We start from the raw sequence: 72,089 nt of genomic DNA, 5'->3' as shown, positions 1-72,089 counted from the left end.
AATCCCTTAAAGCTATTTTTCACTTTCAGTGTATAATCATAAAGAATTTGATTTAGGTCATACCCAGCTGCGACCGGCGCACTGAAGTGCGGGCGGCTGCGACTGGTGCACAAAGTGCGGCCGAGAGGAGGTACCCCACATTCGAGGTCAGGGGCAGAAGCTGGGAGGACCCTATGCTCGAAGGGCTGTACCCAAGAGGAGTTACCCCACATCTGACGTCAGGGGCAGCAGCTGAGAGTGCCAGGCTGCGACAGCGTGGGAACAGCCGACAAGAGCTACCCACGTCCAAGGTCAGGGGTGGCAGCCGAGAGGAGCTACCCCGCGTCCGAGGTCAGGGGCAGTGGCCGAGAGGTGCTACCCCACACCTGAGGCCAGGGCCCACCGCGTGGAGGAGCTACCCCACAGCCGAGGCCAGGGTCGGCAGCCGGGAAGACCAACCCCACATCCAAGGAGCGGTGGCTGAGTGAGTGCAGGAGAGCCTAGAGGAACTATTCCACATTGAAGGTCAGGAAGGGTGGCAGTGAGGAGATATACCTCGTCCAAGGTAAGGAGCAGTGGCTGCACTTTCCTGGAGCAGCCTTGAAGAGATAAACCAACCACACACAAGGTAAGAGAAACCCAAGTACGATACTAGGTGTTGCAAGAGGGCATCAGAGGGCAGACACACCGGAACCATACTCACAGGAAACTGGTCAATCTAATCACACTAGGACCACAGCCTTGTCAACTCAATGAAACCAAGCCATGCCCGTGGGGCAACCCAAGACAGGCGGGTCATGGTGGAGAGGTCTGACAGAACGTGGTCCACTGGAGAAGGGAATGGCAAACCACTTCAGTATTCTTGCCTTGAGAACCCCATGAACAGTATGAAAAGGCAAAATGATAGGATACTGAAAGAGGAACTCCCCAGGTCAGTAGATTCCCAATATGCTACTGGAGATCAGTGGAGAAAAAAACCCAGAAAGAATGAAGGGATGGAGCCAAAGCAAAAAGAATACCCAGCTGTGGATGTGACTGGTGATAGAAACAAGGTCCGAGGTTGTAAAGAGCAATATTGCATAGGAACCTGGAATGTCAGGTCCATGAATCAAGGCAAATTGGAAGTGGTCAAACAAGAGATGGCAAGAGTGAATGTAGACATTCTAGGAATCAGTGAACTGAAATGGACTGGAATGGGAGAATTTAACTCAGATGACCATTATATCTACTACCGCGGACAGGAGTTCCTGAGAAGAAATGGAGTAGCCATCATGGTCAACGAAAGAGTCCGTAATGCTGTACTTGGGTGCAATCTCAAAAACAACAGAATGATCTCTGTTTGTTTCCAAGGCAAACCATTCAATATCACAGTAATCCAAGTCTATGCCTCAACCAGTAACGCTGAAGAAGGCGAAGTTGAAAGGTTCTATGAAAACCTACAAGACCTTTTAGAACTAACACCCAAAAAAGATGTCCTTTTCATTATAGGGGACTGGAATGCAAAAGTAGGAAGTCAAGGAACACCTGGAATAACAGGCAAATTTGGCCTTGGAAGACAGAATGAAGCAGGGCAAAGACTAATAGAGTTTTGCTAAGAAAATGCATTGGTCATAGCAAAGACCCTCTTCCAACAACACAAGAGAAGACTCTACACATGGACATCACCAGATGGTCAACACCGAAATCAGATTGATTATGTTCTTTGCAGCCAAAGATGGAGAAGCTCTATACAGTCAGCAAAAACAAGACCAGGAGCTGACTGTGGCTCAGATCATGAACTCCTTATTACCAAGTTCAGACTTAAATTGAAGAAAGTAGGGAAAACCACTAGACCATTCAGGTATGACCTAAATCAAATCCCTTATGATTATACACTGGAAGTAAGAAATAGATTTAAGGGCCTAGATCTGATAGATCGAGTGCCTGATGAACTATGGAACGAGGTTCGTGACATTATACAGGAGACAGGGATCAAGACCATCCCCATGGAAAAGAAATGTAAAAAAGCAAAATGGCTGTCTGGGGAGGCCTTACAAGTAGCTGTGAAAAGAAGAGAAGAGAAAAGCAAAGGAGAAAAGGAAAGATATAAGCATCTGAATGCAGAATTCCAAAGAATAGCAAGAAGAGATAAGAAAGCCTTCCTCAGCGATCAATGCAAAGAAATAGAGGAAAACAACAGAATGGGAAAGACTAGAGATCTCTTCAAGAAAATTAGAGATACCAAGGGAACATTTCATGCAAAAATGGGCTCGATAAAGGACAGAAATTGTATGGACCTAACACAACCAGAAGATATTAAGAAGAGGTGGCAAGAATACACAGAAGAACTGTACAAAAGAGATCTTCATGACTCAGATAATCACGATGATGTGATCACGGACTTAGAGCCAGACATCCTGGAATGTGAAGTCACGTGGGCCTTAGAAAGCATTACTACGAACAAAGCTAGGGGAGGTGTTGGAATTCCAGCTGAGCTATTTCAAATCCTGGAAGATGATGCTTTGAAAGTGCTGCAGTCAATATGCCAGCAAACTTGGAAACTCAGCAGTGGCCACAGGACTGGAAAAGGTCAGTTTTCATTCCAATCCCAAAGAAAGGCAATGCCAAAGAATGCTCAAACTACTGCACAATTGCACTCATCTCACATGCTAGTAAAGTAATGCTTAAAATTCTCCAAGCCAGGTTTCAGCAATACATGAACCGTGAACTTCCAGATGTTCAAGCTGGTTTTAGAAAAGGAAGAGGAACCAGAGATCAAATTGCCAACATCTGCTGGATCATCAAAAAAGCAAGAGACTTCAAGAAAAATGTCTATTTCTTGACTATGCAAAAGCCTTTGACTGTGTGGATCACAATAAACTGTGGAAAATTCTGAAAGAGATGGGAATACCAGACCACCTGACCTGCCTCTTGAGAAATCTGTATGCAGGTAGGAAGCAACAGTTAGAACTGGCCATGGAACAACAGACTGGTTCCAAATAGGAAAGGAGTACGTCAAGGCTGTATATTGTCACCCTGCTTATTTAACTTCTATGCAGAGTACATCATGAGAAACGTAGGGCTGGAAGAAGCACAAGGTGGAATCAAGATTGCCGGGAGAAATATCAATCACCTCATATATGCAGATGACACCACCCTTATGGCAGAAAGAGAAGAGGAACTAAAAAGGCTCTTGATGACAGTGAAAGAGGAGAGTGAAAAAGTTGGCTTAAAGCTCAACATTCAGAAAACGAAGATCATGGCATCTGGTCCCATTACTTCATGGGCTTCCACTGTTGATGAAACAGTGGAAACAGTAGCTGACTTTATTTTTGGGGCTCCAAAATCACTGCAGATTGTGACTGCAGCCATGAAATTAAAAGACACTTACTCCTTGGAAGGAAAGTTATGACCAACCAGGATAGCATATTAAAAAGCAGAGACATTACTTTTCCAACTAAGGTCCGTCTAGTCAAGGCTATGGTTTTTCCTGTGGTCCTGTATGGATGTGGGAGTTGGACTGTGTAGAGCGCTGAGCGCCAAAGAATTGATGTTTTTGAAGTGTGGTGTTGGAGAAGACTTGAGAGTCCCTTGGACTGCAAGGAGATCCAACCAGTCCATTCTGAAGGAGATCAGCCCTGGGATTTCTTTGGAAGGAATGATGCTAAAGCTGAAACTCCAGTACTTTAGCCACCTCATGTGAAAAGTTGACTCATTGGAAAAGACTGTGATGCTGGGAGGGATTGGGGGCAGGAGGAGAAGGGGACGCCAGAGGATGAAATGGCTGGATGGCATCACTGACTCAATGGACGTGAGTCTGAGTGAACTCCGGGAGTTGGTGATGGACAGGGAGGCCTGGTTTGCTGAGATTTATGGGGTCACAAAGAGTCGGACACAACTGAACGACTGAACTGAACTGAACTGAACTGAATGGTCTAGTGGCTTTCCCTACTTTCTTCAATTTAAATATGAATTTGGCAATAAGGAGTTCATGATCTTAGCCTCAGTCAGTCCCAGTCTTATATTTGCTGACTGTATATAGCTTCTCCATCTTTGGCTACAAAGAATACAATCAATCTGATTTCAGGTGTTGACCATCTGGTGATGTCCATGTGTAGAGTCTTCTCTTGTGTTGTTGGAAGAGGATGTTTGCTATGACCAGTGCATTCTCTTGGCAAAACTCTTTGCCCTGCTTCATTCTGTATTCCAAGGCCAAATTTGCCTGTTACCCCAGGTGTTCCTTGACTTCCTACTTTTGCATTCCAATCCCCTATAATGAAAAGGACATCTTTTTTGGGTGTTAGTTCTAAAAGGTCTTGTAGGTCTTCATAGAAATATTCAACTTTAGGTTTTTCAGCGTTACTAGTTGGGGCATAGACTTGGATTACTGTGATATTGAATGGTTTGCCTAGGTGTTCATAGGTGCATGGATTTGTCTCTGGGGTTTCTGTTTTGTTCAATTGATCTACATTTCTGTCTTTGTGTCAGTACCATACTGTCTTAATGACTGTGGCTTTGTAATAGAGCCTCAAGTCAGGCAGGTTTATTCCTCCAGTTCCATTCTTCTTTCTCAAGATTGCTTTGGCTATTTGAGTTTTTTTTCTATTTCCATGCACATTGTGAAGTTATTTTTTTAGCTCTGTGAAAAATACCGTTGGTAGCTTGATTGGGATTGCATTGAATCTATAGATTGCTTTGGGTAGTATACTCATTTTCACTATATTGATTCTTCCAATCCATGAACACGGTATATTTCTCCATCCATTAGTGTTGTCTTTGATTTCTTTCACCAGTGTTTTATAGTTTTCTATATGTAGGTCTTTTGTTTCTTTAGGTAGATGTATTCTTAAGTTTTTATTCTTTTCGTTGCAATGGTGAATGGAATTTTTTCCTTAATTTCTCTGTTTTCTCATTATTAGTGTATAGGAATGCAAGGGATTTCTGTGTGTTGATTTTATGTCTTGCAGCTTTACTATATTCATTAATTAGCTCTAGTAATTTTCTGGTGGAGTCTTTAGGGTTTTCTATGTAGAGGATCATGTCATCTGCAAACACTGAGAGTTTTACTTCTTCTTTTCCAATTTGGATTCCTTTTATTTCTTTTTTCTGCTCTGATTGCTGTTGCCAAAACTTCCAAACCTATGTTGAATAGTAATGGTGAAAGTGGGCACCCTTGTCTTGTTCCTCACTTTAGGGGAAATGCTTTCAATTTTTCACCATTGAGGATAATGATTGCTGTTGGTTTGTCATATGTAGCTTTTATTATGTTGAGGCATGTTCCTTCTATTCTTGCTTTCTGGAGAGTTTTTATCATAAATGGATGCTGAATTTCATCAAAGGCTTTCTCTGCATCTATTGAAATAATCATAAGGCATTTATTGTTCAATTTGTTAATGTGGTGTATTACATTTATTGATTTGTGGATATTAAAGAATCTTTGCTCCCCTGGGATAAAGCCCACTTGGTCATGATGCATGATCTTTTTAATGTGTTGTTGAATTCTGATTGCTAGAATTTTCTTGAGGATTTTTGCATCTATGTTCATCGGTGATATTGGCCAGTAGTTTTCTTTTTTTGTGGCTACTTTGTCAGGTTTTGGTATTATGGTGATGGTGGCCTCTTAGAATGAGTTTGGAACTTTACCTTCTTCTGCAATTTTCTGGCAGAGTTTGAGTAGGATAGGTGTTAGGTGTTCTCTGAATTTTTGGTAGAATTCAGCTGTGAAGCAGTCTGGACCTGGGCCTTTGTTTGCTGGAAGATTTCTGATTACAGTTTCAATTTCCATACTTGTGATGGGTCTGTTAAGATTTTCTATTTCTTCCTGGTTCAGTTTTGGAAAGTTGTCCTTTTCTAAGAATTTGTCCATTTCTTCCAAGTTGTCCATTTTATTGGCATATAATTGGTGATAGTAGTCTCTCATGATCCTTTGTATTTCTGTGTTGTCTGTTGTGATATCTCCAGTTTAATTTCTAATTTTATTGATTTGATATTTCTCCTTTTGTTTCTTGGTGAGTGTGGCTAATGGTTTGTCAGTTTTATTTATCCTCTCAAAGAACCAGCTTTTGGCTTTCTTGACTTTTGCTATGGTCTCTTTTGTTTCTTTTGCATTTATTTCTGCCCTAATTTTTAAGATTTCTTTCCTTCTACTAACCCTGGGGTTCTTCATTTCTTCCTATTCTAGTTGCTTTAGGTGTAGAGTTAGGTTATTTATTGGACTTTTTCCTTGTTTCTTGAGGTATGCCTATATTGCTATGAACTTTCCCCTTAGGACTGCTTTTACAGTGTCCCACAGGTTTTGTGTTGTTGTGTTTTCATTTTCATTCGTTTCTATGCATATTTTGATTTCTTCTGTGATTTGTTGGTTATTCAGCAGCATGTAGTTCAGCCTCCACATGTTGAAATTTTTAATAATTTTTCTGCTGTAATTGAGATCTAATCTTACTGCATTGTGGTCAGAAAAGATGCTTGGAATGATTTCAATGATTTTGAATTTACCAAGGCTAGATTTATGGCCCAGGGTGTGATCTATCCTTGAGAAGGTTCCGTGTGCGCTTGAGAAAAAAGGTGAAATTCATTGTTTTGGTGTGAAATGTCCTATAGATACCAATTAGGTCTAACTGGTCTATTGTATCATTTAAAGTTTGTGTTTCCTTGTTAATTTTCTGTTTAGTTGATCTATCCATAGGTGTTATTGGGGTATTAAAGTGTCCCACTATAATTGTGTTATTGTTAATTTCTCCTTTCATACTTCTTAGCATTTGTCTTACATATTGCGGTGCTCCTATGTTGGGTGCATATATATTTATGATTGTTATATCTTCTTCTTGGATTGATCCTTTGATCATTATGTAGTGTCCATCTTTGCCTCTTTTCACAGCCTTTGTTTTAAAGTCAATTTTATCTGATATGAGTATTGCTACTCCTGCTGTCTTTTGGTCTCCTTGTATGTGTCCCTTGTTTCGATGTGGGTCTCTTGTAGACAACATACATAGGGGCCTTGTTTTTATTCTTTCAGCCAGTCTTTGTCTTTTGGTTGCGGTATTCAACCCATTTACATTTAAGGTAATTATTGATAAGCATGATTCCATTGCCATTTACTTTATTGTTTTGGGTTCGTGTTTATACACCCTTTCTGTGTTTCCTGTCTATAGAATATCCTTTATCATTTTTTGGAGAGCTGGTTTGGTGGTGCTGAATTCTCTCAGCTTTTGCTTGTCTGTAAAGCTTTTGACTTCTCCTTCATATTTGAATGAGATCCTTGCTGGGTTCAGTAATCTGGGCTATAGGTTATTTTCTTTCATCACTTTAAGTATGTCCTGCCATTCCCTCCTGGCCTAAAGAGTTTCTATTGAAAGATCAGCTGTTATCCTTATGAGAATCCCCTTGTGTGTTATTTGTGGTTTTTCCCTTGCTCCTTTTAATATTTATTCTTTGTGTTTGATCTTTGTTAATTTGATTAATCTGTGCCTTGGGGTGTTTTGCCTTGGGTTTATCCTTTTTGGAACTCTCTGGGTTTCTTGGACTTGGATGATTATTTCCTTCCCCATTTTAGGACAGTTTTCAACTATTATCTCCTCAAGTATTTTCTCATGGTCTTTCTTTTTGTCTTCTTCTTCTGGGACTCCTATGATTCGAATGTTGGGGCATTTAACATTGTCCCAGAGGTCTCTGAGATTGTCCTCATTTATGGTAATTTGTTTTTCTTTTTTCCTCTCTGATTCATTTATTTCTACCATTCTATCTTCACCTCACTAATCGTACCTTCTGCATCCGTTATTCTACTATTTGTTCCCTCCAGGGTGTTTTTGATCTCATTTATTGCATTATTCAGTATATATTGACTCTTTTTTATTTCTTCTAGGTCTTTGTTAAACCTTTCTTGCATCTTCTCATCCTTGTCTCCAGGCTATTTATCTGTGATTCCATTTTGTTTTCAAGATTTTGGATCATTTTCACTATCATTATTTGGAATTCTTTATCAGGTAGATTCCCTATCTCTTGCTCTTTTGTTTGGTTTGGTGGGCATTTATTCTGTTCCTTTACCTGCTGGGTATTCCTCTGTCTCTTCATCTTGTTTATATTGCTGCGTTTGGGGTGTCCTTTCTGTATTCTGGCAGTTTGTGGAGTTCTCGTTATTGTGGAGTTTCCTCGCTGTGGGTGGGGTTGTACTGGTGGCTTGTCAAGGTTTTCTGGTTAGGGAAGGTTGTGTTGGTGTTCTGGTGGGTGGAGCTGGGTTTCTTCTCTCTGGAGTGCAATGAGGTGTCCAGTAATGAGTTATGAGATGTCAGTGGGTTTGGAGTGACTTTGAGCAGCTTGTATACTGAAGCTCAGGACTGTCTCCCTGTGTTGCTGGAGAATTTGTGTGGTATGTCTTGCTCTGGAACTAGTTGGCCCTTGGGAGGTGCTTGGTTTCCGTGTAGGTATGTAGACGTTTTATGAGCTCCTGTCAATTAATGTTCCCTGGAGTCAGGAGTTCTCTGGTGTTCTCAGGATATGGACTTAAGCCTTCTGCTTCTGGTTTTCATCTTGTTTTTACAGTAGCCTCAAGACTTCTCCATCTATACAGCACCACTGATAAAACATCTGTGTTGCCACTACGCGGCCCACTAGCCCCTCCACATTTGGGTTCCAGGAAATCAGACGACCGTCGGGTCTCCATCTATGGCACCCTTGGCCTGCCTCCCCCTATCCTGGGGGCTAAACCAGCTCCATAAACAGGGTAATTTTTTATGAGCAAAGAAGAAATTTTTGAAAACCCTTATGGATGACCATCATGGGAAGAAAGGCTAGTTCAAATTTATCCTGAAATGATGCTGCTTATCCTTTTATTATTATAAAGCAACAGTCACATATATTAAATCATCAGAGGTCTTTAAAATCCCTGTTGTTTTAACCAAAGGTCTCTGCATTATACACAAGCACAGAATTTCAATTGCTTTGGCAGAGATAGACTTTGCTTTATTTCAAAGTTTCAGTCAATTAAAAAAATATGCCTTTTAATTTTTGAGACCTCATGAAATAATTTGGCTTCCCTTGGGGCTCAGCTGGTAAAGAATCTGCCTGCAATTCTGCAACTGCAGAGACACCAGTTCAATTCCTGGGTTGGGAAGATCTGCTGGGGAAATGATAGGCTACTCAATCCACTCTTCTTGGGCTTCCCTGGTGTCTCAACTGGTAAAGAATCTGCTTGCAATGCAGGAGACCTGGGTTCGATCCATGGGTTGGGAAGACCCCCTGGAGAAGGGAAAGGCTACCCACTCCAGTATTCTGGCCTGGAGAACTCCATGGACTCTGTAGTCCATGGAACATTGAGAAGGCATTTCTTGACAATTGAAGATGAAAAACTGGGGTGTCTCCCTAGGACAGTAGAGCATTTCCACTTTTCCAGTGCTCAATGGGGGAAAATATGGTATATATGAGACTTGTAATGCTATCATTTCATGAGTAGGCAATGTATTCTCTTGTCTCTTTTCTGAGTTTAGGATCATCAAGCCAATGATTGGAGGAGGAAATATCACAGAGATCACTCATTTTATCCTGTTGGGATTCTCAGATTTTCCCAGAATCATAGTAGTGCTCTTTGTCGTGTTCCTGGTGATATACATTTTGACCCTGACTTGGTACCTGTCGTTCCTCATCTTAATAAGAATGGACTCCCACCTCCACACCCCCATGTACTTCTTTCTCAGTAACCTGTCCTTCATGGACATCTGCTATGTGACCTCCACAGCCCTAAAGATGCTCTACGAATTCTTCCAGGAGTGGTCAATTATCACCTATGTGGATTGTGTTATTCAGAATTTCATATTCTCCACCATGGGGTTGAATGAGTCTTGCCTCATGACAGCCATAGCTTATGACCGATATGCCGCCATTTGTAACCCACTCCTCTGTTATTCAGTCAGTCACCCGCTCTCTGCGGTCAAATGGTGCTGGGATCCTACTTGGCTGGACTCTCTGCTACTGTATTCCAATTGTGTGCCATGCTCCAGCTCCACTTCTGTGGGCCTAATGTCATCAACCACTTCTTCTGTGACCTGCCACAGCTGTTCGTTCTATCCTGCACTGACTCTTTCTTTTTACATCTCTTAACTGTTATATTAACAATGATCTTTGGGATAGTAAATGTTTCCATTATCATGATATCCTATGTCTACATTGTCATCTCCATCAAGAAGATCACGACAGGAAGCTTCAGGTCCAAGGCTTTCAACACCTGTGCTTCCCACCTGACAGCAGTCACTCTCTTCTATACCTCAGGTATGTTTGTCTATTTAAGTTCTAGCTCTGGTAGTTCCTCCAGCTTTGACAGATTTGCGTCATTCTTCTACGCTGTGATGATTCCCATGTTGAATCCCTTGATATACAGTCTGAGGAACCAAGAAATCAAAGATGCCTTGAGAAGGTTGCAAAAGAAGAGTAGGTATTGCTGAGGCCACAGATTCTGAGATTTCTGATGGGTTTTTCCTGTCAGAGTCACTTTACACAATAACATTCTTATGAATGAAGTATAACAAAAGACATACTTCTTTTAGACCAAGAAAGCTTAATTTGACACATAATATCCCCAAATAGATCAACAGTTGGATCATGCTACACAAACAGTATTTTTACATCCTAGGGCCTCAGTTACTAGACAGATAGATGAAGCCTCCCCATCTATCAATACATCCACAAGTATTTGTGAAACACTGGAGTTTAGTGTTTTGTTGCTTCTTTTTCGCTTCTGAGAGGGAGCCCTGTTCCTTCTCGGGCTTCTGACCCTGAAGGAGAGACAGCTGACAGAGGCCTCAGGAGTGTGTAAACCTCGTCTCCCAGATATTCTGACACAACATAATCTGGACGTGGTGGTGGCCAGTGTTTTTTCTGTGTTTCTGATGAGAATGTACGCAGAGAGGGAACATAGCTTTGGGCAGAAACAAGTGTACTATTGGCCTGATTGGGCTTCCCTGGTGGTTCAGCTGGTAAAGAGTCTGCCTGCAATGCGGGAAACCTGGGTTTGATCCCTGGGTTGGGAAGATCCCCTGAAGAAGGGAAAGGCTACCCACTCCAGTATCCTGGCCTGGAGAAGTCCATGGACTCTATGGTCCATGGGGTCGCAAAGAGTCAGACACGACTGAGCTACTTTCACTTCACTTCATTGGCCTGATTGTGCCTTCTGGAAAGACGAGTATGACATAGCTTATGTTTGTGTAAGTCCTTCTCAGGGACAATTACCTAATAGTTTGGGAGTATATTCTGGGCTCCACCACTCTAATAAGGCAGAGGTGATGTGAATCATACAGAGGAAAGGAATGAAGCATGTGTTCCCTTAAGTGCTATTTACTCATGAGTTCCATGATGTAATTTCTTGCTTGCAGTGTAGAATGGGGAGTTCTCATGGGGATGATATTAAAAATCTATGTCACAGTCAATAGAGATTTCTGATATTGTAGGACTCAAATTTCTCTCTCCCATTAAATTCGGAAAATTCACCCTAGATGGCAGGCTTCCCAGGTGGTGCTAGTGATAAAGAATCTGCCTGCCAATGCAGGAGATGCAAGAGACATACGTGTGATCCCTGTGTTTGCAAGATCCCTTGGAGTAAGAAATGGCAACTGACTCCAGTATACTTGCCTGGAAAAGTCACATGAGCAGAGGAGCCTGGTGGGCTACAGTGCATGGGACTGCAGAATCAGATGCAGCTGAGCACACCCTTGTTGGACATAGACATTGTGATCATGCTACCAAATAATTTCTGCTATTTCAAGCATCTAAACATTTTTAATGTGATGAGAATTGTGTGAGAATCCATGGACATAATAAAGTTACTAAATATTTCATACTGTAGAGCAAGAACAAATATGAAAAGCTGGTATAAATTCTTTTCTTTGATCTGTGTTCAACATTTATGTCCCAGAAACTTGTGGTTGTATGGTGTGATATAATGGTTGGACAAGAATGGTTAGAGTTACTTTAATGCTGATATTTGCCAGGAATACTTAAGGTGCAAAAGAGGAAATAGATTGAAAATAGGCAGGGTTCTTAACTCTGGCCAATTTTCATCTGCAGTAGGAGGATGTAAATTGTGGTCCTTGTGATCTGTTTAAAAATAAGAACAAGATGTATATTGACTGAAGTGATATAAAGTACATATTACTCCCTGCAATAAGAAGCTCATGCCCCACAGTGAGAGAGTAGCCCCCACTATGGCAACGAGAAAGTGCCCGAGTGCAGCAACAAAGATCCAGAATAGCCAAATACATACATTTTTAAAAAATAAATAAAAATTACAATTCAGTGAGTTTTGACAAATGTATCAGTTCAGTTCAGTTCAGTTGGTCAGTCATGTCTGACTCTGCAACCCCATGGACTGCAGCTAACCAGGCCTCCCTGTCCATCACCAACTCCCAGAGTTTACTCAATCTCATGTCCATTGAGTCAGTGATACCATCCAACCATCTCATCCTCTGTCGTCCCCTTCTCCTCCTGCCTTCAATCTTTCCCAGCATCAGAGTCTTTCCAAATGAGTCAGTTCTTCATATCAGGTGGCCAAAGTATTGGAGTTTCCACTTCAACATCAGTCCTTCCAATGAATATTCAGGACTGATTTCCTTTAGGATGGACTGGTTGGATCTCCTTGCAGTCCAAGAGACTCTCAAGAGTCTTCTCCAGCACCACAGTTCAAAAGCATCAATCCTTCGGCACTCAGCTTTCTTTATAGTCCAACTCTCACATCCATACATGACTACTGGAAAAACCATAGCTTTGACTAGACAGATCTTTGTTGGCAAAGTAATATCTCTGCTTCTTAATACACTGTCCAGGTTGGTTATAACTTTTATTCCAAGGAGCAAGTGTCTTTTGATTTCATGGCTGGAGTCACCATCTGCAGTGATATTGGAGCCCCCCAAAATAAAGCCTGTCACTGTTTCCCCATATATTTGCCATGAAGTGATGGGACAGGATGCCATGGTCTTAGTTTTTTCAATGTTGAGGTTTAAGCCAACTTTTTCACTCTCCTGTTTCACTTTCATCAAGAGGCTCTTTAGTTCTTCTTCACTTTCTGCCATAAGGGTGGTGTCATCTGTATATCTGACATTATTGATATTTCTCCTGGCAATCTTGATTCCAGCTTGTGCTTCATCCAGCCCAGCATTTCTCATGATGTGTTCTTCTGCTGCTGCTAAGTAGCGTCAGTTGTATCTAACTCTGTGTGACCCCATAGATGGAAGCCGACCAGCTTCCCCCGTCCCTGGGATTCTCTGGGCAAGAACACTGGAGTGGGTTGCCATTTCCTTCTCCAATGCATGAAAGTGAAAAGTGAAGGTGAAGTTGCTCAGTTGTGCCTGACTCTTAGAGACCCCATGGACTGCAGCCTACCAGGCTCCTACATCCATGGGATTTCCCAGGCAAGAGTACTGGGGTTCTGCATATAAATTAAATAAGCAAGGTGACAACATACAGCCTTGACATACTCCTTTCCCGATTTGGAACCAGTCTCTTGTTCCATGGCCAGTTCTAACTGTTGCTTCCTGACTTGCATACAGATTTATCAAGGGGCAGGTCAGGTGGTCTGGTATTCCCATCACTTGAAGAATTTTCCACAGTTTGTTGTGATCCACATAGTCAAAGGCTTTGCCATAGGCAATAAAGCAGAAGGAGATGTTTTTCTGGAAACTCTCTTGCTTTTTCGATAATCCAACAGATGTTGATAATTTGACCTCTGGTTCCTCTGCCTTTTCTAAAACTGGAAGTTCACGGTTCATGTACTGTTGAAGCGTGGTTTGGAGAATTTTCAGCATTACTTTACTAATGTGTGAGATGAGTGCAATTGTGCAGTAGTTTGAGCATTCTTTGTCATTGCCTTTCTTTGGGATTGGAATGAAAACTGACCTTTCCCAGTCCTGTGGCCACTGCTGAGTTTTCCAGATTTGCTGGCATATTGAGTGCAGCACTTTCACAGCATCATCTTTCAGGATTTGAAATAGCTCAGCTGGAATTCCATCACCTCCACTAGCTTTGTTTGTAGTGATGCTTCCTAAGGCCCACTTGACTTTGCTTTCCAGGATGTCTGGCTCTAAGTGAGTGATCACACCATCGTGATTATCTGGGTCGTGAAGATCTTTTTTGTATAGTTCTGTGTATTCTTGTCACCTCTTCTTAATATGTTCTGCTTCTGTTAGGTCCATACCATTTCTGTCCTTAAGTGTGCCCATCTGTGCATGAAATGTTCCCTTGGTTTCTCTAATTTTCTTGAAGAGATCTCTAGTCTTTCCCATTCTATTGTTTTCCTCTATTTCTTTGTACTGATCACTGAGGAAGGCTTTCTTATCTCTCCTTGCTGTTCTTTGAAACTCTGCAGTCATGTGGGTATATCTTTGCTTTTCTCCTTTGCCTTTCACATCTCTTCTATTCTCAGCTATTTTAAGGCCTCCTCTGAAAGCCATTTTGCCTTTTTGCATTTCTTTTTCTTAGAGATGGTCTTGATCACTGCTTCCTGTACAATGTCACGAACCTCCATCCATAGTTTTTCAGACACTCTATCTATCAGATCTAATCCCTTGAATCTATTTGTCACTTCCACTGTATAGTCATAAGGGATTTAATTTAGGTCATACCTGAATAGTTTAGTGGTTTTTGCTACTTTCTTTAATTTAAGTCTGAATTTGGCAATAAGGAGTTCATGATCTGAGCCACAGTCAGCTCCCAGTCTTGTTTTTGCTGACTGTATAGAGCTTCTCCATCTTTGGCTACAAAGAATATAATCAATCTGATTTTGGTGTCGACCATCTGGTGATGTCCGTGTGTAGAGTCTTCTCCTGTGTTGCTGGAAGTGGGTATTTGCTATGACCAGGGCGTTCTCTTGGCAAAACTCTTATTAGTCTTTTCCCTGCTTCATTCTGTACTCCAAGGCCAAATTTGCCTGTTACCCCAGGTGTTTCTTGACTTCCTACTTTTTCATTCTAGTCCACTATAATGAAAAAAAAAAAAAAACCAAACATCTTTTTTGGGTGTTAGTTCTAGAAGGTCTTGTAGGTCTGCATAGAACCGTTCAACTTCAGCTTCTTCAGCATTACTGGTTGAGGCATAGACTTGAATTACCATGATATTGAATGGTTTGCCTTGGAAATGAACAGAGATCATTCTGTCGTCTTTGAGATTGCAACCAAGTACTGCATTTCAGACTCTTTTGTTGACCATCATGGCTACTTCTTTTCTACAAGGAATTCTTGGCCACAGTAGTTATAATGGTCATCTGAGTTAAATTCACCCATTCTGGTCCATTTTAGTTTGCTGATTCCTAAAACGTCAATGTTCACTCTTGCCATCTCCTGTTTGATCAGTTCTAATTTGCCTTGATTCATGGACCTAACCTTCCAGGTTCCTATGCAATATTGCTGTTTCCAGCATTGGACTTTATTTCCATCACAAGTCATATCCAAACCTATATGTTGTTTTTGCTTTGGCTCCATCTCTTCATTCCTTCTGGAGTTATTTCTCCACTGATCTCCAGTAGCATATTGGGCACCTACTCACCTGGGGCGTTCATCTTTCAGTGTCCTGTCTTTTGGCCTTTTCACATTCATCATGGGGTTTTCAAGGCAAGAATACTGAAGTTTGGCTTGCCATTCCCTTCTCCAGTGGACCACATTCTGTCAGATCTATCCACCATGACCTGTCAGTCTCTGCTCCACATGGCATGGCTCATAGGTTCATTTAGTGTTAAGTTCAGGGTTAATTTTTCTCATTTTCTCAGTCTATCTAAAGCTTTGTCACTTTGTTATCCCTCCGAAAATTATCTTTGATTTTATTAATTTTTCTATTGCTTTTCTTATCTTTATGTAATTTATCTTGCTTTAAAAAAAAAAATCTTGTGTGATTAAGCACACATCCACACACATGAAGAGCTACTCTATGAAATAGCTACTATTGTCAGCTCCATGATAACACTGAGGTGACAGTTCTGAGGCTTAGGGAGGTTAATTCGCTGAAGATTATGAAATCCTCAAGTGGAAGAGATGATATGAACTCAGGTTTGCTGATACCAATGCTCAAGGCTGCAATCACAATAATTCATGGCCTTGTCATCTATTAATTTTTTGTTCCTTGATTTCCTCACTTATGCATAGAAAATGATTTTCTATGAGTTTCAAAGAACAGCAAAGAGAGATAAGAAAGCCTTCCTCAGTGATCAGTACAAAGAAATAGAGGCCTTGTAATCTACTAATTTTTTGTTCCTTGATTTCCTCACTTATGCATAGAAAATGACATCTTGACTGCCTCACAGGGCTGCTATGATGATTGATTCAGTTAAGGCAATTGAAAAAATATGTGTATGCATATATCTAAAATAAAGTGCTTTGTAAACAGAAAGGACACATGTTTATTTTTTTCATGCAATTTACCAACTGGTTATGTTATCTTGAGCAAATCCCTTAGATGCACTGGCTTCAGGTCCTCACCTGGAAATTGAATGCATTGAACTAGATAATCCCTAGGTCCAGGGATCTCCAGCTCTAATGACTCCAAGTTCATTAAAAGAAAAGTTATAATCAAATGATCATGATTGGACTATGGGGAAGTGGGGAATGGATCTAGAAGAGACAGAGTAAAATCAAGCATGAAATTAGCAGGGACGAAGTCTCCGTGACAACCATGACTCCAGAGAGCAAGTGCCTGGAGAGTTTTCTTTCCCTAATTGTCCTTTCCATTTCACCTCTGCCGTTATTAACACATATAAGAGTATCCCCCGTGTGGCATTCTCTCTGGCTGTGAGTGAACAGCCAGCTCATGGACACAAGGGTCCATCTTTGACTGCAATAGGTCCTATCTGAAAATTTTGGGGAGATAGACGATTTCAATGTTTGGCAAGAACTCTGTCATTCTGGGGGATCTGAGTCAAGGTGAGAAGGCAAGATTTATAAAGAAGTGTGGATTTTGTGCTATCTCTTTAGCTATGTGATTCTTCAGAGAGAAAGGTTTTTAGTCCTGTTTCTTTCTTTCTTCAACTCTTCCCCCTCCCGCAGGTCCATGACCTCCTCCTAAGCTCGTCCTTAGGTTCCCTTTCTCCTTACGCAAATTCTCTGACTTTCAGTGACAAGGATAATTTCTAACTTAAAATTTCAGGTCTCATTCTGTAGTGAGAGACAACTGTTGAGATCTAGTTCTGCAATTTCCCAAGGATATAATTTTGAACTCTGTTACCGTCTCTTTTTCACTGGTAAAATAGGGGTAATAAGATCACTGAGACTCAAATGAAATGATGTCTGTGAAGCCCAACACGTTGAACAAGTTAACTGAGTGCTGAATTTAACTAATAGTTTACTGAATTTCAGGGGAATTTCCTAAGCTCAGAAATGCTTGCCTGTGTTTCCCAACTTTATCCATCCCAAGGACCCTTTAAATTTATGCTTGCTGAGCATGCTTGTAAAAGATAATAATGAATTTGAGTTCCACTTCAATATACAGCTGCGATTCCTTATTTCTGTGTAAGAAAAGTCCAGCTGGTCATGCCATAATGCTATGGAAAAGTACTCAAGTACCATTCCACTGGGCTTTTGAAATACTTTAAGTAGCTGTCCACTATTATTTTGAATAATTTGGGGGTTTGGAGACCAGAGCTTGGATGAAACAGACATCAGAGATAAATGTCACTTTTAGTCTTTTCTTCCATACATTGTCCTTCTTTTATCCAGCAACATTCTTGGCTTTCTTAACCTGACTTTGTACTCTGCACAACCTCGCAAATGACCATGTCCTTGGTGGATAAGATTTGGAAAAAGTTTTAATAGGCTATATCTCCCTAGTGAAAATCTCCAACCAATATTTACATCAGTCACCTTTTCTGGTACAAACCATCTTGAAAGCTGGTGAACACATACAGAAAATTCATTCGAAGAGAGTGACTATACCACAATTTATTCGTTTTTCCTGCAGTTTTCCAGATTTTAACAACATAAATTTTTAGGATAAATTTTATCAGGAATAAGTGAAACCATGCAAGGCTCTTCATTCTTTTCTGGAAGTGATGGGTTACATAGATAGCTTTAGTTGAGGCTGAGTCTGTTTCTAGAATGTGAGTGATTGGTCAAAAGCTGGACTTACTTTTGCTGAACTGATTAATTGTGTTGATATACTGGGAATGTGGGTGAGAGTTTATACTTTCAAAATATTTTCATGGAATTCTACACATCTTGGACAAAATGGATGAGAGAATATGTTGGCAGGACTCTATTATAAGAGTAAACAGAAAGATTTTAAAGTTCATAAATTTATAAATTGAAATGAAGCAAATGTATTTTTACTTTCATATCCAAAAACGGGTAAAAGAATTACTTCTTAACATATCCAGCATCTATTTACTGAGTAATACAAATATTAGTATATGAGATGCACATAGCATAACCTCTCCACTAGTCTACATGCTGACTATAGTGAATATCACAAGTTCCACTCTACTTGGTGTTGGTGGAACATAAAAGTCAGAAATCAGAGCTTACAATTTTGCTGACTGGGAAATAATGCAATATAGAAATAAACATAATCACTTATTAACAATATTCTGGAGTCTAGGTTTAGAACTCATTTAATTTAGGAACTAATTTTATGAAGAACTCCTTGCTACTTCAGGATTAGTTCTGCCTTATTTTTCCCTTTATGGTGAGAAATAATCATGGAAATGACAACCACTAACATTCATTCATCTCTTACTGTTTTGAGCCCTTTATGTCATTCAGTCCCTGCAACAACCCACTGAGGTGGTAAAGGATTATTAGCCCCATTTATAGATGAGGCAACTGGGAGGTAATAACTAGCTAAGTGTTGCACAGCCAGTAGGTAAAAGTCTAGAAAATCTATTGTCTCTGACATTCTTCCTCGTTCTCTCTGTCATTTTCCCTCTCCCTGTCTCTCTGTCTCCCTTTGCTATTAAGGATTAAAGATGCATGTATCTTAGTAACTTGTTCTTATTATAAATATAGGAGTTGCAGAAAGTTGAAAAACAATATACAAGTAAAGGAGAAAATAAAAACCATACCATTCATTACTTTTGGCCTTTGTATTTAGTTCACATATAGTGTGCATTAGAGAGAGAGAGAGATTAGCTAATGCACATGTCTTTTGTCTTGATGGTGATGCTGTCCCATAATAAATCTCTTAGGCTTTCTTAACTCTTTTTCATTGTTTTCCCTCCTGTTTTATTCAGTGTGCTCTTAAAAGTCTCTATTAATTTCTTCAACTCTAGGATTTCTGTTTTTGTTTTTTTTTTTAATAGTTTCTCTTTCTTTGTTAAACACATTTTATTCATTTTGCTAATTCATTGTTTTCTTAATTTCATCCGGTTGTCTGTTTATGGGTTTTATATTTCACCAAACTTTTAAAAGAGAATTATGCTGAGTTCTTTGTCAGACCATTTATAGATCTTTATTTCTTTAGTGAAAGTCACTCAGTCATGTCTGACTCTTTGCAACCCCATGGACTTTAGAGTCCATGGAATTCTCCAGGCTAGAATACTGGAGTGGGTAGCTCTTCTCATCTCCACTGGATCTTCCCAACCCAGGGATCGAACCCAGGTCTCCCACATTGCAGGTGGATTGTTTGCCAGTGCATTCTTATAAAGCTATTAAAGCTTTATAAGTTTCCTTTAGTGGTGTCATATTTACCTAATTTTTCATGATCCTTGATTCCTTTGTTAGTGTCCGCACATTTGAGTAAATGATCTCTACTTCCAGATTTTCCAGGCTTAGTTTAGTAGGGACAGCCCTTCCCCAGTCAGCTCAGCTTGGAGTTCTAGATAGATCATCTGGCAGTGACCTTGATCAATTGGGCTAGCTATCAAAATCTGGGTTGGATGAAGCACAAGCTGAAATCAAGATTGCCGGGAGAAATACCAATAACCTCAGATATGCAGATGACACCAACCTTATAGAAGAAAGTGAAGAAGAACTAAAGAGCCTCTGGGTGAAAGTGAAAGGGGAGTGTGAAAAGCTGGATTAAAACTCAACATTCAGAAAACTAAGATCATGGCATCTGGTCCCATCACTTCATGGCAAATAGATGGGGAAACAGTGGAAAGAGTGGCTGACTTTATTTTTTGGGCCTCCAAAATCACTGCAGATGGTGACTGCAACCATGAAATTAAAAGACACTTGCTCATTGGAAGGAAAGTTATGACCAACCTAGGCAGCATATTCAAAAGCAGAGACATTACTTTGCCAGCAAAGGTCTGTCTAGTCAAAGCCATGGTTTTTCCAGTGGTCATGTATGGATGTGAGAGTTGGACTATAGAGAAAGCTGAGTGCTGAAGAATTGATGCTTTTGAACTATGGTGTTGGTGAAGACTCTTGAGAGTCCTCTGGACAGCAAGGAGATCTAACCAGTCCATCCTAAAGGAAATAAGTCCTGAATATTCTTTGGAAGGACTGATGTTGAAGCTGAAGCTCCAGTCCTTTGGCCACCTGATGTGAACAGTTGACACATTTGAAAGGACCCTGATGCTGGGAAAGATTGAAGGCAGCAGGAGAAGGGGACGACAGAGGATGAGATGATTGGACGTCATCACTGACTCAATGAACATGAGTTTGAGTAAACTCCGGGAGTTGGTGATAGACAGGGAAGCCTGGCATGCTGCAGTCCATGGGGTCACAAAGAATCAGACACAACCAAGCAATGGAACTGATACTGATACTGATCAAAGTCTTTTTTGGGGTGGGAACATTGCCCAGGCTCTGAGGCTGGGGTGCAGATGCTGCTGGCCGGGAGTAGTTGATACGATTATTCCTTGGTTTCTTGGCCAAGAGTAGCATTAAGATGGCTTCTCTTCTTCCCTGGATTCTCAGGCCAGGCTTCTGAGCTGAGCAGGACTGAGTACTCTATCCAGCAGGAGGTAGGGCTGAGAATTAACTTCACAACCTGGACAGGGCTGCAGAATGGGCTCCAAGGCTGTCGTGACCCACTAACTGGGGACCCAAATCAGAAGAACTGTACACTGAATTCCTTGGTCATGTGGGGGCACAGCTTTGCTCTGCAGAGAGGCAGAGAGGTCAGGCTCTCTGCTCACATACTACAGTGAGCAGGGCTGTGGGATGGGCTACGCAGTTTCCCACATGCTTCAGTTAGTTCTCCTGGATGGTGGGTCTGAAGGTTGTGTTCAGAGTGGTTAGGACTATACATTATTCTTCTTGCCTGTACATGACCACAGAACAGGCCCAAGACTGGCAAGGCTCCTTGTTTGGTAAACAAATTACGAAGAACTGCACACAAAGTTCTCTGGCCAGATGGAGCCATGCAAATGGGCAGAGCTCCTGTCTGGACACTACTCAGCACTCCTGGGTGATGGAATCTTCTGAGTGTTCTAGCCATGGTTGAATAACCTCAGTAGTAGATGGGGTTATGAATATAAGGTGCAGGAGAAGAGGCTCCTAGGATGGCAAGGCTCATTTTTCGGAGTCCCAAATCACGCAAAACTGCTGGAACTCAGTCTGCCAAGATGAAAGCCCTGATTGTTCCAAGGCGGGTCTCCCTTCTCTGTCACAGTGTGATTCTCAGTGGTCACACCCCACAGATTCCTGCATGGTTTCTAGGACATGAGACCAGAGTGGGTCTTCCTAAGGAGTGACCCGTAATGCCAGGGGAGCTGGAGGTCCACAGTGGGCTCTCTCTCTTTTCCATAAAGAAACCATAGCCCGAGAAGGGTCCTCTTGGTGTAGCTAGGAGAGGGGCAATGCAATCAAACGTATCTGGTCCTCTACCCATCTAATGTGGTTTTTCTCCATCTCTCTAGTTCAGCCTCATTCCTGTGCTTAGGATTTTTTCATTGGTACGTGCCTATAAATAACTGGTAATTATTTTTGTGGTGGTGTTTCCCTGGTAGCTCAGCTGGGAAAGAGTCCACCTGCAATGCAAGAGACCCTGTTTCGATTCCTGGGACAGGAAGTTCCTCTGGAGAAGGGATAGGCTACCCACTCCAGTATTCTGGCCTGGAGAATTCCATGGGTAGAGGAGCCTGGCAGGCTTTAGTCCAGGGGGTCACAGAGAGTCAGACATGGCTGAGCGACTTTCACTTTTCTTTTTTCTGGTGAGGGGAACTGAAGTCAGGAAGGACCTATGTTGTCATCTTGATTATGTCACCAAGAACTAAATCTCTGAGTTGGAACTTATTGTTTCCTTGTTGTTGTTCAGTCGCTCAGTCATGTCTGACTCTTTGCAACCCCATGGACTGCAGCACACCAGACCTCCCTGTCCTTCACTGTCTCCTGGCATTTGCTCAGCCTCATGTCCATTGAACTCATGGTGCCTAACATGTAGAATATTCGAATATTAGGACAATAATTGGGGTTAGTAGTGAGTTGTACTAGGCTCCATTTAGAACAGTTTGTATGAGGCTTCCCTAAGAAGACTGATTTTGTAACTATTGGGCACACATGCTTTGCTCTACCAAATTATATCCGGAATATAAATTAAGATAAATTTCCAGACTATTTTGGAGATGATGTGTTGAATATATATGTAAAAAAATTGAGATGTTATTATAAACAGGGTAATTTTTTATATATCCAATAACTTTGTTTTTTAATATAAATTTATTTATTTTAATTGGATGCTAATTACTTTACAATATTGTAGTGGTTTTGCCATATATCAACATGAATCCACCCCAAGTGTACTTGTGTTCCCATCCTGAACCCCACTCCCACCTCCTCCCCATACCATCCCTCTGGGTCATCCATCCCAGTGCACCAGACCTGAGCATCCTGCATCATGCATCGAACCTGGACTGGTGATTTGTTTCACATATGATATTATACATGTTTCAGTGCCGTTCTCCCAAATCATCCCACCCTCTCCCACAGAGTCCAAAAGACTGTTCTATACATCTGTATCTCTTTTGCTGTCTCGCATGCAGGGTTATCGTTACCATCTTTCTAAATTCCATATATATGCGTTAGTATACTGTATTGGTGTTTTTCTTTCTGGCTTACTTCACTCTGTATAATAGGCTCCAGTTTCATCCACCTCATTAGAACTGATTCAAATGTATTCTTTTTAATGGCTGAGTAATACTCCATTGTTATATGTACCACAGCTTTCTTATCCATTCGTCTGCTGATGGACATCTAGGTTGCTTCCATGTCCTGGCTATTATAAACTGTGTTGCTATGAATGTTGGGGTACACGTGTCTCTCAATTCTGGTTTCCTCGGTGTGTATGCCCAGCAGTGGGATTGCTGGATCATAAGGCAGTTTTATTTCCAGTTTTTTAAGGAATCTCCACAGTGTTCTCCATAGTGGCTGTACTAGTTTGCATTCCCACCAACAATGTAAGAGGGTTCCCTTTTCTCCACACCCTCTTCAGCATTTATTGCTTGTAGACTTTTGGATCACAGCCATTCTGACTGGCTTGAAATGGTACCTCATAGTGTTTTTGATTTGCATTTCTCTGATAATGAGTGAGGTTGAACATCTTTTCATGTGTTTGTTAGCCATCTGTATGTCATCTTTGGCGAAATGTCTATTTAGTTCTTTGGCCCATTTTTTGATTGGGTCATTTATTTTTCTGGAATTGAGCTGTAGGAGTTGCTTTTATATTTTTGAGATTAGTTGTTTGTCAGTTGCTTCATTTGCTATTATTTTCCCCCATTCGGAGGCTGTCTTTTCATCTTGCTTATAGTTTCCTTTGTTGTGCAGAAGCTTTTAAGTTTAATCAGGTCCCATTTGTTTATTTTTGCTTTTATTTCCAATATTCTGGGAGGGCGGTCATAGAGGATCCTGCTGTGATGTCGGAGAGTGTTTTGCCTATGTTCTCCTCTAGGAGTTTTATAGTTTCTGGTCTTACGTTGAGATCTTTAATCCATTTTGAGTTTATTTTTGTGTATGGTGTTAGAAAGTGCTCTAGTTTCATTCTTTTACAAGTGGTTGACCAGTTTTCCCAGCACCACTTGTTAAAGAGATTGTCTTTAATCCATTGTATATTCTTGCCTCCTTTGTCAAAGATAAGGTGTCCATATGTGCATGGATTTATCTCTGGCTTTCTATTTTGTGCCATTGATCTATATTTCTGTCTTTGTGCCAGTACCATACTGTCTTGATGACTGTGGCTTTGTAGCAGAGCCTGAAGACAGGCAGGCTTGTTCCTCCAGTTCCATTCTTCTTTCTCAAGATAGCTTTGGCTATTCGAGGTTTTTTGTATTTCCATACAAATTGTGAAATTATTTGTTCTAGCTCTGTGAAGAATACCGTTGGTAGCTTGATAGGGATTGAATCTATAAATTGCTTTGGGTAGTAACTCATTTTCACTATATTGATTCTTCCAATTCATGAACATGTTATATTTCTCCATCGATTAGTGTCCTCTTTGCTTTCTTTCATGAGTGTTTTATAGTTTTCTATATATAGGTCTTTAGTTTCTTTCCTAAGTATTTTAGGAAATATTTAGGTCTTTCCTAAGTATTTTATTCTTTTTGTTGCAATGGTGAATGGAATTGTTTCCTTAATTTCTCTTTCTATTTTCTCATTATTAGTGTATAGGAATGCAAGGGATTTCTGTGTGTTGATTTTATATCCTGCAACTTTACTGTATTCATTGATTAGTTCTAGTAATTTTCTGGTGGAGACTTTAGGGTTTTCTATGTAGAGGGTCATGTCATCTGCAAACGTGAGAGTTTTACTTCTTTTCCATTTTGGATTCCTTTTATTTCTTTTTCTGCTGTGATTGCTGTGGCCAAAACTTCCAAAACTGTGTTGAATAGTAATGGTGAAAGTGGGCACCCTTGTCTTGTTCCTGACTTTAGAGGAAAGGCTTTCAATTTTTCACCATTGAGGATAATGTTTGCTGTGGGTTTGTCATATATAGCTTTTATTATGTTAAGGTGTGTTCCTTCTATTCTTGCTTTCTGGAGAGTTTTTATCATAATGGATGTTGAATTTTGTCAAAGGCCTTCTCTGCATCTATTGAGATAATCATATGGTATTTATTTTTCAATTTCTTAATGTGGTGTATTACATTGATTGATTTGTGGTTATTGAAGAATCCTTGCATCCCTGGGATAAAGCCCACTTGTCATGGTGTATGATCTTTTTAATGTGCTGTTGGATTCTGATTGCTAGAATTTTGTTAAAGAATTTTGCATCTATGTTCATCAGTGATATTGGCTAGTAGTTTTCTTTTTTTGTGGCATCTTTGTCAGGTTTTGGTATTAGGGTGATGGTGGCCTCATAGAATGAGTTTGGAAGTTTACATTCCTCTGCAAATTTCTGGCAGAGTTTGAGTAGGATAGGTGTTAGGTCTTCTCTAAATTTTTGGTAGAATTCAGCTGTGAAGCCATCTGGACCTGGGCCTTTGTTTGCTGGAAGATTTCTGATTACAGTTTCAATTTCCATACTTGTGATGGGTCTGTTAAGATTTTCTATTTCTTCCTGGTTCAGTTTTGGAAAGTTGTCCTTTTCTAAGAATTCGTCCATTTCTTCCAAGTTGTCCATTTTATTGGCATATAATTGGTGATAGTAGTCTCTCATGATCCTTTGTATTTCTGTGTTGTCTGTTGTGATCTCTCCAGTTTCATTTCTAATTTTATTGATTTGATTTTTCTCCTTTTGTTTCTTGGTGAGTCTGGCTAATGGTTTGTCAATTTTATTTATCCTCTCAAAGAACCAGCTTTCGGCTTTGTTGACTTTTGCTATGGTCTCTTTTGTTTCTTTTGCATTTATTTCTGCCTTATTTTTAAAAATTTCTTTCCTTCTACTAACCCTGGGGTTCTTAATTTCTTCCTTTTCTAGTTGCTTTAGGTGTAGAGTTGGTTTTTTATTTGACTTTTTTCTTGTTTCTTGAGGTATGCCTGTATTGCTATGAACTTTCCCCTTAGCACTGCTTTTACAGTGTCCCACAGGTTTTGGGTTGTTGTGTTTTCATTTTCATTCATTTCTATGCATATTTTGATTTCTTTTTTGATTTCTTCTGTGATTTGTTGGTTATTCAGCAGCGTGTTGTTCAGCCTCCATATGTTGGAATGTTTAATAGTTTTTCTCCTGTAATTGAGATCTAATCTTACTGCATTGTGGTCAGAAAAGATGCTTGGAATGATTTCAATGTTTTTGAATTTACCAACGCTAGATTTATGGCCCAGGATGTGATCTATCCTGGAGAAGGTTCCATGTGCACTGGAGAAAAAGGTGGAATTCATTGTTTTGGGATGAAATGTCCTATAGATATCAATTAGGTCTAACTGGTCTATTGTATCATTTAAAGTTTGTGTTTCCTTGTTAATCTTCTGTTTAGTTGATATATCCATAGGTGTGAGTGGGGTATTAAAGTCTCCCACTATAATTGTGTTATTGTTAATTTCTCCTTTCATACTTCTTAGCATTTGTCTTACATATTGCGGTGCTCCTATGTTGGGTGCATATATATTTATAATTGTTATATCTTCTTCTTGGATTGATCCTTTGATCATTATGTAGTGTCCATCTTTGTCTCTTTTCACAGCCTTTGTTTTAAAGTTTATTTTATCTGATTTGAGTATTGCTACCCCTGCTTTCTTTTGGTACCTATTTGCATGGAAAACCTTTTTCCAGCCCTTCACTTTCAGTCTGTATGTGTCCCCTGTTTTGAGGTGGGTCTCTCGTAGACAACATATGTAGGGGTCTTGTTTTTGTATCCATTCAGCCAGTCTTTGTCTTTTGGTTGGGACATTTAACCCACACGTTTAAGGTAATTATTGATAAGTATGATCCCGTTGCCATTTATGTTATTGTTTTGGGTTCGAATTTATACACCCTTTTTGTGTTTCCTGTCTATAGAATATCCTTTAGTATTTGTTAGAGAGCTGGCTTGGTGGTGCCGAATTCTCTCAGCTTTTGCTTGTCTGTAAAGCTTTTGATTTCTCCTTCATATTTGAATGAAATCTTCGCTGGGTAAAATAATCTAGGCTGTAGGTTATTTTCTTTCATCACTTTAAGTATGTCTTGCCATTCCCTCCTGGCTTGAAGAGTTTCTATTGAAAGATCAGCTGTTATCCTTATGGGAATTCCCTTGTGTGTTATTTGTTGTTTTTCCCTTGCTGCTTTTAATATTTGTTCTTTTTGTTTGATCTTTGTTAATTTGATTATTATGTGTCTTGGAGTGTTTTGCCTTTGGTTTATCCTGTTTGGGTCTCTCTGTGTTTCTTGGACTTGAGTGATTATTTCCTTCCCCATTTTAGGGAAGTTTTCAACTATTATCTCCTCAAATATTTTCTCATGGTCTTTCTTTTTGTCTTCTTCTTCTGGGACCCCTATGATTCAAATGTTAGCGTTTAATATGTCCTGGAGGTCTCTGAGATTGTCTTCGTTTCTTTTTTTTTTGATTTTTTAAATTTTTTATTAAAGATTTTTTAAGATTTTTTTTTAATGTAGACCATTTTTAAAGTCTTTTTTTAAATTTTATTTTATTTTTAAACTTTACATAATTGTATTAGTTTTGCCAAATATCAAAATGAATCCGCCACAGGTATACATGTGTTCCCCATCCTGAACCCTCCTCCCTCTTCCCTTCCCATACCATCCCTCTGGGTCGTCCCAGTGCACTAGCCCCAAGCATCCAGTATCGTGTATCGAATCTGGACTGGCAACTCGTTTCTTACATGATATTTTACATGTTTCAATGCCATTCTCCCAAATCTTCCCACCCTCTCCCTCTCCCACAGAGTCCATAAGACTGTTCTATACATCACTGTCTCTTTTGCTGTCTCGTACACTGGGTTATTGTTACCATCTTTCTAAATTCCATATATATGCGTTAGTATACTGTATTTATGTTTTTCCTTCTGGCTTACTTCACTCTGTATAATAGGCTCCAGTTTCATCCACCTCATTAGAACTGATTCAAATGTATTCTTTTTAATGGCTGAGTAATACTCCATTGTGTATATGTACCACAGCTTTCTTATCCATTCATCTGCTGATGGACATCTAGGTTGCTTCCATGTCCTGGCTATTATAAACAGTGCTGCGATGAACATTGGGGTACACGTGTCTCTTTCCCTTCTGGTTTCCTCAGTGTGTATGCCTAGCAGTGGGATTGCTGGATCATAAGGCAGTTCTATTTCCAGTTTTTTTAAGGAATCTCCACAGTGTTCTCCATAGTGGCTGTACTAGTTTGCATTCCCACCAACAGTGTAAGAGGGTTCCCTTTTCTCCACACCCTCTCCAGCATTTATTATTTGTAGACTTTTGTAAAATCAAAAATAAACAAATGGGACCTAATTAATCTTAAAAGCTTCTGCACATCAAAGGAAACTATTAGCAAGGTGAAAAGACAGCCTTCAGAATGGGAGAAAATAATAGCAAATAAAGCAGCTGACAAACAACTAATCTCAAAAATATACAAGCAACTCCTACAGCTCAACTCCAGAAAAATAAACGACCCAATCAAAAAAGGGGCCAAAGAACTAAATAGACATTTCTCCAAAGAAGACATACAGATGGCTAACAAACACATGAAAAGATGCTCAACATCACTCATTATCAGAGAAATGCAAATCAAAACCAGTATGAGGTACCATTTCACACCAGTCAGAATGGCTGCGATCCAAAAGTCTTCATTTCTTTTAATTCGTTTTTCTTTTTTCCTCTCTAATTCATTTATTTCTACCATTCTATCTTCTAGTTCACTAATTCTATCTTCTGCCTCTGTTATTCTACTATTTGTTGCCTCCAGAGTGCTTTTGATCTCATTTATTGCATTATTCATTATATATTGACTGTTTTTTATTCCTTCTAGGTCCTTGTTAAACCTTTCTTGCATCTTCTCAGTCCTTGTCTCCAAGCTATTTATCTGTGATTCCATTTTGATTTCAAGATTTTGGATCAATTTCACTATCATTGTTCAGAAATATTTATCAGGTAAATTCCCTATCTCTTCCCCTTTTGTTTCGCTTGGTGGGCATTTATCCTGTTCCTTTACCTGCTGGGTATTCCTCTGTCTCTTCATCTTGTTTAAATTGCTGAGTTTGGGTGTCCTTTCTGTATTTTGGCAGTTTGTGGAGTTCTCTTTTTTTGTGACATTTCCTTGCTGTGTGTGGCCTTGTACAGGTGGCTTGTCAAGGTTTCTTGGCTAGGGAAGCTTGTGTCAGTGTTCTGGTGGGTGGAGCTGGATTTCTTCTCTCTGGAGTGCAATGAAGTGTCCAGTAATGACTTATAAGATGTCTATGGTTTTGGGGTGACTTTGGGCAGCCTGTATCTTGGAGCTCAGGGCTGTGTTCCTGTGTTGCTGGAGAATTTGCTTGGTATATCTTGCCCTGGAACTTGTTGGCCCTTGTGTGGTGCTTGGTTTCAGTGTAGTTATGGAGGCGTTTGATGAGCTCCTGTCAATTCATATTCCCTGGAGTCAGGAGTTCCCTGGAGTCAGGGTTTGGACTTAAGCCTCCTTGTTCCAGTTATCGGTCTTATTTTTACAGTAGTGTCAACACTTCTCCTTCTATACAGCACCATTGATAAAACATCTAGGTTAAAGATGAAAAGTTTCTCCATTGTGAGGGTCACCCAGAGAGGTTCACAGAGTTACATGGAGAAGAGAAGAGGGAGGAGGGAGTTAGAGGTGACCCGAATGAGATGAGGTGGAATCAATAGAGGAGAGAGTGGGCTAGCCAGTAATCACTTCCTTATGTGCACTCCACAACTGGACCGCTCAGAGATGTTCATGGAGTTATACAGAGAAGAGAAGAGAGAGGAAGGAGACAGAGGTGGCCAGGAGGATAAAAGGGGGGAATGAAATGGAGAGAGACAGATCCAGCCAGTAATCAGTTCTCTAAGTGTTCTCCACCATCTGGAACACACAGAAATTCACAGAGTTGGGTAGAGTAGAGAGGGGTTAGGGAGGAGACACAGGCGACCTGGTGGAGAAAAAGGAGAGTCCAAAGGGGGAGAGAGCAGTCAAGCCAGTAATCTCGCTCCCTAGTAAAAAATGGGTACTGAAGATTGGGTTCTTAAAGGTACAAAATTGGTAACAAACACCTAAAAGCAAAAATTAAAAATCTAGAGTAGAGTTTGGAATTTCAAAAATGCAATGTTAAAGAAAAAAAGAAGGAAAAGAAAAAGAGAAAAAGAAGAAAAAAAAGTCACAAAAATTATAAAGAAAATATAGGTACAAAATTGATAACAAATACCAAAAAGCAAAAGTTAAAAATCTAGAGTAGAGTTTGGAATTTCAAAGATACAATGTTAAAAAAAAGAAGAAGAAAAAGGAAGAGATTAAAAAAAGTCACAAAAAATATTAAAAATAATATAGGTACAAAATTGATAACAAGTACCAAAAAGCTAAAATTAAAAATAGAGTAGAGTTTGGAATTTCACAAATACAATGTTAAAGAAAAGAATAAAAAAAGAAAAAAAGAGAAAAAGAAAAAAAAATCCAAGGTCACAAATATTATAAAAAATATATATATGAAGTTTGCTTTTTAAAAAAATATAGGGTCTCTTTTTTTTTTTTTTGCAAAGTAATAGTAGGTTATAAAAGTGAAAATTAAAGAAGTAATAGAGGACTTAAAAATTAAAAAAAAAAGAAAGAAATAATGATCGTAAAAATAGTAAAAATATATCTAGGACTTTTTCTGGTGTTGTTGTTGGTATTGTGGGCTCAGTTCATTTTCAGCTAGTTCCTTGGTCAGCTTATATTTCTCAAGATCTATAGGCCCCTTCCTATATAGTCGGTACTAACCACAGGGTTTTAATCTATTGCCTGTCGCTTCCAAGGCAGTTCCCTCTGTTATAGCTTCTTCTGTTCGCTGGTCTCTTCAGTGTTTGATTTCAGCCCTGTCACAAAGGGGGCGGTGGTGGACACTTTTTTTTTTTTTTTAGGCTCACTTGTTCAGTCACCCTGTGGGGAGGGAGGGACGCTGCAATCAAATAACACTGGCGTGTGCTCGCAGTGCCTCAGCCACACTGGGCCTGCCCCCACTCACAGCGCGTGTAGCCTCCCTGCCCACACTGCTCAGGCTCTAGGTTGCTCCACCAGGAACCATCCGAGGCCAGCCCTGGGCTGCTTGCACCTCCCAAGTCTAAGCTGCTCAGGTCCAGGCACTCAGGTAGTCCTCAGAGGTGCAGACTCGGTTGGGCCTGTGTTTTGTGCCCTTCCCAGATCCAAGCAGCTCTGGTGATGAGGTGTTTGACGAGCGCGCTTGCTGCAAATTATCACCTCCCCACCGCTCGGTTATCTGGGTGTACAACCAGCGCACCTTCTCAGTCAGATGTTGACCGTCCAGCCCCCAAGAAGTTTTAGTTAGCAAAGAAGCCTGCTTACAGTTTTGTAGATAATGTCTCTCTGGGGCTGCAATTGCCCCCTTCCAGCTCTGGCTGCCTGTCATCGGAGGAGGATGGTCTGCAGCCGGCTATCTCTGTTCAGTCCTTTGTTCTGTGCGTGGACCTGGCGGTGTCTTAGGTTAGGCATGGCTTTTGGCGTGGTAGATATCCCACAGTCTGGTTTGCTAGCCCAAATTATTTCTCTCAGATAGCGCTCGGGGTATTCAGGCCAGATCCTTACTCTAAGCAATGCAGCCCGCGTCATGCCTCCCTGCCCAGCCCCCGCTTGCTAGTGGCGGGTGCAGGCATCTGCGCTGCTTCTCCACTGGGGGAGTTACCATAGGGCTCGTAATCTGTGGGTTTTAACTGTTTATTTGTTTTTCCTCCCTGTTATGTTGCCCTCTGTGCTTCCAAGTCTCGGCACAGACTCGGCAGTGAGAATGTTTCCTGGTGTATGGAAACTTCTCTCTTTTTAAAGACTCCCTTCCTGGAATGGAGCTCCGTCCCTCCCTCTTTTGTCTCTTTTTTTGTCTTATATATTTTTTCCTACATCCTTTCGAAGACAATGGGTTGCTTTTCTGGGTGCCTGATGTCCTCTGCCGGCATTCAGAAGTTGTTTTGTGGAATTTACTGGGCATTTAAATGTTCTTTTGATGAATTTGTGGGGTAGAAAGTGTTCTCCCCATCCTATTTCTCTGCCGTCTTAGCTCCTCCGCCTGTAATTTTGCATTGATCACTGAGGAAGGCTTTCTTATCTCCCCTTGCTATTCTTTGGAACTCTGCATGCAGATACTTATATATTTCCTTTTCTCCTTTGCTTTTTGCTTCTCTTCTTTTCACAGCTATTTGTAAGGCCTCCCCAGACAGCCATTTTGCTTTTTTGCATTTATTTTCCATGGGGATGGTCTTGATCCCTGTCTCCTGTACAATGTCACGAACCTCATTCCATAGTTCATCAGGCACTTTGTCTAGCAGATCTAGTCCCTTAAATCTATTTCTCACTTTCACTGTATAACCATAAGGAATTTGATTTAGGTCATACCTGAATGGTCTAGTGGTTTTCCCTACTTTCTTCAATTTAAATATGAATTTGACAATAAGGAGTTCATAATCTGAGCCACAGTAAGTCCCAGTCTGATTTTTGCTGACTGTATAGAGCTTCTCCATCTTTGGCTACAAAGAATATAATCAATCTGATTTCGGGTGTTGACCAGCTGGTGATGTCCATGTATAGCGTCTTCTCTTGTGTTGTTGGAAGAGGGTGTTTGCTATGACCAGTGCATTCTCTTGGCAAACTCTATTAGCCTTTTCCCTGCTTCATTCCATATTCCAAGGCCAAATTTGCCTGTTATCCCAGGTGTTCCTTGACTTCCTACTTTTGCATTCCAGTCCCCTATAATGAAAAGGACATCTTTTTGTGTGTTAGTTCTAAAAGGTCTTGTAGTTCTTCATAGAAATATTCAACTTCAGCTTTTTCAGCATTACTGTTTGGGGCATAGACTTGGATTACTGTGATATTGAACGGTTTGCCTAGATGTCCATAGGTGCTTGGATTTATCTCTGGGCTTTCTATTTTGTTTAATTGATCTATATTTCTGTTTTTGTGTCAGTACCATGCTGTCTTAATGACTGTGGCTTTGTAATAGAGCCTGAAGTCGGGCAGGTTGATTCCTCCAGTTCCATTCTTCTTTCTCAAGATTGCTGTGGCTATTTGAGGTTTTTTGTATTTCTATACAAATTGTGAAATTGTTTTAGCTCTGTGAAAAATACTGTTGGTAGCTTGATTGGGATTGCATTGAATCTATAGATTGATTTGGGTAGTATACTCATTTTCACCATATTGATTCTTCCAATCCTTGAACACGGTATATTTCTCCATCTATTAGTGTCCTCTTTGATTTCTTTCTCCAGTGTTTTATGGTTTTCTATATATAGTTCTTTTGTTTCTTTAGGTAGATATATTCCTAAGTATTTTATTCTTTTCGTTGCAATGGTGAATGGAATTTTTTCCTTAATTTCTCTATTGTCTCCTTATTAGTGTATAGGAATGCAAGGGTCTTCTGTGTGTTGATTTTATGTCCTGCAACTTTACTATATTCATTGGTTAGCTCTAGTAATTTTCTGGTGGAGTCTTTAGGGTTTTCTATGTAGTGGATCATGTCGTCTGCAAACAGTGAGCTTTACTTCTTTTCCATTTTGGATTCCTTTTATTTCTTTTTCTGCTCTGATTGCTGTGGGAAAAACTTCCAAAATTATGTTGAATAGTAGTGGTGAAAGTGAGCACCCTTGTCTTGTTCCTGACTTTATGGGAAATGCTTTCAATTTTTTACCATTGAGGATAATGTTTGCTGTGGGTTTGTCATGTATAGCTTTTATTATGTTGAGGTATGTTCCTACTATTCCTGCTTTCTGGAGGGTTTTTTTTTAATCATAAATGGATGTTGAATTTTGTCAAAGGCTTTCTCTGCATCTATTGAGATAATCATATGGTTTTTATTTTTCAATTTGTTAATGTGGTGTATTACATTGATTGACTGGCAGATATTGAAGAATCCTTGCATCCCTGAGATAAAGACCACTTGGTCATGATGCATGATCTTTTTAATGTACTGTTGGATTCCGATTGCTAGAATTTTGTTAGGATTTTTGCATCTATGTTCATCAGTGATATTGGCCAGTAGTTTTCTTTTTTTGTGGCATCTTAGTCAGGTTTGGTATTATGGTGATGGTGGCCTCATAGAATGAGTTTGGAACTTTACCTTCCTCTGCAATTTTCTGGAAGAGTTTGAGTAGGATAGGTGTTAGGTCTTCTCTAAATTTTTGGTAGAATTCAGCTGTGAAGCCGTCTGGACCTGGGCTTTTGTTTGCTGGAAGATTTCTGATTACAGTTTCAATTTCCATACTTGTGATGGGTCTGTTAAGATTTTCTATTTCTTCCTGGTTCAGTTTTGGAAAGTTGTCCTTTTCTAAGAATTTGTCCATTTCTTCCAAGTTGTCCATTTTATTGCCATATAATTGCTGATAGTAGTCTCTTATGATCCTTTGTATTTCTGTGTTGTCTGTTGAGATTTCTCAGTTTTCATTTCTAACTTTACTGATTTGATTTTTATCCCCTTCGTTTCTTGATGAGTCTGGCTAATGGTTTGTCAATTTTATTTATCCTCTCAAAGAACCAGCTTTTGGCTTTCTTGACTTTTGCTATGGTCTCTTTTGTTTCTTTTGCATTTATTTCTGCCCTAATTTTTAAGATTTCTTTCCTTCTACTAACCCTGGGGTTCTTCATTTCTTCCTATTCTAGTTGCTTTAGGTGTAGAGTTAGGTTATTTGTTGGACTTTTTTCTTGTTTCTTGAGGTATGCCTGTATTGCTATGAACTTTCCCCTTAGCACTGCTTTTACAGTGTCCCACAGGTTTTGGGTTGTTGTGTTTTCATTTTCATTCATTTCTATGCATATTTTGATTTCTTTTTTGATTTCTTCTGTGATTTGTTGGTTATTCAGCATCGTGTAGTTCAGCCTCCGTATGTTGGAATTTTTAATAGTTTTTCTCCTGTAATTGAGATCTAATCTTACTGCATTGTGGTCAGAAAAGATGCTTGGAAGGATTTCAATGTTTTTGAATTTACCAAGGCTAGATTTATGGCCCAGGATGTGATCTATCCTGGAGAAGGTACTATGTGTGCTTGAGAAAAAGGTGAAATTCATTGTTTTGGGATGAAATGTCCTATAGATATCAATTAGGTCTAACTGGTGTATTGTATCATTTAAAGTTTGTGTTTCCTTGTTAATTTTATGTTTAGTTGATCTATCCATAGGTGTGACTGGGTTATTAAAGTGTCCCACTATTATTGTGTTATTGTTAATTTCTCTTTTCACACTTGTTAGCGTTTTCTTACATATTGCGGTGTTCCTGTGTTGGGTGCATATATATTTATGATTGTTTAATCTTCTTCTTGGATTGATCCTTTGATCATTATGTAGTGTCCATCTTTGTCTCTTTTCACAGCCTTTGTTTTAAAGTCTATTTTATCTGATATGAGTATTGCTACTCCTGCTTTCTTTTGGTCTCTATTTGTGTGGAAAATCTTTTTCCAGCCCTTCACTTTCGGTCTGTATGTGTCCCTTGTTTTGAGGTAGGTCTCTTGTAGACAGTATATGTAGGGGTCTTGTTTTTGTATCCATTCAGCCAGTCTTTGTCTTTTGGTTGGGGCATTCAACCCATTTACATTTAAGGTAATTATTGATAAGTATGATCCCGTTGCCATTTACTTTATTGTTTTGGGTTCAAGTTTATACACCCTTTTTGTGTTTCCTGTCTAGAGAAGATCCTTTATCATTTGTTGGAGAGCTGGTTGGGTGGTGCTGAATTCTCGCAGCTTTTACTTGTCTGTAAAGCTTTTGATTTCTCCTTGACTTCCCTGGTGGCTCTGACGGTTAAGCATCTGTCTACAATGTGGGAGACCTCGGTTTGATTCATGGGTCAGGAAGACCCCTGGAGAAGGAAATGGCAATCCACTCCATTACTATTGCCTGGAAAATCCCATGGACTGAGAAGCCTGGTAGACTACAGTCCATGGGGTGGCAGAGTCAGACACGACTGAGCTACTTCACTTTCACTTTCATATTTGAATGAGATCCTTGCTGGGTACAATAATCTGGGCTGTAGGTTATTTTCTTTCATCACTTTAAGTATGTCCTGCCATTCCTTCCTGGCCTGAAGAGTTTCTATTGAAAGACCAGCTGTTATCCTTATGGGAATCCCCTTGTGTGTTATTTGTGGTTTTTCCCTTGCTGCTTTTAATATTTATTCTTTGTGTTTGATCTTTGTCAATTTGATTAATATGTGTCTTGGGGTGTTTTGCCTTGGGTTTATACTGTTTGGGACTCTCTGGGTTTCTTGGACTTGGGTGATTATTTCCTTCCCCATTTTAGGGAAATTTTCAACTATTATCTCAAATATTTTCTCATGGTCTTTCTTTTTGTCTTCTTCTTCTGGGACTCCTATGATTCGAATGTTGGGGCATTTAACATTGTCCTATAGGTCTCTGAGATTGTCCTCATTTATGGTAATTTGTTTTTCTTTTTTCTTCTCTGATTCATTTATTTCTACCATGATATCTTCTACCTCACTAATCCTATCTTCTGTATCTTCTATTCTACTATTTGTTCCCTCCAAGGTGTTTTTGATCTCATTTATTGCATTATTCAGTATATATTGACTCTTTTTTATTTCTTCTTAGTCTTTGTTAAACCTTTCTTACATCTTCTCAATCCTTGTCCAGGCTATTTATCTGTGATTCCATTTTGTTTTCAAGATTTTGGATCATTTTCACTATCATTATTCGGAATTCTTTATCAGGTAGATTCCCTATCTCTTGCTCTTTTGTTTGGTTTGGTGGGCATTTATCCTGTTCCTTTACCTGCTGGGTATTCCTCTGTCTCTTCATCTTGTTTATATTGCTGCGTTTGGGGTGTCCTTTCTGTATTCTGGCAGTTTGTGGAGTTCTCGTTATTGTGGAGTTTCCTTGCTGTGGGTGGGGTTGTACCGGTGGCTTGTCAAGGTTTTCTGGTTAGGGAAGGTTGTGTTGGTGTTCTGGTGGGTGGAGCTGGATTTCTTCTCTCTGGAGTGCAATGAGGTGTCCAGTAATGAGTTATGAGATGTCAGTGGGTTTGGAGTGACTTTGAGCAGCTTGTATATTGAAGCTCAGGACTGTCTCCCTGTGTTGCTGGAGAATTTGTGTGGTATGTCTTGCTCTGGAACTTGTTAGCCCTTGGGAGGTGCTCAGTTTCAGTGTAGGTTTGGAAGCGTTTGATGAGCTCCTGTCAATTAAGGTTCCCTGGAGTCAGGAGTTCTCTGGTGTTCTCAGGATTTGGACTTAAGCCTCCTGCTTCTGGTTTTCAGTCTTGTTTTTACAGTAGCCTCAAGACTTCTCCATCTATACAGCACCATTGATAAAACATCTGTGTTGCCACTACGTGTCCACTAGCCCCTCCGCATTTGGGTTCCAGGAAATCAGACGACCGTCGGGTCTCCATCTATGGCACCCTTGGCCTGCCTCCCCCTATCCTGGGGGCTTAACCAGCTCCATAAACAGGGTAATTTTTTATGGGCAAAGAAGAAATTTTTGAAAACCCATATGGATGACCATCATGGGAAGAAGGGCTAGTTCAAATTTATCCTGAAATGATGCTGCTTATCCTTTTATTATTATAAAGCAACAGTCACATATATTAAATCATCAGAGGTCTTTAAAATCCCTGTTGTTTTAACCAAAGGTCTCTGCATTATACACAAGCACAGAATTTCAATTGCTTTGGCTGAGATAGAGTGTGCTTTATTTCAAAGTTTCAGTCAATTAAAAAATTATGCCTTTTAATTTTTGAGACCTCTTGAAATAATTTGGTTTCCCTTGGGGCTCAGCTGGTAAAGAATCTGCCTGCAATTCTGCAACTGCAGAGACACCAGTTCAATTCCTGGGTTGGGAAGATCTGCTGGAGAAATGATAGGCTACTCAATTCACTCTTCTTGGGGTCCCTGGAGGCTCAGCTGGTAAAGAATCTGCTTGCAATGCGGGAGACCTGGGTTTGATCTATGGGTTGGGAAGACCCCCTGGAGGAGGGAAAGGCTACCCACTCCAGTATTCTGGCCGGGAGAACTCCATGGACTCTGTAGTCCATGGAGCATTGAGAAGGCACTTCTTGACAATTCAAGATGAAAAGCTGCGGTCTCTCCCTAGGACAGTGGAGCATTCCCCTTTTCCAGTTCTCAATGGGGGAAAATATGGTATATATGAGACTTATAATGCTATCATTTCATGAGTAGGCAATGTATTCTCTTGTCTCTTTTCTGATTTTAAGAGCATCAAGCCAATGATTGGAGGAAGAAATATCACAGAGATCACTCATTTTATCCTGTTGGGATTCTCAGATTTTCCCAGAATCATAGTAGTGCTCTTTGTCGTGTTCCTGGTGATATACATTTTGACCCTGACTTGGAACCTGTCACTCCTCATCTTAATAAGAATGGACTCCCACCTCCACACCCCCATGTACTTCTTTCTCAGTAATCTGTCCTTCATGGACATCTGCTATGTGACCTCCACCGCCCCCAAGATGCTCTACGACTTCTTCCAGGAGCGGCAAACTATCACCTTTGTGGCTTGTGCTGTTCAGTACTTTGTATTCTCCACCATGGGGCTGAGTGAGTCTTGCCTCATGACCGCCATGGCTTATGACCGATATGCCGCCATTTGTAACCCACTCCTGTATTCGTCAGTCATGTCGCCCGCTCTCTGCGGTCGGATGGTGCTGGGATCCTACTTGGCTGGACTTTCTGCTTCTATATTCCAATTATGTTTCATGCTCCAGCTCCATTTCTGTGGGCCTAATGTCATCAACCACTTTTTCTGTGACATGCCACAGCTGTTAGTTCTATCCTGTACTGACACGTTCTCTGTACAACTCTTTACTGCTTTATTGACAATGATCTTTGGGGTAATAAATGTTTCCATTATCATGATATCCTATGTCTACATCGTCATTTCCATCATGAAGATCACAACAGGAAGTGGCAGGTCCAAGGCTTTCAACACCTGTGCTTCCCACCTGACAGCAGTCACTCTCTTCTATACCTCAGGTATGTTCGTCTATTTGAGTTCCAGCTCTGGTGGTTCCTCCAGCTTTGACAGATTTGCATCGGTCTTCTACACTGTGATGATTCCCATGTTGAATCCTTTGATTTACAGTCTGAGAAACGAAGAAATCAAAGATGCCATGAAGAGGTTGCAAAAGAAGAGAGGGTGTTGCTAAAGTCATAGGTTGAGATTTCTGACAGATTTGTCTTTTTAGAATCATCTTAACCCTCAATAATCAGAGAAGGCAATGGCACCCCACTCTAGTACTCCTGACTGGAAAATTCCATGGACAGAGGAGCCTGGTGTGCTGCAGCCCATGGGGTCCCTAAGAGTTGGACATGACTGAGCGGCTTCACTTTCACTTTTCACTTTCCTGCATTGGAGAAGGAAATGGCAACCCACTCACTCCAGTGTTCTTGCCTGGAGAATCCCAGGAACGGGGGAGCCTGGTGGGTGCCGTCTATGGGGTTACACAGAGTCAGACACGCCTGAAGTGACTTAGCAGCAGCAGCAACCCTCAATAATATTCCTATGAATGGACTATAAAATTCCTGGTGCCTTTGGCAAAGAGAGCTTAGTTTGATATGCAATATGCCAATATGGACCAACAGCTGACTTGTTGCCACATGAATATGATATCTTCACGTCTTGGAGGTTCATAGTTTTCATCCTACATGAGGAGTGGCCTCAACATTTATTAATATATCTGTAAGTATTTGTGAAACATTAAGGTTTAGAACCTTGCTACTTCTTTTTTGCTTCTGAGAGGGAGCTCTATTCCATCTCAGGCTTCTGACCCTGAAGGAGAGACCTGACAGAGGCCCCAGGAGCGTGTACACCTTGCCCCTCAAATATTTGGATGTAGCGTAATCCAGACATGGTGCTCACTGATGTCCATTCTGGGCATCTGACAAGAATGAAACGGAACACAGAGGAGAAATGTTTCTTCGGACAGAAACAGGTATACAATTGGCTTGGTTGTGCCTCCTGGGAAGACCAGTCTGAGATAGCTTATGCTTGTGTAAAGCCTCTTTGGGGGCTTAGTATCTAATAAAATTTTGATTACATCCTAGTTTCCACCAGCTGTAACCTAAGGAAGGAGGAGGTGATTTGAATCATAAAGAGAAATGGAATGACGCACGTGGTCCCTTCAGTGTCATTTACTCATGACTCTGATGATGTAATTTCTTGCAACTGGTACCCAGTGGGGATTTCTGATGGGAGATGATATTCAAAATCCATGTCACAGCCAATAGTAATTTCTGCCACTGTGGGACTCAAATTTTCTTTCTCTTCTGCCCTCCTTAGCCTGGAAAATTACTCTGTTTGACATAGCCAATGGGATTGGATCACCCAATTATTTCTGACCTCAAAAGGATCTATTAAAATTTGATGTGAGGAGACTTATGCGGGAAATTATTGTGATAATAGCACTACTGAATATTCAATATTGCAGGGAGTAAAAACAAATATGGAAAATTGGCATACGTCTCTTCCTCCCGTGTGCGTACAGTGTTTTATCTCCTAGAGATCTATGGCTGCAGGGGTGGTATGTTGGCTGGAGTAGAGTTGATAGTGTTGCTTAATGCTGTTTATTCCCAGGAATCCTCAAGGGCCAGGAGATGAAACAGTGGGATCGGCAGGGTTCCCAATTGTCATCAGTTTCATTGTTGAAGAAAGATAAAAAGCTTTTGGTCATTGTGGTCTGGTTCAAAAGAGGAACAACAGGTATAGCAGCATTCACTATTGATTTGAAACTTGAACAAACTGATATAAACCAGATGTCATTTACATTTACATATTACCCTTGGAGATTCACTGGGCTCTTAATGAATGTTTGGGAGGTCTCATTTTCAACAAGCTGCATGAACTATTCTGTTTAATGAAGGACTGTAAATACAGGTGTATTTTAAGTCTTTGCCAAATCTCCCATGAGTTTACACATGCGTAAGATTTAGAAAGGGAGGATTGTTGAAACTCTGGTGGGTGGGGCTTATCCTATGATAAGCAACCTGTAATATGAATAAAGGATGTTTTGCCTCCCTTGCAGGTATTTGTGGTTGCTGTTTAGTTGCTAAGTCGTGTCTGACTGTTTGCGACCCCATGCACTGCAGCACGCCAGGCTTCCCTGTCCTTCACTATCTCCCAGAGTTTACTCAAACTCATGTTCATTGAGTTGGTGATGCCATCCAACCATCTCATCCTTTGTTGCTCCCTTCTCCTCCTGCCATCAGTCTTTCTCAGCATCAGATATGTATGTACGTGTGTGTATATATATATATACACACACACACACACACATATATATATATGTATATATATGTTTTTCTGAGGCATTGATGTATGAGTCTGTTCTTAAGGGGCCATGATGACTTCCTTAGGAGACAGAACTCTGTTGGATGTTAGTGCATGGAAATGCAACTAATTTCTGTACATCAGTTTTATATCCTGTATGTTTACTGAATTTGTTGATTACTTATGCCAGTGTTTTTGGGGGAGTCTTCAAGATTTTTCTCTGGGTGGGATTTTATCATCTGCAGTTAATGACAATTTTACTTTCTCCTTCATCCTTCAGATTAGATTGTTGTAATTCTATGTAGTTACCATTCATCCTGTGTTATACATTTGCATATGTTTTCATGTTACTATTACGTTGGCCAAAAAGTTCAGTCGCGTTTTACTGTAATATCTGGAGTTTTCTCCAACCTCGTATAACTATACCAGCTCCACACACTTGCTTCCCCTCGCAACTGATACCTTAAGCTTGTATGTCTTTTTGGTTCTTGCAGCTTACCAGGTTGGCTACTGACAACCTTTCTTTCGTTTTGCAGAGTGTGGAAATATAGCTCAAATTGTGCTTTTTCCCTTGTCCCTAGAGCATGGTCCAATTTTCTGAGTGTGTTTATTGTTTACCAAAGTTCATTAGCCTGTCACACCTGAGAATGAGCACAATGAGCTGATGCAGTTGGGGAACACGTGTGTTAGAACTTGGGGCATTGAGATCACTTCAGACCAGATGTGAGCATCCTTAGATGAAGTTCTCACAGAGTCATTGTTGGGCTTGCTGCAGGAGTCATGAAAAGAGCAGAAAACAAATCCTTTTAATGATTTTCTTATCTTCCTATTTCTCTATCTCTTCCGTCCCCCAGTCACGAAGATCCTGCTTTAGGACTTTGGGTGCTGTGACAGAGAAACACATTCCTCTATAGAATTCTACAGGCATATAATCACCCTATCTCTCTGCTTCCTGGGAGACACTGTTGCCAGCTAGTTCAGCTCTGTGCTCTGTTGCCTTATTGGATGGGTGGCAAGGTCCTGCTTCTTCCAGTGGATACAAAGTCTTTTTTTTTTTTTCCTGCTCCAATGGAGTCAGGGTTCCCCAGTGGCTCAGTGGTAAAGAATCTGCTTTCAATGCAGAAGCTGCAGGAGACCCAGACTCGATCTCTGGGTTGGGAAGATCCCCTGGAGAAGGGCATGGCAACCCACTCTAGTACTCTTGCTTGAAGAATCCCAAGGACAGGGGAGTCCGGCGGGCTACAGTCCATGGGGTGGCAAAGAGTCAGACAGGACTGAAGTGACTTAGCACATTAGCAGAGCACACACTAGCATACCAATGGAATACTAAAATCTCTCCTTGGGAATGCTGGACTTCTGCAAAGTCTCTCTCATCCATGGATGTTGGACCAACCCAATCATTCTTGTAGTTTTCCCCAATCACAGCCAAGAGGGGTTGGGCCAGTTGGCTGGCTGTTGGTTCTGCAGCCATGCCAAAATCTGTATGCCTATTATCTGATGCACAGGTGGGAAGGACTCCGCTCAGGTCTGTTGGCATATAGTGCTGAATCCCACAACTCCCCAAAGGTGCTTTTATTCGCGGATGGTGGTGGTGGTCTAGTCACTAAGTAATTTCTGACTCTTGCGACTCCACAGATGTAGCCCACCCACCAGGTTCCCCTGTCCATGGATTTCCCAGGCAAGGATACTGGAGCAGGTAGCTGTAGCAAGAGGTTGAATCACGCGAAGACACCAGGATTCTTGGCCCCTGGAGGAGAAGAATTCAATCCCGGGCCAGAGACAAGGCTTGATCGCTCAGAGCTTTTGTGTAATCAAGTTTTATTAAAGTATAAAGGAGATAGAGAAAGCTTCTGACATAGGCATCAGAAGGGGGCAGGAAGAGTACCTGCTTGCTAGTGTTAACAATGAAGTTATATAATCCAAAGAATGTCTGGATGTTGTAAAGACCTCATCAGATCTACTCCCATAATTTACATTTTAAGATAACAATGTCCTCAGGCAGGATACATCCTTGTAAAGACCAAGTCTACTCCCATAATTTACATTTTTTCAAATTTTATTTAATTTTTAAACTTTACATAATTGTATTAGTTTTTCCAAATATCAAAATGAATCCACCACAGGTATATATGTGTTCCCCATCCTGAACCCTCCTCCCTCCTCCCTCCCCATACCATCCCTCTGGGTCGTCCCAGTGCACTAGCCCCAAGCGTCCAGTATCGTGCATCGAACCTGGACTGGCATCTCTTTTCATACATGATATTTTACATGTTTCAATGCCATTCTCCCAAATCTTCCCACCCTCTCCCTCTCCCACAGAGTCCATAAGACTGTTCTATACATCACTGTCTCTTTTGCTGTCTCGTTCACAGGGTTATTGTTACCATCTTTCTAAATTCCATATATATGCGTTAGTATACTGTATTGGTGTTTTTCCTTCTGGCTTACTTCACTCTGTATAATAGGCTCCAGTTTCATCCACCTCATTAGAACTGATTCAAATGTATTCTTTTTAATGGCTGAGTAATACTCCATTGTGTATATGTACCACAGCTTTCTTATCCATTCATCTGCTGATGGACATCTAGGTTGCTTCCATGTCCTGGCTATTATAAACAGTGCTGCGATGAACATTGGGGTACACGTGTCTCTTTCCCTTCTGGTTTCCTCAGTGTGTATGCCTAGCAGTGGGATTGCTGGATCATAAGGCAGTTCTATTTCCAGTTTTTTAAGGAATCTCCACAGTGTTCTCCATAGTGGCTGTACTAGTTTGCATTCCCACCAACAGTGTAAGAAGGTTCCCTTTTCTCCACACCCTCTCCAGCATTTACATAATTTACATTTTAAGATAACACTGTCCTCAGGCAGGATACATTATTGTTATATAATCCTAAGGAACGTGGATAAAGAAAAAAAGTTTGTCCTTTCTTCCTCCTTGAGAATTCCAGACCCCTCTCTCCTTGGGGACCCCTAGACTCCTTATCAACCTGCCTAGGAAATGACTCAGTGGTCAGGCTCTCTCGCCCCACGTTATGTAACAGCTGAGCTCCTTTACAGCACTGCGCATGTGCTCAGGAGGTACTGGCTTGATCAGGAGCTGCTTTGTGCTGTAGGCATATGCGGGCTCCACCCAAACACACCTGCCACATTACTTTCGTGTTCCCGCCGTGTCCATTTGGTCAGCTAGAGAGGAGAGAACACAGCATGTCTACTGCTACGGCTGCTGATCAAACAGACGAGAATAACCGTATCTGCAGTTCCTAGGGCACCTCGAGTCTCTTTCCAGCCTCTTAGCTCTCGCCTTGCCTGCCCTGGGTTCAGTGAACAGTGTGGACAGCGAGGACAGCAAGACAACTGGCATCAGGAGCAGGATCAGCGATAGAGTCGCCATTCCCTTCTCTAGGGGATCTTCCTGACCCAGGATCGAACCTGCGCTTCCTGGGTCTCCTGCATTGCAGGCGGATTCTTTACTGCTGAGCCACCAGGGGAGAGATGCTGATTTTCCGTTGTTGAAAGGGGGAATAAAAAGAAGGAATGTCATGACACAATTATGCTGACTTACTGTTGTTTTGTAAGTTTAAAGCTTTAAATATGCTATATTAAAAAAAAAAAAAAAGCTGTTGAGACGTTTTCGACAAGATAGCAGATTTTACCCTGGCATCTTTTTTGTTTACATTATTTATTTTTTAATTGAATGATAATTCCTTTACAGAATTTTGCTGTTTTCTGTCAAACCTCAACATGAATCAGCCACAGGTATACATATATCCCTTCCCTCTTGAACCTCCCTCCCATCTCCCGCCCCATCCCACCCCTCTAGGTTGATACAGAGCCGCTGTTTGAGTTCCCTAGAGGCATACAGCAAATTTCCACTGGCTATCTATTTTACATACGGTAATGTAAGTTTCCATGTTACATTACCCTGGCATTTTGCTCATTACCAATTACATTGCACTGAAATGACTTGCAAAACTTGCAAATAGTGAATTATCCTTATTACTACTGAAGTGAGAGATAACGAGAGTCCATATGTCAGGAAATTTGAGGAATTTCTGATGTCACTCTACTGATTATATGAGACTAAAGCATCTTATGTGGCAGAAAGTGACGCTTTGTAAATTCTCTCCTGACCTCCTCTGTTTAGAGAGGGCATAGCACTAAGTAGACGTGAGCTGAGGAATAATCAGGAGAACTTCAATAATTAAAAAAAAAACCAACAAAACATTAACTAATGCTACTCAAACTGAAAAAAAAATTTAAAAAATGTAGTGTGTGTGTGAGTTCAACTCACTTCTTAGGAAGGGAAATTTTTAAAAATTATCAGTTGAATAAACAAGAAAGGTAGGGTCTCACTGGGTTAGCAGTGAGCACTGCTGTATAGCAAGGGCTGGAAGGAGTATTTATGGAACCCATGGAATTCACTGGGGCATCTCCTGACGTTTCTGGGCCTAGAGATGGGTTAACAGGCAATTGTGGCAACCGAAAGCTACACAGAGCAAGGTAACTCAGGGCTCAGCTTCTTCAGGAATGTAGGGATGGTCTAACCCTCTAGATATGCAACTTAGACCATCTGAAATAATGGCTAAGAGTGCGGGAAATCTGAAACTGGTTGAGGAGGGATAAGATTAATTATATGGAACGTCAGATCTAGCTGCTGGGGCAAGGAAGGTTACTTGCTTCTTAGCTCTATTGACTGTACCTCCCCTCCTGGGTAGAAGGAATGGCATCTCGTTCCTGCCAAAGTGGAGCCTCCATATTGTACCAGTGGAACTGGACACAGTCAGAGGCTAGGCTGGATGACTCACAAGCTGGAATCAAGATTGCTTGAAGTATCAACAACCTCATGTATGCAGATGATACAACTCCAATGGCAGAAAGCAAAAAGGAACTCAAGAGCTTCTTGAGGGTGAAAGAGGGAGTGAAAAAGCTGGCCTAAAACTCAACATTAAAAAAAAACTAAGATTATGGCCTCCTGTCCCATGACTTCATGGCAAATAGATGAGAAAACAGTGGAAACAGTGACAGATTCATTTTCTTGGGCTTCAAAATCACTGCGGACTATGACTGCAGCCACAAAATTAAAAGATGCTTGCTCCTTGGAAGAGAGGTTATGACAAACCTAGACAGTGTATTATCACTTTGCTGACAAAGGTCCATAGAGTCAAAGCCATGATTTTTCTAGTAGTCATGTACGAACTTGAGAAATGGATCATAAAGAAGGCTGAACACCAAAGAGTTTGAACTGTGGTGTTGGAGAAGACTCTTGAGAGTCCCTTGGACAGCAAGGAGATCACACCAGTCACTCCTAAAGGAAATCAACACTGAGTATTCACCGGACGGACTGATGCTGAAGCTCCAATACTTTGGCCACCTGACGCAAAGAGCAGACTCTTTTCAGACCCTGATGCTGGGAAAGACTGAGGGCAAGAAGAGAATGGAGTCGCAGAGGATGAGATGGTTAGATAACATCACTGACTTAATGGACATGAGTTTGAGCAAATTCTGGGAGACAGTGAAGGACAGGGAAACCTGGTGTGCTGCAGTCCATGGGGTTGCAAAGAGTCAGACATGACTGAGCGACTGAACTACAGGAGGTATGAACAGATATGAGCGGTGAAAGTGAAAGTCGCTCAGTTGTGTCTGATTCGGTGACCCCATGGACTATACAGTCCATGGAATTCTCCAGGCCAGAATACTGGAGTGGGAAGCCATTCCCTTCTCCAGGGGATCTTCCCAACTCAGGGATCAAACTCAGATCTCCCGCATTGCAGGAGGATGAGCAGTGAAATTGTTATCTATTTCAGATACCTCACTTCAGATATGCTGGGATGCACCTATTTCTGTTTTTTGTTTGTTTTTGTTATAGACCCAGTTGTTGATGTTACAACCAACCTGCAAGGCTTCTAATGCATTTCACCTGGGCGGGGTCTGACCGTCTCTTGCCTCATGCTCACTCCCTCTGTGTGTGTGGGCTCAGTCGCTTCAGCCACGTCCCAACTCTTTGCAACCCTATGGGAGGTAGCCCGCAGGCTTCTCCATCCATGGGATTCTCCAGGCAAGAATACCAGAGTGGGTTGTCATACCCTCCTCCAGAGGGTGGCCCCCACCCAGGGACCCAACCCTTCCCTGCCTCCTGTGTCTCTTGCATTGCAGGCGGATTCTTTACCGCTGAGCCACCAGGGAAGCCCTGCTCACTCCCTCTGTTCCACAGAAAATATTGACTGTGCCTTTGACCTAGGAGAGAATAAACACCTACTTAATTGCTCTGTCGCCTTGTTCTCTGTTATTAGAACAGGTATGAATACCTTCTCCAGCAAGAGTCGTCTTGTCTCATTGCAGTGAACAGTGATAGGGTAAGGAAAGAGAGAAAAACGATAGTTCACATGACAGATGCACAAGCTTAAAACTAGAAGCTACGTTTAAACAATCAGTATAAACCCCTGTGGAATTTACTTACTAGAGAGGAAAATAGAAGCAGAGAAATTCCTTTGAAAATCCACAGAGTAGCAAGTAACAACCAGGAGGAATTTGTAGGACCTGTAAGCATTTCTCACACCTCTCTATAAGTACTTGGAGAGGCAAGCCAGGTAAAGCACTGGACACAGGATGGATATATTTGTGCCTTCTAAATCTGGGTATTAAAATGGATAGGCAATATAACCTCTGGGTTATATTGAGCTTTGGAAATGACTACTTTGTTTTTTTAACTCTTTATATTAGAGTATAGCCAATTAGCAATGTTGTGATAGTTTAGTTGCACACAAAGTGACTCAGGCATACATTTCCCCCCAAACTCCCCTCCCATCCAGGCTTGCATCCATTTTATTGAATTAAGTAACTGAGACACAGCAGATTAAGTAAAAGAATCAAGGTCACAGAGCTTGTAAGTAACTAAGTCAGAAGTCAATCCAAGCAGGTCCACCCAGAGACTGAGAACATAATCACCAAAACTACACTGAGTGACTCTTCTGATAAAGCATGCAAATGTTGGATGACCATACAGTTTGGTTTGCCTGGGACAATGCTGCTTAATGCTTGTTGTCCCTATATGATTATTAATAACTCCTTCTCATGACCAAGGTGATCCAGTTTTGATAATGAATAATAAGATCACCCTGCATTGAGAGCCCCTTTCAGCTCTCACGACTCTAAAAATCTAGGAAGGAGAATTGGAGCTTGATTCCATAAGGTTGTGAGGTGTCCATGCTAATACGGAGGAACGGAATCAGCTGGGATCATTTCTCCGTTTCTTCCTCCACCCAGCACTCTAGAGAATAATTAACTGAGAGTGTTGTTTTTTGTTAATTGCTTCCTCTTTCTTCACCCTGGACCCTAAGGAAACATTTAAGGGAGTCTTGAGCTGGAAGCGCCTCTCTTATAGCAATGGTTAGCAGGAGCCAAGGCTGAAAGCATGAAGCCTAGAGAAGCCCACTTCTCCATCCAGAATCCTCATACTCCATTCATGTCCTCTGATTCCTGAAAGAACTCTGTGCATGTCTGGGCATCTAGAGTGCCATCAAGATACAGGTCCAAGAAAAGGCCGCTGTAGCAGCAGCATCTCCTAGGTTCCACCAAGACACACCTGGCAGAAAGTCTACAAGAATATCTGGGTGGGTAACGTCAGAATGGGACCATCTGACATGTTCTGTTTTCCTTCTTGCAGCCTCGCTCTCCTATGCACTCAACCCAGAGACTTCGTGTACTCAGGTGCAGTGGGCTGTTTTATTTTCTCGCAGTAACCATGCTTCTTCTCCCTTACCCCAATGGGATTATTTGAATTATAACAGAAACTGAGGTGTTTAAGCCTAAGGAAGAGCGTCTGAGGTGGGATATCAGATATTAGCAAGTGGGTGGCGAGAGCAAGGTAGGATAAGATGCCTCTCAAGCTGGGCCAAGGAGTCCCAAGCTGTCACCACCAAATATTCCCAGTCTTCCCCTGTCGAAGATTTTCAGTTAGTAAATACTTTTGGGGGCATAATCATTATGGTTGTTCATTCTTAATGTAACAACTCCAGTTTTGGAGAGCTTACTGTGTGACCAGCACTCTGTTGGTGGTTTAGTTGCTAAGTCGTGTCCGACTCTTGAGACCCCATGGACTGTAGCCCTCCAGGCTCCTCTGTTTATGGGATTCTCCAGGCAAGAATACTGGAGTGGGTTGTCATTTGTTTCTCCAGGGGATCTTCCTGACCTAGGAATCGAACCCAAGTCTCCTGCACTGCAGGCAAATTCTTTACCAACTGCGCTATGAGGGAAGCCCAGCACTCTATTACATGTTTTTAAAAACTAATTTTGTTTGTTTATTGGCAGTGCTGGGTCTTTGTTGCTGTAGGGCTTTCTTTAGTTGTGGTGAGTGGGGGCTACTCTCTAGCTGCCATGTGCGGGCTTCTTGTTGCACTGGCTTCTCTCATGGAATACCAGCTCTAGGGCATGTGGGCTTCAGTAGCTGTGGCCTGTGGGCTCAGAAATTGTGGCTGTGGGCTTAGGAGTTGTGGCCCTTGGGCTTGGTAGTTGCAGCTCCCAGGCTCTGGAGCACAGGCTCAATAGTTGAGGTGCAGGGGCTTAGCGTGTAGAATCTTCCTGGACCAGAGATCACACTCATGTTCCCTGCATTGGCCCATGGATTCTTTACCACTGAGTCACCAGGGAAGCCCTATGTAACATACCTAGTAGGTTTTCACAAACACCCTGTGAAGTGATAAATTCTCCCTTACAGATGAAGAAATAGAGCCACAGAGATAAAGTGATTTGCCAAAAATCACGAAGTTGGTAAATGATGGAGCCACATGTACTGTGCTTCTCCCTAATTCTGCTTATATTCATCAGAGAAAGTTGAAACTTTTGCTTAGTCTGAAAGAGGGTAGCCAGAGGGGCTCGAGGGGCTTCCCTGGTGGCTCAGTTGGTAAAGAATCTGCCTGCAATGCAAGAGACCCCAGTTCGACTCCAGGGTTGGAAAGATCTGCTGGGAAAGGGATAGGCTACCCAGTCCAGTATTCTTGTGCTTCCCTTATGGCTCAGCTGATAAAGAATCTGCTGGCAAGGCAGGAGGCCTGGGTTCAGTCCCTGGGTTGGGAAGATTCCTTGTAGAAGGGAAAGGTTATCCACTCCAGTATTCTGGCCTGGAGAATTCCATGGAGTGTATAGTCCATGGGGGTGCAAAGAGTCAGACAAGATTGAGCGACTTTCACTTTCAGAGGGCTTGCTGTGATTTTATTCCAAAGCAATTTGATGGTGTTATTTTGCATAAATATACAATTTTACCCACCTTTAAAAATATCAAAAATTATTCTTGGCTGCCATATTTGCAGACCTGAGGGATATTAATCATTATAATAGCTGATGTGGGAAATGACTTACTTTAGCTAGAGTTTATACTGGGCCAGTGTGGCTTTTTGACCCACCTCTTCTGATTTTCTTTGTTTATACTTTTAAAATGATCTTGAAACAGAAAACAACTTATAAATTTAATTAAACAATGCTCTAAAAATGACTAGAAAATTAAGATAGAGACACAAATTTTTATTTATTTACTTCTTTTATTATTTTTTATTAAAGTATAGTTGATTTATAATGTGTTAGCAAAGCAATTCAGCAAAGTGATTCAGTTATACATATAGACATATCCTTTTCCATTATGGTTTATTATGGGATATTGAATATATTCCCTGTGTTGCACAGTAGGGCCTTATTTATCTATTTTTTGTACACAGTAGTTTGTATCTGCTAATTTATCCCCCGCATCCCCCTTTTGGTAACCAGAAGATTGTTTTCTATGTCTATGACTCTGTTTCAGTTTCATAAACGAATTCATTTGAATCACATTTTAGATTCCATATATAGGTGATATCACATGGTATTTGTCCCTGTCTTTCTGACTTAGTGCATTTAGTAGAACAATTGTAGGGAAGGAGACACAAAATTTGCAGGATAGTATGATTTTTAAATTACCAGCCCTGGAGCCAGCCTACCTGAGTGGGTTTCCAAGTCTGCTGCTTATTAGCAGTGGGGCCCTGCGCAAATTCCTAACTTTGTGTGTCTCATGTTAAAATAGAGTTGTAGTGAGGATTAAATGGGTTAATATGTGTCTTAAGAGAATGACTAGGACAGTAAGTGTTCAATAAGTATTTAAAACCATTATCATTAATAAAGACAGAGAGAAAAAGGTAGATATTTAAGATACTGTGCCTCAGAAGGCACAGAGTCTGCCTGCAATACAGGAGACCCAGGTTCAATCCCTGGGTTGGGAAGATCCCCTGGAGAAGGGAATGACAACCCACTCCAGTATTCTTGCCTGGAGGATTCCATGGACAGAGGAGCTCAGCGGGCTACAGACCGTGGGATTGCAGTCAGACACAATTGAGTGACTAACACAAACACTACCATTCTAAAAGTTACAGTTGATTTTCTAAGTCTGTCAATATCTGAACTCTTCTTGTAATTAAAATGAGCATACCTCATTTGACATTGCCTATTTCAATAAGAATCAACATTTATTTCACACTCTGAAGGCTCTTGTTTCTAACTTCATTTAGAGTCTAGCTAGGGCTTAAAGGGTACGACATACACTCTACCTCAAATATGAGGAATCAGTGAGCTAAATATACCTCATTGTGAGTCTGCGTGTAAGTGGGTCAGTTTGTTCTTTGAATTTTCTCAGTATGGGCTTCTCTCCTCTATCTTCCTCTGCCTTTCCCTCCCTTCCTCTGCCCTTCTTTCCTCCCGTCCTCCCTTTCTTCCTTCTCTTTTCCTTCCCTGCGTGCAAGGAAAAATAAAGAGAAAATAGCTGTTAAAGACAGGACACACTTTCTTTGCTAACTTGAGAAAGGTTACAACAGGCCCATCCCATGTCTGACTCTTTGCAACCGTGGCCCACCAGGCTCCTCAGTCCATGGGATTCTCCAGGCAAGAACACCGGAGGGGGTCACCATTTCCTTCTCCAGGAGATCTTCCTGACCCAGGGATCAAACCCAGGTCTCCTGCCTGGAAGGCAGACGCTTTACCCTCTGAGCTACCAGAATGGCCCATCATAAATCAACCTCCTTGAAAGAAACACCCTCAGATTCCAAGAGCCTATGCTAGTCTCAGGATTTCTGAATCCCCTGGTCCCCGAGGCTGGTTTAGCAAAGGTCAAAAGGACAAGTAGTAGCTGCCCACAGAAACCCTCTGGGTATTTTTCCCACCTTAGCTCCAGCTGTCATCTTAGAGAAAATAAAATTCTGCTTCTCATTCTATAATAGACATTTTCCTCACATATATAATTTCCCCTTAAAATGGAATGATGCTATTTCAGTGTATAAAAGAGCCTCTTAAAATCCTTATTTGTCCCACAAGTGTGATTGCTTTCCAATGTTAAAGAAAATCCATCATGGTTTTACATCATTTGAAGATTTATGCACCAATGGACGTAATGATAACATATTATGTGGAAGCATCAGGTTCTTACAAAAGCTGTGGGATTCCTTCAACGAATGTGTGCGCTTGAGTATCTGAGCCACTGGAGGTGCTACAAAAAATAGGTGTAGATTATGGTTTTGCTTTTCTAAGATAGAGCTACAGTCTTCCATTTGAAATGGATAACCAGCGAGGACCTACTGTACCACTCAGGGAACTCTGCTCAGTGTTACTTGCCATCCTGGATGGGGGGAGGGCTCGGGGAGAATGGATGCACGTATATGCGTGGCTGAGTCCCTTTGCTGATCACCTGGAAGTACCATGACATTGTTAATCCACTATATCTTAATGCAAAGTAAAAAGTTTAAAGTTTGAAAAAAACCCAACAGTTCACTCTCTTATGCACACTGAAGTGTGACTACACATTGAAATCTTTTGTAGAGTTTTAGCAAATACTGATACTTGGCTTCCAGCCCCCGAGATGCTGAATTAATCAGTTTGATCAATGGGGCTTTAGAAGTGTGCCAGATGGTTCTAATGGACAGCCACGGTTGAAGCTCTGCTTTAGAGGAATTATTTTCAGTCTGGGAAGACTGAGCTGCAGAAAGACTAGAAAGAAACCTGTGCATGTCAATCCCTGCCCTGCCTTTTTTATTACAATTTATTATTTGACTCCCGAATAGTTTAGAAATATGTAATTAGTTTCCAATTATGCTATTTCTTATAATTTTACTACTGATTTCAAATTAACCACACTGTAGTCTGAGTCTTATCTGTGTGACCAACCTTTTAAAATTTGCACTTTAAAAGTTTCTCCCAGGGACTTCATTGGCCGTCCAGTGGCTAAGACTCCACGCTCCCAACACAGGGGGCCTGGGTTTGGCCCATGGTCAGGGGACTAGAGCCCACATACTGCAACTTGGACCTGGTGCAGCCAAATAAATAAAAATAAATATCGAAAAAAGTTTCTCACAAACAAACGGATACTTCAAAATGATATTAAGAACATATTACGTATTGACTCTGCTTTGTACACTACTTTATCCACGGCAGTTACTGTACATAAACAGACCTAATTTAACTTCAAGTAAACCTTATGAGATAAGTTCTATTGTAATTATTTTTCTCACTTTCCGATGACATCAATTAAGTAGAAGGAGACCAATCTGTTTGGAGTCATAAAGCTCACAGTTGGCAGAGTCGCACTCCAGAACACCTATGTAGTATCTAAGACCGTGTTTTTAGTCACTAAGCTAAACACAGGAGTTATCATCTCATTAATAATATCCTAAAATTTCCCAAGTATCTTCTAAGAAGGGCTTTCCAAATGTTAGCATACGTTCTTTTGTCTTTGTGATAGGTAGGTGGGTTAATATTGAAAAGTGTAATATCCTCTTTTTAAATTTAATAAAGTTAATTGGAGTATAACTGCTCTACGATGTGGTTTTAGCTTCTGCTGCACAGCGGGTCTCAGCCGTCTGTGTCCATACATCCCTTTCTCCTGAGCCTCCCCACCCGTCTGCTACCACGCCCCGCTGGGCCATCACAGCACCAGGCTGAGCTCCCTGGGCTGCCCTCTTGTACATGTGGGAACTCTGGCACACAGAGCAATCAGTTAGGGGCAAAGTTAACCAGCGTTGTTGCTTTTAAAGTTGTTCACTATTTCCTTCGATTCTGTGTTCGGTGTGGGTTGAAGGCAGTTTCTTCCCATGGACATTGGGGTAACAATTGACTTAAAGATTTATCCTTTTCCTACAGATCTGAGGACCCCCCAGGGCGATGGCTGGAGGAAGGAACAATACAACAATCACAGAGTTTATCCTCTTGGGGTTCTCTGAGTTTCCACAGCTCACTGCTGTCCTCTTTTCAATATTCCTAGGGATCTACCTGGTGACAGTGTCTTGGAACCTGGGACTCATCGCCGTCATCAGGATGGACTCCCGTTTGCACACGCCTATGTACTTCTTCCTCAGTAACCTGTCCTTGCTGGACACTTGCTATATTTCCACCATAGCTCCTAGAATGCTCTCAGACTTCTTCAGGAAGCATAAACTCATCTCCTTTACGGGGTGCATCATGCAGTACTTCTTGTTCTCTAGCCTGGGCCTGACTGAGTGCAGTCTGCTGGCGGCCATGGCTTATGATCGCTACGTCGCCATTTGCAGTCCTCTGCTCTACACAGCCACCATGTGCCCCTCTCTCTGCGTGCAGATGGTGGCAGGATCTTGTGTAACTGGATTCCTTGGCTCGTTCATTCAGTTGTGTGCCTTACTTCAGCTCCACTTCTGTGGACCAAACATCATCAACCATTTCTTCTGCGACCTGCCCCAACTGCTAACCCTATCCTGCTCGGACACCTTGTTCTTTCAAGTCATGACATCTGTGCTCACAGTCATCTTTGGGCTCATGTCTGTCTTGGTTATCATGATATCCTATGGTTACATTGTTGCCACCATTGTGAAGATCACTTCAGCTGAAGGTCGGTCCAAAGCCTTCAACACTTGTGCTTCTCACCTGACAGCAGTGACCCTCTTCTTTGGCTCGGGTATCTTTGTTTATATGTATCCTAATTCTGGCGGTTCCTCGAACCAAAGCAAGCTGGCATCTGTCTTGTACACTGTTATAATCCCCATGCTAAATCCATTGATCTATAGCTTGCGGAACAAAGAAATCAAAGATGCCCTAAGCATACGGAAGAAGAAACTCTTTTCCTGGTGTTACTGACTATGGAATTTATGTCAGCTGTATGCTGTAGGAGAAATGTCAACTAAAACATTGATCCACAACTCTTCTAACTGCGGAGTGAGTTATAATTACTCTCATCTTCTGATATAAACCCATGGCTGGTGCAAGGACAGGACAACACATGAGAAGTATCTGGAAGTTCATTATCTCAGTGCTTCATCAGTGATGACCCAATATATCAATAGGTCAAGAAATTCACAAGCATTTTTGTAGCTAGTTGTGATGATGTGACTCTTCCATCCAATGTTCCATCCTTTAGCATGTACTACCTCAAGGATCAATGGTGGAGTGGACCAAGTAGATCAAGGTTGCCAGGAGACCAGCAAGCCTCTCCATAGCATCTCACTTTAGGCAGGACAGGAATTACTATTAGTGCTGAGCTCTTTTAAAAAAGAATTTCCTAACTCATTCTGTTAGTTCTCTCATTTAACCTATTCTTTCACCTCTGGAAATCATGAATTCATTACTTCACTTATGGACTTGTTCAAAGCAAAAATAAACAAGAGATCAACGATTTGTTAACTTCACACAAAAATAAATTTGTTGCAATAAGAATGCTCAACATGTCTGTCATATTTAAGATTTGGTTGATCAGTTGGCTTGTTAGAGACATTTAGACAATTTTTTAATCTGTTATTGCTATATAGTCATCTCTGTTCTTCCTTCTTCACTGTGTAACTGGAAAAGGGAATCAGAAAATGGCCTTTTGCTGTTGAGATGGTATACTGCCTGATTTTGGCACCTCCAACAATGTCTTTATGTTACTTTTTTTGTTGTTTTTTGCTTTTTGAGTAGACCATGTCTCCACTAGGAAGTTGTTTTTCCAGTAATTAACAAGTGGAAAGTGGTTGGTAAAATTAGCTATAAGAAGCTGATACATGAGAAAAGTCTGGTACATGTACTCTGGTACATGAAAAAGTCTAGATTTGTCTATTTCCCTTGTAATCTTAGTGGGAATTGCTACAGGGTACAGAGAAATACTCAAATATTGAGGCTGGGACAGAAAGCACTCTTGTTTATCTTCTGGTAGGATTCTGATTTTCATAATCTTTAGGCCAGAAATAAAAAATATAATTCAGGAGACTATTCTTGGTAAAAGGCATTCTGTTCATTTTCCCTTTTATGTTCAGAAGGGAAAATTCAAAATCCCCAGGAGTATTCATGTGGTAAGAACTAAAAGCAAGTGTTGGACACCTGTAGGCACTACAGCTTTGAAGTTTCTGCTTCCAGGCCTCCATATTCCTGAGTCCTAGAAAACTCCATATTCCTGAGTTACAGTTATTGGATACAGTTTTTTCAAGGCAAGTTAGATATATAGGATGGTAAACATAGGTTTGATCTAATGTCTTTTCCAGCACTAACATCTATTAGTATCCCATTCGGATCTTCCTCAGCTTTAGCCTAGTGACCAAGACTGGACTGGAGTTGAGACTAGACTGGAGTTGAGAAAGAAAAGTAACTCCTGAAATGCCACATATTTTGCCCTGTTGGATCCTTAACATTTATAATTATGATCTCCAATATAATTATGATCTCCAATATACCTGCTTAAAATCAATGTCACAGCCAGTAGAGAAGTTTCATTATGTAAAATTTCAAATTGCTTCAATTACAAAAAACATGATCTTCATGAAAGAGTGATAAGGTCCTTAAATAAGAGGAGCCTATTTACACAGAATACCTGGCTACCTTTTATTCTGACCTTTAAATTACCTGAAAGACATAGGTGTTTGGGAGATAGAATCCCTCTTTAGGAATTTCTCAAGAATGATAAAGGTTCTGAGATTAATCAGTCACGACAGAGGCTGAATAATCAGATGAACTCCTTAGCAGTACTCTGTCCCTGTTTTTATAACTACATGAGATGAAAATTTTTGTCTTGATGATCTTAGAAACCAGGATAGTTTTTGTAAATTTGTACTAGGGGAAAGTAAAAGATGCTTGCTCCTTGGAAGGAAAGCTATGACAAACCTAGACAGTATATTAAAAAGCAGAGACATCATTTTGCCAACAAAGGTCTGTATAGTCAAAGCTATGGTTTTTCCAGTAATCATGTACTGATTTGAGAGTTGGGGCTTAAAGAAAGCTCAACACTGAAGAACTGATGCTTTTGAACTGTGGTGGTAAAGAAGACTCTTGAGAGTCCCTTGGTGGACTGCAAGGACATCAAATCAGGATTGCTTAAAGGAAATCCATACTGAATGTCCACTGGAAGGACTGCTGCTGAAGCTGAAGTTCCAGTACTTTCTTCTCCAGGGGATCTTCCTGATCCAAGGATTGAACCGGGTCTCCTGCATTGCAGGTGGATTCTTTACTGAAAACGGAGAGAAAGGCAAATTGAAACTACAGTGAGGTACCACCAGTCAGAATGGCCATCATTAAAAAGTCTACAAATAACAAATGCTGAGAAGGATGTGGATACAAGGGACCCCCTCCTGTATTGTTGATGGGAGTGTAAGTTTGTGCAGCCACTGTGGAAAGAGTATGGAATTTCCTCAGAAAACTAAAAATAGAATTACCACATGATCCAGAAATCCCCCTCCTGGGCATATATCCAGACAAAATTATAATTAAAAGAGATACATGGACTCCTATGTGCATAGCAGCCCTATACACAATAGCCACGACATGGAAACAACCTAATGCCCATCAACAGATGACCAGATGAAGAAGACCTGGTGCAGATACACCATGGAATAGTACTCTGCCATAAAAAGAACAGAACAATGCCACTTGCAGAAACATGCATGCAACCAGAGATTATCATACTAAGCAAAGTAAGTCAGAAATAATATCTTATGATATCATTTATATGTGGAATCTAAAATATGACACAGATGAGCCTATGAAACAGAACTAAAGAGCCTCTTGGTGAAAGTGAAAAAGGATAGTGAAAAAGCTGGCTTAAAACCCAACATTCAAAAAATGAAGATCATGGCATTCGGTCCCATCACTTCATGGCAAAGAGATGGGTAAGCAATGGAAATAGTGACAGACTTTATTTTCTTGGACTCCAAAATCACTGCAGACAGTGACTATAGCCATGGAATTTAAAGACTACTCCTTGGAAGAAAAGCTATGACCAACCTACACATAATATTAAAAAGAAGAGACATTACTTTGCCAACAAAGGTCCATCTAGTCAAAGCTATGGTTTTTCCAGTAGTCATGTATGGATGTGAGAGTCGGACCATAAAGAAGACTGAGAGCCAAAGAACTGATGTTTCTGAACTGTGGTGTTGGAGAAGACTCTTGAGAGTCCCCTGGACTTCAAGGAGATCCAACCAGTCCATCCTAAAGGAGATCAGTCCTGAATATCCATTGGAAGGACTGAGGCTGAAGTTGAAGCTCCAATACTCTGGCCACCTGATGTGAAGAACTGACTCATTGGCAAAGACCCTGATGCTGGAAAAGATTGAAGGCAGGAGGAGAAGGGGACGACATAGGATGAGATGGTTGGATGGCATCACCGACTCAATGGACATGAGTTTGAGCAAGCTCCGTGAGATGGTGAAGGACAGGGAGGCCTGGAGTGCTGCAGTCCATGGGGTCACAAGGCATGCATGCTAAGCTGCTTCAGCTGTGTCTGACTGTCTGTAACACTATGGACTGCAGCCTGCCAGGCTCCTCCACCCATAGGATTCTCCAGGCAAGAATACTGGAGTGGGTTGTTGTGCCCTCCTCCAGGAGATCTTCTCGATCCAGAGATGGAACCCACATCTCAGGTCTACCTGCATTGGCAGGTGGGTTCTCTACCACTAGCATCACCTGGGAGCTCACTTTAGAATAGAGAACTAAATTCAAAATCCTATGAGAAACCATAATGAATATTCAAAAATGTATACGTATGTATAACAGATGGAGAAGGCAATGGCACCCCACTCAAGTACTCTTGCCTGGAAAATCCCATGGACAGAGGAGCCTGGTAGGCTGCAGTCCATGGGGTCGCTAAAAGTCAGACACGACTGAGCGACTTCACTTTCACTTTTCTCTTTCATGCACTGGAGAAGGAAATGGCAACCCACTCCAGTGTTCTTGCCTGGAGAATCCCAGGGATGGCAGAGCCTGGTGGGCTGCCGTCTATGGGGTCGCACAGAGTCAGACACGACTGAAGCGGCTTAGCATAGCATAGCATAGCATGTATAACAGAATCGCTTTGCTGTACAGCAGTAATTAACACAACATTGTAAATCAACTATATTTCAATAAATGAAATGTATGAGTTTCAGACCCTTACACTCTATGCTTAGCCTAGCACCTTGGGCATGCACTCCCCAGAGAGAGCCTTCACAAGCACTTGGTCCAGCTCAGCAGCGCTGACCAGCTCCTCTCCTTGGTGAATGAGGTGCAGAGTTGCCACAGAGCTTTAGGGAATGGATAATGGGAGATCATTTTTGAGCTCCCCTAGAGAGTCAGTGGTATTATTAGCAGCTGCTTCTGGGTGCCAGGATTTTGTGCTTTTTTAAAATTGCACTGTTCCGTGTTCTTCTAGCTTCCCTTGTATTTATTTTAAATTAAGTTGAAAAGAATCAAGGGCAGAGAAGTGCCTGAGAAGGGTAGAGTGGAGCTAGAAAAACAAGCCCCTAAAGTCTTGCTTACTATCTACCCGCTGGCTGCTCTACTGTGCTTAGACAGGACGTTCAGATTCCTTTTAGCCATTCAAAAGTTGCCAAGAGCATCTTCTGACTATCTCTTGTAAATTCACTGGAGAGATTTATATTTGGAGTTGATGAAAATAACCTCTGATACATAGTTGAGTGAAGAAAAGCCTCCAGACCATGCAAAGCAGGAACACGAAGGCTCATTCCATGAACGTGCATGCCTTGTGACTGCAGTAATAAAGGTGCTCTCTTATTTAGATCATTCTGTCTGATCTCACCATTGGGAGAGAGGACTGTCCCACCCAGAATGAATGGATAAAGGTAAAAAAGGAAGTCTGTGACGTGGATATATTCATAAACAGAGAGAAGCAAGACTTGACAGGTAGCTGTGGAAAGTAAACAGCAGAAAGTGAGTTACTGATGGAGCCACACCCTGATGAGATTGCAGGTGAATAGCTTTATCCTTGGAAGGAAGATAAATTATTTATTTGAAATAGGCATGGCTGTTGTAAGGATGAGTACCGGTACTGATAAACTTAGGAGCCAGAATGAGCCTAAGGGACTTGATTGTCATGGGAAACAATGGTAGAGGCAACCATTAAGAAGAATGCATGTGCTCCACTCTAAAACTGCAGAATTAAAGACTCCGTACACAGTCTGTAGCAGCGCCTGGTGTTTCAGGTTTTCCCTGGTGCTGTCTCTGTCACCACAGGTACTTGGGGGGAAAATACAAAACCCTGAACTCCATAAGCATGTGTTACTCTCCTTTGTTCTCCCAGCTGTGACTCTTGTGTCTCTCTGTGGGGGATCAAGGACACATATCATCCCAAATAATAGACGAAGGACTGACGCTTAGAGACTGCAGCACACCGTCCAAAATTACAGTGGGAATGCAAGTGAGCCACCAGTGTGCATAAGGGAGCTTTTCTTGAGTGATGGAAATGTTCTAAAAGTGGATTGTGGGGATGATTTCAGTCTACTAAAATTATCGCACACTTAAAATGGATGGATTTATGACATGTGAGCTATACTTTAACAAAACTCTTGAAAATAAAAATAAAATGAGAAGAAAAAAAAATCTTGAAGCAAGACCTGGCTAAAAGACTGTGACAATGTCCTGTTCTATTCTGAACCAAGAAATGAGCTTAGAATAAGTCTTCAATCAGCAGGCCCAACAGGTATTCACATATTCTTCCATTTAGCCAGCATTTAGTGGACGCTTACTCACGGGCTAAGTGATGAGAGACAATGAGTAATCACAATGGGGCTTCCCCGGGGCCTCAGTGGAGAAGAATCCACCTGCCAGTGCAGGAGACCCGGCTTCGATCCCTGGGTTGGGAAGATTCCCTGGAGAAGGAAATGGCAATTCACTCCAGTATTCTTGCCTGGAGAATCTCATGGAGAATCTCATGAAGCCTGGTGTGCAGTCACAAAGAGTTGGACGTGACTGAGTGACTAAACAGCAACAACTTCCCTAGGAATTTCACTCTCTAGTAGGGGACAGGATGTAAAAATAACTAATTTCAATGCGATGTGATAAAAATGCAAAATTAATAGTACATGTAAAGGATGTGACATTTTTGAATCCTGCCTGTAACGTTCAAGGAGTTCATGATCTGAGCCACAGTCAGCTCCTGATCTTGTTTTTGTTGAGTGTATAGAGCTTCTCCATCTTTGGCTGCAAAAAATATAATCAATCTGATTTCTGGGGATGTCCACGTGTAGAGTCTTCTCTTGTGTCATTGGAGAGGGTGTTTGCTATGAGCAGTGCGTTCTCTTGGCAAAACTCTATTAGCCTTTGCCCTGCTTCATTTTGTACTCCAAGGCCAAACTTGCCTGTTACTCGAGGGGTCTGACTTCCTACTTTTGCATTCCAATCCGCTATGATGAAAAGAACACCTTTTTTGGGTATTCGTTCTAGAAGGTCTCATAGATCTTCATAGAACCGTTCAACTCCAGCTTCTTCGTCGTTACTCGTTGGGGCATAGACTTGGATTGCCATGATATTGAATGGTTTGCCTTGGAAACGAACAGAGATCATTCTGTCATTTTTGAGATTGCATCCAAGTACTGCATTTTGGACTCTATTGTTGACTATGATGGCTACTCCATTTTTTCTGAGGGATTCCTGCCCACAGTAGTAGATATAATGGTCATCTGAGTTAAATTCACCCATTCCAGTCCATCTTAGTTCATTGACTCCTAAAATGTCGATGTTCACTCTTGCCATCTCCTGTTTGACCATTTCCAATTTGCCTTGATTCATGGACCTAACATTCCAGGTTCCTATGCGTTATTGCTCTTTACAGCATTAGACTTTACTTCCATTACCAGTCACATCCACAACTGGGCATTATTTTCACTTTGGCTCTGTCTCTTCATTCTTTCTGGAGTTATTTCTCCACTCTTCTCCTTATCAAAAAATTCAGATTTAAAAATCAAGAAAATAGGGAAACCTACTAGACCATTCAGGTATGACCTAAATCAAATCCCTTATCATTGTAGAGTGGAAGTGAGAAATAGATTCAAGGGATTAGATCTGATAGACAGAGTGCTTGAAGAACTATGGACAGAGGTTCATGACGTTGTACAGGAGACAGGGAGCAAGACCATCTCCAAGGAAAAGAAATGGAAAAAGGCAAAATGGCTGTCTGAGGAGGCCTTACAAATAGCTGAGAAAAGAAGAGACGCAAAAGGCAAAAGAGAAAAAGAAAGATATACTCTTTTGAATGCAAAGGTCCAAAGAGTAGCAAGGAGACATAAGAAAGACTTCCTCATTGACCAATGCAAAGAAATAGAGGAAAACAATAGAATAGGAAAGACTAGAGATCTCATCAAGAAAATTAGAGATACCAAGAGAACACTTCATGAAAAGATGGGCTCAGTAAAGGAAAGAAATGGTATGGATCTAATAGAAGCATTTTAAGCATATTAAGAAGAGGTGGCAAGAATACACAGAACTATGCAAAAAAGATCTTCATGACCCAGATAACCATGATGGTGTGATCACTCACCTAGACCCAGACATCCTGGAGTATGAAGTCAAGTGGGCCTTAGTAAGCATCACTAGGAACAAAGCTAGTGGAGGTGATGGAATTCCAGTTGAGCTATTTCAAATCCTGGAAGATGATGCTGTGAAAGTGCTGCACTCAATATGCCAGCAAATTTGGAAAACTCAGCAGTGGCCACAGGACTGGAAAAGACCAATTTTCATTTCAATCTCAAAGAAAGGCAATGCCAAAGAATGCTCAAACTACCGCACAATTGCACTGATCTTACACACTAGCAAAGTAATGCTCAAAATTCTCTAAGCTACATCCATACCATCTTCCATAGTGGCTGTATCAATTTACAGGGGTGGGATGGAGAGGGAGATGGGAGAGAGTTTCAAAAAGGAGGGAATATATGTATGCCTATGGCTGATTCATGTTGAGGTTTGACAGAAAACAGCAAAATTCTGTAAAACTACTATCCTTCAATAAAAATAAATTAAAAAACAAAACAAAACAAAACATTTTCCAAGCTAGGCTTCAACAGTACATGAATCATGAACTTCCATATGTTCAAGCTGGATTTAGAAAAGGCATTGAAACTAGAGATCGAATTTCCAACATTCACTGGGTCATTGAAAAAGCAAGAGAGTTCCAGAAAAACATCTACTTCTGTTTTATTGATTATGCCAAAGCCTTTGACTATGTAGATCACAACAAACTTTGGAAAATCTTTCAAGAGATGGGAATACCAGAACACTTTACCTGAATCTTGAGAAATGTGTATTCAGGTCAAGAAGCAACAGTTTGAACGGGACATGGAATAACAGATTGATTCCAAATTGGGAAAGGAGAAAGTCAAAGCTGTATACTGTCACCCTGCTTATTTAACTTATATGCAGAGTACATCATGCGAAATGCTGGGCTGGATGAAGCACAAGCTAGAATCAAGATTGCCGGGAGAAATAGCAATAACCTCAGATACATAGATGACACCACCCTTATGGCAGAAAGCAAAGAATTAAAGAGCCTCTTGTTGAAAGTGAAAGAGGAGAGTAAAAAAAACTGGCTTAAAATTCAATATTCAAAAAATGAAGATCATGGCATCCAGTCCCATCACTTCATGGCAAGTAGAAGGGGAAACAGTGGCTGACTTTATTTTTGGGGGCTCCAAAATCATGGCAAATGGTGACAGCAGCCATGAAATTAAAAGATCCTTGCTCCTTGGAAGGAAAGCTCTGACCAACCTAGACAGCATACTAAAAAGCCGAAACATTACTTTGCCAACAAAGGTCCATCTAGTCAAGGCTATGGTTTTTCTGGTAGTCATGTATGGATGTGAGAGTTGGGTCATAAAGAAAGCTGAGTGCTGAAGAATTGAGGCTTTTGAACTGCGGTGTTGTCAAAGACTCTTGAGGGTCCTTTGGAGTGCAAGGAGATCCAACCAACTTGACCTTGGTTGATCAACTTAACTTGATCCTCTAGTCAATCCTAGAGGAAATCAGTCCTGAATAGTCTTTGGAAGGACTGAAGCTGAAGCTGAAGCTGAAAGTCCAATACTTTGGCCACCTGATGCAAAGTGCTGATTCACTGGGAAAGACCCTGATGCTGGGAAAGATTGAAGGCAGGAGGAGAAGGGGATGACATAGAATGAGATGGTTGGATGGAATCCAAGAGTCAGTGGACATGAGTTTGAGTAAGCTCACCTGTCAGAATAGCTTTTATAAAAAAGGCAACATATATCTAGTGTTGACGAGGATGTGGAGAAAAAGGAACCTTCGTCCCCTGTTGGTGAGAACATAAGTTGGTGAAATCCACTATGGAAAACGTATGATGGTTCCTCAAAATATTAAAAACAGATCTACCAAAAGATCTATCAGTTTCACTTCTGCGCATTTTTATGAAGAAAACAAAAAGATTAAGTCAAAATGTTGCATGCACCTCAAAGTTCATGGCAGCATTATTTACACTAGCCAAGATATGGAAGCAACCCAAGAGTCCATCAAAATACAGGGTATATTGAATATATTGGATATATCCCAAACATTGGATATATTAGATATATCTGAAGTATAATGGATAAAAAATGTGACATAGATATGCAAATATATGTAATGGAATAGTACTCAGTCACAAAAAAGATGAACCTTTCCTTTCACGACAACCTGAATGGACCTAGAGGGTATTACACTTAGTGGAATAAGTCAGGGGAAGACAAATACTATATAATTTCACTTATTTATAAAACCTAAAAAAAACAAACAAACAAAAGAACAAATGTAAGAAGACAAAAATGACTCATAATACAGAGAACAAGTTGGTGGTTTCCATAGCAGGGGGATGAACAAAATAGGTGAGGGAGATTAAGAAGTGTAAACTTTCAGCTATAAAATAAGTGTCATGATATGTAATGTGCAGCAAAAGGAATGTAGGCATTAACATTGCAATAACTGTGCATGGTGACAGGTGGTAACTAGACTTATAGTGGTGATCGTTTTGCAGTGTTTAAAAGAGCAAATTATTATGTTGTACAACTGAAACTAACATAATATTGTAAATCAATTATATTTCAATAAATAGTAAAGAGAAATATTATACAGTACTTGTGTTTATGATAATGTTTATAAATCACTTAAATACATATTATAACAAATTGAGTGAGACATTTATATACATATAATGTTCTGAAAATACAATATTCAGAAAAGACTGAAGAAATGAATCCATAAGAAGGGTTTTAGATTAAGGTGATATAAGATGCATTCCTAGTCTATCGATTCATTGGTCTAAAAAAGCTTCCTAAACTTGAATCATCCATGAAGAGAAAGTGGAATCAGCAGGGGACTCTGTCGTGTTCTCCACTGCCATTGAACCAGGGAACAATTACCCAGACAGGTCAATCAGCCAACCTCTTTCCACTTTGGATCCTGAGGCGGCATTTAAGAGAACTCCCGGTGGAAGTGCCTCTCTTATCAAGGCTGGCCAGGAGACTGCACAGCCAAAGAAGTCTAGAGAGGGAAGGTCCTCCCATAGGAATGTTCCTTTAGAAGACAGTTGAATGTAAGTGTTCAATGCCTTTCCCAGGAATCTAGAGCTTAGAAAGTGTCCAGACCAGGAAGGGGCAGTGAGCTCTGCCAGATTTCCCAGACTCCAGTGAAATAAATGGTCACCAGTGGCCGCCCATTCTTCACAAACATCTGGGTGAGGATTGTCAATGGCAGCGTGGGGCACAGGGTAATGGTGCTCAGTGACCCCGACTCCCGGTTTGTAAGCCTTCCTCCTTTACAAAGCTGTCTTCCACTATCGGCCTGTCTTCTCTCTCTGCTTCAAACTTGCTCAGAGCTCAGATCCTTTCTACTAGGAAGTAATGTTTCCCTTCAATGGAGAATTTTAACAGAAACAAGACTATGCAGCTAACTGAATAATATCTTGAATTGGGAACTTGCTGTTGTATGGAGAGTTGGCTGTAATTTCTTTTACTACCTGATGCCCAATGTCATGTTTTGAAAGGATAGTGTTTGAAAAGGGCTGCATGAGGACTTCCCTGGTGGTCCAGGGTTTAAGACTCCATGCCTCTCTCAGGGGGCATGAGTTTCATCCCTGGCTGGGGAACTAAGATCCTGCATGCCACAGGGCATGGCAAAAAAAAAAAAAAAAAAAGCAGCATGTATTAAGTAATAATTAATTCACTTAGGCCTGGGTTTGATCCCTGGGTTGGGAAGATCCCCTGGAGAAGGGAATGGCAACCCACTCCAGTATTTGTGTCTGGAGAATTCAATGGACAGAGGAGCTTGGTGGGCTACAGTCCATGGGGTTAAAAAGAGTTGGACAGCACTGAGCGACTGACACTTTCACTGTAATATAATTAAAATGATAGTTTATTTTCCATTCCCATAGCACTGTAGCTCAGTAGCAAGGATTTTAGAGTTCACAAGACCTGGTCCAAATTCACAGCACTGCCACTCACTAGCTGCCCGACCTTGGACAAGTTAATCGGCTTCCCCACGGCTAGTCTTCCTGAAAGTGTATTAAAGAAACAGGCCCAGAGGGTTGGGTGAGAGTAAATGAGGTGTAAGTGCATTGTTGAGAACTGTGATGCACAAAGTAAGTGACGATTTAACTTAATAAAAGGTAAATTACATCACCACACCGAGAAATATACTTGTAAACCAAAAAAAGACTTTTGAGCTTTCTTTTTCTTTTTTTAAAAATTATTTTTATTTTTTACTTTACAATATTTTATTGGTTTTGGCATACATCAACATGCATCTGCCACGTGTGTACACATGTTCTCCATCCTGAACCCCCCTCCCACCTCCCTCCCCATACCATCCCTCTGGGTCATCCCAGTGCACCAGCCGCAAGCTTCCTGTATCCTGCGTTGAACCTGGACTGGCAATTTGTTTCCTATATGATATTCAGTTCAGTTCAGTTCAGTCGCTCACTCGTGTCCGACTCTTTGCGACCCCCTGAATCGCAGCACGCCAGGCCTCCCTGTCCATCACCAACTCCCGGAGTTCACCCAGACTCATGTCCACCAAGTCAGTGATGCCATCCAGCCATCTCATCCTCTGTCGTCCCCTTCTCCTCCTGCCCCCAACCCCTCCCAGCATCAGAGTCTTTTCCAATGAGTCAACTCTTCCCATGAGGTGGCCAAAGTACTGGAGTTTCAGCTTTAGCATCATTCCTTCCAAAGAAATCCCAGGGCTGATCTCCTTCACAATGGACTGGTTGGATCTCCTTGCAGTCCAAGGGACTCTCAAGAGTCTTCTCCAACACCACAGTTCAAAAGCATCAATTCTTCGGTGCTCAGCCTTCTTCACAGTCCAACTCTCACATCCATACATGATCACTGGAAAAAACATAGCCTTGACTAGACGAACCTTTGTTGGCAAAGTAATGTCTCTGCTTTTGAATATGCTATCTAGGTTGGTCATAACTTTCCTTCCAAGGAGTAAGCGTCTTTTAATTTCATGGCTGCAGTCACCATCTGCAGTGATTTTGAAGCCCAAAAAAATAATGTCTGACACTGTTTCCACTGTTTCCCCATCTATTTCCCATGAAGTGATGGGACCAGATGCCATGATCTTCGTTTTCTGAATGTTGAGCTTTAAGCCAACTTTTTCACTCTCCACTTTCACTTTCATCAAGAGGCTTTTTAGTTCCTCTTCACTTTCTGCCATAAGGGTGGTGTCATCTGCATATCTGAGGTTATTGATATTTCTCCCAGCAATCTTGATTCCAGCTTGTGTTTCTTCCAATCCAGCGTTTCTCATGATGTACTCTGCATATAAGTTAAATAAACAGGGTGACAATATACAGCCTTGACGTACTCCTTTTCCTATTTGGGACCAATAGGTTCTGTTGTTCCATGTCCAGTTCTAACTGTTGCTTCCTGACCTGCATACAAATTTCTCAAGAGGCAGATCAGGTGGTCTGGTATTCCCATCTCTTTCAGAATTTTCCACAGTTTATTGTGATCCATGCAGTCAAAGGACATGTTTTAATGCCATTCTCCCAAATCATCCCCCCCTCCCTCTCCCACAGAGTCCAAAAAACTGTTCTATATATCTGTGTCTCTTGCTCCCTCGAATACAGGGCTGTCGTTACCATCTTTCTAAATTCCATATATATGCGTTAGTATACTCTACTGGGGAGAAGGCAATGGCAACCCACTCCAGTACTCTTGCCTGGAGAATATGCAGGAGCCTGGTGGGCTGTAGTCCATGGGGTCGCTAAGAGTCGGACACGACTGAGCGACTTCACTTTCATGCATTGGAGAAGGAAATGGCAACCCACTCCAGTGTTCTTGCCTGGAGAATCCCAGGGATGGCGGAGCCTGGTGGGCTGCCATCTATGGAGCGCACAGAGTTGGACACGACTGAAGAGACTTAGCAGCAGCAGCAACAGCATACTGTATTGGTGTTTTTCTTTCTGGCTTACTTCACTCTGTATAATAGGCTCCAGTTTCATCCACTTCATTAGAACTGATTCAAATGTATTCTTTTTAATGGCTGAGTAATACTCCATTGTGTATATGTACCACAGCTTTCTTATCCATTCATCTGCTGATGGACATCTAGGTTGCTTCCACGTCCTGGCTATTATAAACAATGCTGTGATGAACATTGGGGTACACGTGTCTCTTTCAGTTCTGGTTTCCTCGGTGTGTATGCCCAGCAGTGGGATTGCTGGGTGGTATGGCAGTTCTATTTCCAGAGTTTTAAGGAATCTCCACACTGTTCTCCATAGTGGCTGTACAAGTTTGCATTCCCACTAACAGTGTAAGAGGGTTCCCTTTTCTCCACACTCTCTCCAGCATTTATTGCTTGTAGACTTTTGGATAGCAGCCATTCTGACTGGCATGAAATGGTACCTCATTGTGGTTTTGATTTGCATTTCTCTGATAATGAGTGATGTTGAGCATCTTTTCATGTGTTTGTTAGCCATCTGTATGTCTTCTTTGGAGAAATGTCTATTTAGTTCTTTGGCCCATTTTTTGATTGGGTTGTTTATTTTTCTGGAATTGAGCTGCAGGAGTTGCTTATGTATTTTTGAGATTAGTTGTTTGTCAGTTGCTTCATTTGCTATTATTTTCTCCCATTCTGAAGGCTGTCTTTTCACCTTGATTATAGTTTCTTTTGTTGTGCAAAAGCTTTTAATTTTAATTAGGTCCCATTTATTTTTGCTTTTATTTCCAATATTCTGGGAGGTGGGTCATAGAGGATCCTGCTGTGATGTATGTCGGAGGACACGATCCTCTACATAGAAAACCCTAAAAACTCCACCAGAAAATTACTAGAGCTAATCAATGAATATAGTAAAGTTGCAGGATATAAAATCAACACACAGAATCCCTTGCATTCCTATACAGTAATAATGAGAAAATAGAAAGAGAAATTAAGGAAACAATTCCATTCACCATTGCAACGAAAAGAATAAAATACTTAGGAATATATCTACCTAAAGAAACTAAAGACCTATATATAGAAAACTATAAAACACTGATGAAAGAAATCAAAGAGGACACTAACAGATGGAGAATATACCATGTTCATGGATCGGAAGAATCAATATAGTGAAAATGAGTATACTACTCAAAGCAATCTATAGATTCAATGCAATCCCTATAAAGCTACCAATGGCATTTTTCACAGAGCTAGAACAAATAATTTCACAATTTGTATGGAAATACAAAAAACCTTGAATAGCCAAAGCAATCTTGAGAAAGAAGAATAGAACTGGAGGAATCAACCTGCCTGACTTCAGGCTCTACTACAAAGCCACAGTCATCAAGCCAGTATGGTACTGGCACAAAGACAGAAATATAGATCAATTGTACAAAATAGAAAGCCCAGAGATAAACCCACACACCTATGGACACCTTATCTTTGACAAAGGAGGCAAGAATATACAATGGATTAAAGACAATCTCTTTAACAAGTGGTGCTGGGAAAATTGGTCAACCACTTGTAAAAGAATGAAACCAGAACACTTTCTAACACCATACACAAAAATAAACTCAAAATGGATTAAAGATCTAAATGTAAGACCAGAAACTATAAAACTCTTAGAGGAGAACATAGGCAAAAGACTCGTGAGCTTTCAATGATCCTACAGTTATTCTTGTCCTGTCTAAAATGCCTTCTTATTTACTATTGGTATCGAGGATAGCTGTGCAGTCCTAGTATCCACAACCCCACAGCATTTATGGTATGTTTGGAAATAATGAACGGGAGTGGCTTCTGATATGCTTAGGCACCCTTTTAGTTCTTACTTTTTCAGAATCCCTGGTCGGTATTCTAATTGGAAAAATTCCTTTGTGTTTCTAATTTGACAGCATTAGCTCCTCCTCTTCATGTCCTTAGCAAACATAGGAAACTGATCACTTTGTGATCAATCACCATTTCTTAAGACACTGGCTTAGCAAGATCAACTTGCTTGTGTCTCAAACAACCATTTACATGATTTCTTATTTCTTCTGGTTGTTTAGAACATGAAAAAAAAAATATATCAGAGAAAGTGACAGTATTTAGGGAAAATTTATTTCTACTCTAAGAAAAAATCTTTGTTGTTATTGTTGTTCATTCGCCAAGTCATGTCTGACTCTTTGTGACCCTGTGAACTGCAGCACGCCAAGTTTCCTTGTCTTTCACTATCTCCTGGAGTTTGCTCAAATTCATGTCCACTGAGTCGGTGATGCCACCTTTAAGAAAGGCTTTTTAAACAGTAATTTTAATTAAGATTAACAATAATAATAAGAACCCACAGTATCAACTTAAATGATAGTAACATATAACTTTTACCAAGACTCACTAAATCATGCTACAAAGCCTAGTTGAAAAATAAAATGGCTTTCTCAATTAAAAACCAGTCTACAATGATACCAAATATTTAATTTGATTGACTTCTTTTTCCGGAATAGACTGATACTCTACAGCTTTTAGAACAATGACTTCACAGCTACAAAATATTATCATCAACCCTATTCACTTCAGAAAATGCTGGTGAATTTTTATTGGAAGCATTTGAATCTCAGTGGATGCCGATAGAGAATGAGACTTCTAAACTCATCTAATTAGCAGTAGAATTGAGAATAGAAATGAAATATTTGTTGGTGAACACATAAGATTTTACCTTATTTTCAAAAAAGGTAATCCCTAAGTTATTTGAAATAGTTAAGTGCATTTTATGAGTTTATTTTTTTAAATTTTATTTTATTTAAATTTACAATATTGTATTGGTTTTGCCATATATCAAAATGAATCTGCCACAGGTATACATGTGTTCCCCATCCTGAACCCTCTTCCCTTCTCCCTCTCCATACCATCCCTCTGGGTCCTCCCAGTGCACCAGCCCCAAGCATCCAGCATCGTGCATTGAACCTGGACTGGTGACTTGTTTCATATATGATATTATACATATTTCAATGCCATTCTCCCAAATCATCCCACCCTCTCCCTCTCCCACAGAGTCCAAAAGACTGTTCTATACATCAGTGTCTCTTTTGCTGTCTCGTATACAGGGTTATTGTTACCATCTTTCTAAATTCCATATATATGCGTTAGTATACTGTATTGGTGTTTTTCTTTCTGGCTTACTTCAGTCTGTATAATAGGCTCCAGTTTCATCCACCTCATTAGAACTGATTCAAATGTATTCTTTTTAATGGCTGAGTAATACTCCATTGTGTATATGTACCACAGCTTTCTTATCCATTCATCTGCTGA

The 72,089-nt window shown here is 40.9% G+C and overlaps 2 protein-coding genes and 1 pseudogene across 2 annotated transcripts; all 3 read left to right on the top strand.

The window, feature by feature from the left end:
• The first annotated feature begins 9,363 nt into the window (after positions 1-9,363).
• LOC133261532 (olfactory receptor 5AN1-like) lies at positions 9,364-10,391 on the top strand (annotated as a pseudogene).
• Positions 10,392-38,073: 27,682 nt separating this feature from the next.
• On the top strand, positions 38,074-39,015 carry LOC133261531 (olfactory receptor 5AN1-like). Its single transcript, XM_061439997.1, has one exon. The coding sequence runs from the start codon at positions 38,077-38,079 to the stop codon at positions 39,013-39,015; it is 939 nt and encodes a 312-aa protein (XP_061295981.1). The 5' UTR covers positions 38,074-38,076.
• Positions 39,016-54,111: 15,096 nt separating this feature from the next.
• Positions 54,112-55,958, top strand: LOC133227147 (olfactory receptor 5AN6-like). Its single transcript, XM_061381610.1, has one exon. The coding sequence runs from the start codon at positions 54,303-54,305 to the stop codon at positions 55,245-55,247; it is 945 nt and encodes a 314-aa protein (XP_061237594.1). The 5' UTR covers positions 54,112-54,302; the 3' UTR covers positions 55,248-55,958.
• Positions 55,959-72,089: the final 16,131 nt, after the last annotated feature.

This window comes from Bos javanicus, chromosome 15, assembly GCF_032452875.1.
Source record: "Bos javanicus breed banteng chromosome 15, ARS-OSU_banteng_1.0, whole genome shotgun sequence".
Classification (NCBI taxonomy): Eukaryota; Metazoa; Chordata; class Mammalia; order Artiodactyla; family Bovidae; genus Bos; species Bos javanicus.
Note: the sequence above shows the minus strand (reverse complement) of the source record. Positions and strands in the feature narration are given on the sequence as shown.

Coding starts and splice junctions, on each gene's coding strand:
- LOC133261531 (XM_061439997.1), top strand. CDS start 38,077: ATGATTGGAGGAAGAAATATCACAGAGATCACTCATTTTATCCTGTTG.
- LOC133227147 (XM_061381610.1), top strand. CDS start 54,303: ATGGCTGGAGGAAGGAACAATACAACAATCACAGAGTTTATCCTCTTG.